The sequence below is a fragment of the Populus alba genome, chromosome 14 (assembly GCF_005239225.2).
Source record: "Populus alba chromosome 14, ASM523922v2, whole genome shotgun sequence".
In the NCBI taxonomy this organism is placed as follows: domain Eukaryota; kingdom Viridiplantae; phylum Streptophyta; class Magnoliopsida; order Malpighiales; family Salicaceae; genus Populus; species Populus alba.
In genome coordinates, this window is record NC_133297.1 from 12,452,410 (window position 1) to 12,523,478 (window position 71,069).

At 33.3% G+C, this 71,069-nt stretch overlaps 7 protein-coding genes across 9 annotated transcripts in view; 3 read left to right on the plus strand and 4 right to left on the minus strand.

Annotated features, from left to right (window-relative positions):
- LOC118051663 (sterol 3-beta-glucosyltransferase UGT80B1) overlaps positions 1-5,367 on the minus strand; it is a 9,167-nt gene extending 3,800 nt beyond the window's left edge. The window contains exons 1-9 of the mRNA XM_035062734.2: positions 4,126-5,367; positions 3,620-3,768; positions 2,879-3,121; positions 2,430-2,541; positions 2,062-2,232; positions 1,900-1,963; positions 1,217-1,274; positions 945-1,122; positions 74-204 (exon numbers count right to left, since the gene is read on the minus strand). Coding sequence (XP_034918625.1) covers positions 74-204; positions 945-1,122; positions 1,217-1,274; positions 1,900-1,963; positions 2,062-2,232; positions 2,430-2,541; positions 2,879-3,121; positions 3,620-3,768; positions 4,126-4,387 — 1,368 coding nt within the window. The 5' untranslated portion in view covers positions 4,388-5,367. The remainder of the gene's footprint in view (positions 1-73; positions 205-944; positions 1,123-1,216; positions 1,275-1,899; positions 1,964-2,061; positions 2,233-2,429; positions 2,542-2,878; positions 3,122-3,619; positions 3,769-4,125) is intronic.
- Positions 5,368-11,217: 5,850 nt separating this feature from the next.
- Positions 11,218-13,150, minus strand: LOC118050843 (UPF0496 protein At1g20180). Its single transcript, XM_035061663.2, has 2 exons — positions 12,767-13,150; positions 11,218-12,375 (listed from the first exon to the last, which is right to left on the minus strand). Exons 1-2 carry the CDS (start codon positions 12,804-12,806, stop codon positions 11,327-11,329), a joined length of 1,089 nt encoding a protein of 362 aa, XP_034917554.1. The 5' UTR covers positions 12,807-13,150; the 3' UTR covers positions 11,218-11,326.
- A 5,191-nt stretch (positions 13,151-18,341) lies between these two features.
- Positions 18,342-23,145, plus strand: LOC118050023 (G-box-binding factor 4). Its single transcript, XM_035060593.2, has 4 exons — positions 18,342-19,474; positions 19,593-19,664; positions 21,049-21,078; positions 22,538-23,145. Exons 1-4 carry the CDS (start codon positions 18,710-18,712, stop codon positions 22,616-22,618), a joined length of 948 nt encoding a protein of 315 aa, XP_034916484.1. The 5' UTR covers positions 18,342-18,709; the 3' UTR covers positions 22,619-23,145.
- Positions 23,146-27,380: 4,235 nt separating this feature from the next.
- Positions 27,381-29,336, plus strand: LOC118049221 (uncharacterized). Its single transcript, XM_035059501.2, has 4 exons — positions 27,381-27,804; positions 27,910-28,025; positions 28,300-28,722; positions 29,022-29,336. Exons 1-4 carry the CDS (start codon positions 27,669-27,671, stop codon positions 29,088-29,090), a joined length of 744 nt encoding a protein of 247 aa, XP_034915392.1. The 5' UTR covers positions 27,381-27,668; the 3' UTR covers positions 29,091-29,336.
- Positions 29,337-31,160: 1,824 nt separating this feature from the next.
- On the plus strand, positions 31,161-32,781 carry LOC118047889 (uncharacterized). The gene is made up of 2 exons (XM_035057713.2): positions 31,161-31,443; positions 31,532-32,781. Exons 1-2 carry the CDS (start codon positions 31,296-31,298, stop codon positions 32,719-32,721), a joined length of 1,338 nt encoding a protein of 445 aa, XP_034913604.1. The 5' UTR covers positions 31,161-31,295; the 3' UTR covers positions 32,722-32,781.
- A 3,691-nt stretch (positions 32,782-36,472) lies between these two features.
- LOC118047074 (protein BYPASS1-LIKE) lies at positions 36,473-38,075 on the minus strand. The gene has a single exon (XM_035056609.2). It carries the CDS (start codon positions 37,953-37,955, stop codon positions 36,783-36,785), a length of 1,173 nt encoding a protein of 390 aa, XP_034912500.1. The 5' UTR covers positions 37,956-38,075; the 3' UTR covers positions 36,473-36,782.
- Positions 38,076-49,320: 11,245 nt separating this feature from the next.
- LOC118045769 (uncharacterized) lies at positions 49,321-56,732 on the minus strand. 3 transcript variants are annotated; one of them, XM_035054810.2, is made up of 13 exons: positions 56,424-56,732; positions 56,241-56,315; positions 55,481-55,546; positions 55,268-55,343; positions 55,091-55,168; positions 54,038-54,135; positions 53,166-53,239; positions 52,651-52,738; positions 52,409-52,566; positions 52,128-52,170; positions 51,519-51,584; positions 50,642-50,719; positions 49,321-49,987 (listed from the first exon to the last, which is right to left on the minus strand). In XM_035054810.2, the coding sequence occupies exons 1-13, from the start codon at positions 56,523-56,525 to the stop codon at positions 49,883-49,885; spliced, it is 1,107 nt and encodes a 368-aa protein (XP_034910701.1). In that variant the 5' UTR covers positions 56,526-56,732; the 3' UTR covers positions 49,321-49,882. The 3 variants fall into 3 exon arrangements, with proteins under 3 accessions (XP_034910701.1, XP_034911419.1, XP_073260290.1); XM_035055528.2 differs by having other exon boundaries at positions 56,250-56,315; positions 56,424-56,731; XM_073404189.1 differs by lacking the exon at positions 56,241-56,315.
- Positions 56,733-71,069: the final 14,337 nt, after the last annotated feature.

Below are 71,069 nucleotides of genomic sequence, written 5' to 3' on the forward strand. Positions count from 1 at the left end.
ACCAACAAACAGAACAAACAAACAAAAAATCCATGAAAATGCAACTGTAACAGCTTAAGGGAAATCACCGTACCATGCTCCCAAATCCAATATATATGGGTTCCTTTCCTTTCTGAATCCATTGCATGAACTCTTCTTTAGGTTCATATTTTGATCCAAGGTTCAAGAAAGAATAACCAACAACATCTACTAAGGGTCCCCAGTCTGCAGATTAGTTAACAAAGTTGATTATACGTATGAAGCACAAACATTTGAACTCAACTATTTAAAAAGATTATAACAAGATTGTACAAAAACACAAAGAAAACACCCTAAATGTCACTAAAGGAACCACCAGGGGGGGGATCAAAGTTGATAAAGAGTTCCAAATAGCATTAGTGGTTGAGAGAAAACAAAAAGATTGGTCTGGCTAGCTCTCCCTCCTAGAGGAAAAAAACGGTAGTATTGATAAGTACAAGAAAACGTAATGAACAAAATAGTGATTATCTGATTAAACTGGCTCTCTGCAGATTTCCAGCTTTTTAGTACTCAACCTAGAATAAATTATGAGCTTGTGGCTCTTTTAACCATGTAAATAACTAAGCTGTTCTTCGGCAATAGAAACATGAAAAGTGTTTAGAGAAGGAATAACCTCAAAAGTATTTTCATCATAGTTCGGTAAGTAAAAAACCAATCCTAGGTGCATGCCAGTAATTCAAAATAGAAACATTTTTCTATGAACCTTGCTGCTGAATAAGTTTTTGACATCCAATAATTTCTTTTTACCATATTCAACAGTTGCCTCTTCCAAAAAAAAGGGAGGGGGTGGATTTTGTTTGAGAAATAGAGGAATATAATAGCACTGTAACAAAGAGTTACCGATTAAAGGTACTATAAGGAAGACAGCAACATAGACATCCGAGCTTGAGAATGATTAACAACAGTATAACTAATGGAAATCTTACCACTTGGCTTTGGCACAAGATGGGGGCTCCACATATAACCTGTTGGCAGATGAGATATTGATCCATTGTACATACTTAAGTAGGCAATCGGTGGAAGCTTCAACTTTCTTTTCCTGAATTCATTAATATATCCTCTTATTCCCCACCATATCAGTAAATCCACAACTATGTATGAAAGCTGGATCCATGCAAACAGTTTGTGGTGAAATTAGTCCAATGATTCACAGGTAAAAAGAAATCATAGTGAGATGTGGCAACAAGAAAGAACATACCCAATAACCAGCACTTTGAGGTACACGTGCTAAAGGATGAGGAAATTCATATGTTGGCCTGCCTATTGAAGATGGAAGTGAGAAGAGAAGACAGAGCCTCGAGTAAAAAACTAACAGATAAACAAACAAACAAAAAATAAAGTATCATTCACTAAATATAACATGGTTTAAAATTCAATAACCTTCTCCTCTAATTTCCATTTCAATTAATACCAGTCTCTAAACCTTCTTTTTCCTGTTTTATTAATCATGACCAAAATACTAGGACTTGTATAAGCTTGAAACTTTCAGTATCCCCTGCCCCCTTGCAGACACCATTGATTTGCAGGATCCATCTAATTCTTCTTAACTCAGAAATCCATGTTCACTTATGAAGAATGCATGAAAAAATTCCAGGTCACATATGTGTGCATCAAAATAACTAGCACAAAACTCAAGCACTCATGTGAACTACCTTGGGTTAAACTAGTGTTAAAAAAGCATGTCCATTAAATTTGAAAACAAGTAAAAAAAACTGCTGTCCTCAAAGCTTTTGTTCTCTAGGAAACATAAGAAAAACCATAATTTTCCATAGCAAGTAACAAAGGATTTATATCAAAACAAATGCTATTAAAATTGATGATTCAAGTGTTGCTAGTAATGTTAGTGTCAGATTTACAAGCAAGTGATCACTTGATACTCACGTCCAAGGCATTGTGAAGAAAATGTGAATCGGTACACCGAGAGCTTCAGCAACATGTGCATGTCCTGCAACATAGGGGCAAGTTAGAGTTTGATGTATGCCATTATGTCTTTATTATACGACAGTGACTCTGATGTGGAAATTTCAAATTCTGTTTGTTCACCATATGCTGGAGGGTTGGCAATAATTGCCTGGGCTTTGAAAGGCACACCAGTTTCCATATCTGGTTCTGTGCATGCTGCAAGAAGAGACTCAATAATGGCCTTCAGTTGTTTCCTCTGTATGGATATTTCTCCAGGCGCGGATGGGATTAAACCTTTGTTTCTGGCCATATCTGAAATTAAGTCCTCACATTAGCATAACACAAACAAATCGAGGAAAACAGCAAAATTGGAATAAAAATTTTGACCATGTAGGACAGTAAAAACAGGCCAAGTATCTAAGGGGAGTTTTAAGGACACCATATCTTAAGTTACAGCAAATAGAAAATTGTATGGTTTTAATAGCTTCAAAAGAATAGGGAGTTCTTACATCCTGCCAACACCCGAGGATCACCGCCCAAAGGATAGAAATCTACACCGGCCGATCTTACAAAGTCGCTGAAGTTAGCATGAGTGGCTAGCCTAACACGATGACCAAATTCCTGCTAGAAAAAAAATTGGATCATTATTTTTGCCGCAAATCAGTTTATAAAACATGTAATGATAGAATAGAGATTAGGGAACACTTGACACTGACATTGGGGTTTTACCGGTGAACCATAGGCAAAATTGCCATTGATTTTTGCAAATAACAAGGACATAATACAAAATACATGACTCTTTCTTAACTAAAAAGGAAAAAAGAAGAAAAAAAACATGAATAATATAATAAATGGAATACATATGCAGGACATACAAGAGGTTGGAACTGGGATATAGAGCATAAATGTCATTGCAAAAACAGCACAGCAAGTAAGCAGTAAATTACTATGAACATGCCTGAAGTCTTTTTGCAATGGCTAGAAAGGGCTGTACATCTCCTCTTGTTCCAACCACAAGCATGGCAACTTTCAATCTTGGGATTGATTTATTGCAACCAGAAATGCTTTCATTGACATAAAAGGATGCCCCTTCAACTGAGTGAAGCTCTAACAACTCCGAAGCAACAGGAGCATTTTCATCTATATCAACTTCAACTGTTCCATCGTTTTGGATCTTGACTAGCTCTATGATTAGTTTCTTCTGAAAAGTATAAAAAGATTCATAAACAATAGAAAGCAATAATACTCAATCATGAAAAAGTTAGTGGTTGAGAGCAAGGTGAATGAAATAAACATCTCACTTGATAACTGATCATCAGATTGCCACAATAAACTAGCAATAAATGTCATATAGCGAATAAAACTTTCATATCAGAAACCTTGTTAATGGGGGAAAGTGAGGCAGGCTATCAGATACTCCAGCAGTCATGGATGTTGGTTTATGAGTATCGTAACACAAATAATATGTCATTTGAGTTAAAATAAAACATGGAAATTCTCGAAAGAGATAAGAAATCAGAGGGGAGCATATTCTAGGTGGAGATGCAGCATGAGGTGGAAATCATATACAATCAGACAAGAGTATATGTATAATGCACAGAAAGCATTTCTGGCCTTTTTGCATAGGTTCCAAACAATACATATGATCATGCATGAAGAAACTTGCAGTTAGACCCATGTATTAGATCATGCTAATTACCTTTTCACGCTCTGACAGTCTGTCCAACCTTAGCTCATGCCTTAAAGCCCTGTTCTCCGTCATGGATCTATGGAATGTAATATTATCATCATCATTAAACAGCGGGTGTCTACGAGTTTCAACAGGTGTGGTGATGCTGCGATTCATGCCTTCAAGATCAGATGCTTTGACATCAGAAAACATTTCAAATAAACTCTATAACAATACAAACAGGAAAACAATCCTAACCATGTAGTATTAAATGTATGATAAATTTTAGAACAGAAAATCGGTATTCAGTTTCCAATATGCAAATTATGAAAGGAGAGCACATAAATACTTCGTGCAACGAGTTTTTCAAAAACAGAACCGGATTAGGATTATTGATTTCTCAAGTATAGAAAAATAAACAAGATGAAGACTCTTAGGAATGAATTCAGCACGTGCAGTGAAGTTTCATTCAGATAATGTTGTGTAAAGCAAAAGAAATGATGACTTGTTAGGCTGCCAAGTAACTAGATACTAACCTTTTCGAGGTGAAGGAGAGAAATTCAATTCTTTTGATTTGAAAATCTCTAGAGTTGATGACTGCTTCCCTGACTTTGTCTTCTGCTTCTCTGCTTCCTGAAGAGGACCCGCTTCAGACTGTTCCTCTGAGGACGCATAATCAACTGTTACCGATTCATCACCACCACTGATCTGATCAATACTCCTTTTCAGCTTATAGTTGCTTTCAAGTCCTTCCTCTTCTGAATTTTTTAATGGATGATCAAATGCATTGCTACCCATTTCATCTAATTAGCAGCCTCAACCACTGAACCTCACTTGATCAGCAACTCCAACAATCTCTTATTTCAGTTTCCAACCAGCCACGCAGTCTCAAAATGCGAAAGAACAGAACCAGCAAGTAAATCTTCACTCGACCCAACTCCACAGCAGTAAAAACCTTAAAGCAATTTTTCGGGTTTCCAACTCTAAAACCCGCTATTATAAAACCAAACTCATCAAGTCGATCTTACAATACCCCCAAATCTTAAACCCTTCACCAGCAGTTCCCACGAAGCAAACCCTCGCTTCTGCTCAAGAATTTGGGCTTAAAACACCCACAAATAATCAAATATAAACCCTTCAACAACAACTCCAAGTCACCCAACCACGCAGACCACTCCGAAACTACAGCTAACCACCCTACCAGGAAGCACAGTCAACAATAACCAGAAGTCCAATAGCCTTCAAGCACATGACACAATTTTTAAATTCTAACTACAAACAGAAACTAAATGTGATCAAGGAAGAAAGACAAGGTGGGTATGCCCCCAAAGTCCAAAGACAGGCTAGTATTTAGGCTTCTAGAGCAAGAAAACAAACAGACTACCACAACAACCAGTCAATTGGAAAAACAAAGAACGTTAAGTAAGGCGGTTGTGGGGGGGTTTAAAACTTTAAAGCGCTATAAAAGGCAAGAATTAAGCTCAATAGAATTCACCTTTAACACAAGATATGGAGATTCAAATATTTAAAAGAAAAAAAACCTGAAAGACACAACCCTACAGAAACATGAATTATACATTTCCAAGACTATAACTTTTCTATCTACGCATAGAAGATGAGGGCTGTTTTTATACTCATTGATAGTTCAACGACCACGTACTTCACCAGTCACGACGATCACTTGATTAAAGGGGGAAAAAACACAGATAAAAATATTGGGCTTTTTTTTTCTGAAAGATGGAGAGCTCGAGATTTTTTAGACTAAGCGGCAAGTTAAGGAGATGGACATCAGGACGGTCGGTTGATTATATGTGAGCAAGTCTACTTTAATTCACTGTGTCCGAGAGTGAGGACAAGGACACCTAGTGAGGAGGTACTCTTTTCGAAGGTGGACCGTTGAAAATGTCGTGACCGGTGGTAATAAAATGGATCGATTTTTTTTAGATGGATCGATTTTGACGAACGAGAAAAAAAGGTTAAATTTGGATTTTAAAACAAAAGGAAAATAGAAAGAGGTGAAATAAAAATATAAACATTAAATTATATATAAAATAACAACATTTTCTGCCCTTTGAGGTTTGGCAGGAAGCCGGAAGGAGGCTATAAAGAAATTAGGCAGATTAATTATGGATGTGCATTGATTTACTGAAACCTAAATTAAAATTGAAGATGGGATTTAATTTTGATATAAAGAGAGTATATGTGCTGAGAATTAAAATAAGAAATAGCAAGTTTTTTTTTATAAGAAAAATAATATTTTTTTTCTCTTTTAAAACAGCCTGAATCATTCACAAATCTTCTCATCAAGAAGCCTAGAACTTATCGGGGGTTTTCTTTTGATTAAAGAGATGAGTGCTCAAATTCATGTTTTGCTTTTTTTAGAGCTTGAAATATTATCAGCTTTGAAAACAGAAAAAAAAAAAAATGAGTTCCTAATATTTAATTACAGTCTTCACCTACATTGATTTATTTGTTTGTTTGTCTGGGAAGAAAAAATTGTCCATTTGAAAGAAAAAAAAATACAATAAAAATACTGGGAAGTGGAAATAAAATAATTTTTATTAGTACAAATAAAACTAAAAACATACTTTTAAAATTATATAAAATGTATTTTCTATTTTAATCTGTTAATGCATGAGAAAAAAATATTTTAAATATTATTTAAAGATTCGAACCCATCAACAAGAAGGAAACTTCTTGAAGCAAGTCGAGGTTACCTGGGGGTGAGAAAAAGGAAAAATGAAAGTAAAAGGAAACTCCTGGATACATCTCACGAAGCATGAAAAGGAGTTTTTTTTTTTGTCGTTTGTATAAATAAATAAGGAAACAGGTCTTTGATTCGTTGGCTAAACTGATGCGACTTCTAATTTTATTATATACATGTAATTGTAAAACTAATCCTTTTTTATACGGTGGAAAAATAAAAATAAAAAAATTAAATTCTTTTACATTAACAACGTATGAGCAAGAAGGACCTCCTAATTCGTTGAGAGAAGCTCCTTGAAATTCTATATGAAACTTATTTAAAGCGTAGTTGTAGTTATTTTTTTAAATGATATTTTATGTTAAAATATATGTTAATAATTTTTTTTATTTTTAAAAAATTATTTTTAATATTAACACATTAAAATGATTTGAAAACAATAAAAATATATTAATTTAAAGTTAATAAAAAAAATAAAAAATATTTAAATTTTTTAAAAAAATATTATTGAAATGCAAAAATAAATAAAAGTAGTAACAGTGGCAGGCTTATGAAAAGTGAAGTTTCTCTCATGAACAAGAAGGTGTTTGAATGGGAGGTAACTTGTGCTTTTTTAAGTAAAAAGCATGTTTTTATAGTACTTTGAGTGTTTAGATGAGAGGTAGCTTATGCTTTTTTTTTTAGTAAAAAGCATGTTTTTATAGCTTTTGAAGGTGTGATTAGGTGTGGTTTGTGCTTAAAATGTATTGTACATTTGAAAAAAAGCCACCACACTTCCAAACCAAACACCATCTAAGATGTGGTTTGTGCTTAAAAGATATTGTATATTTGACAAAAAAACCACTACACCTCTCAGCCAAACACGCTTTTGATCTCAAGGCACTCAGGATTTAGAATTGTAGATGATCCTCGTAAAGCCTTGATTTTCAAGCAAGAGCTGATCCATGTTTAGCAGCCAGAAGTTACGGAAGCAGGTTAGTGTCAAAATTACCAGCGCTCTTACAAAATTATATTTGATTAGATATCGTCTTCCTCACTTCACCATTAACAGAAATCGCATCATTTTTTATATAAAACTTACATTAAATCACTTGGTTATTGCTGCACCGGCTCATGCTTTGCGAGTTTCCATGAATTGATAAATCTCCCTTCGTCTCGTTGACTTGGGAAAATCGATAATCTTCCAGCGTGAATTGCAGGAAAAGAATCTCAGTTTCTCTGGCTGATATTACTCTGTCAAGACATAAGAATTATCAACCATAGACTACAGAGTCGTGCAAAAAAATTTACATACCCTGTTAACTTTGATTCTCCGATGACCGGTCTCTGTTTATACTACTTGTTCCTGTATTTTATTTCCTAAATCTTCATCATCTGTTATAAATTTTATTTGAAATCTTTTCTACAAAATTTAAATTATTAAAGTGAGATAATTATTTAATATAATATTAAAATTTTAATGATTAAATAGTTACAAGTTTGAATTTCATCATTCTTATTTATTAAAATTAAATACAAGATAATATGAGTATGTATAAGTTTTAATCAAAAAGACTTTCACTTGAAGTAATGTATTAGAGAATTATATAAATCATATCTTGAGATCTCATCTAAAAAATTAAGCTATTAGAATGAGATAATTCTTTGATTTAATATCAAGTAATTGAGAATTAATTTTGAATCACTTTTAAATGATTTAGATAATTAGCCGGGTGATCCATTAATTAAAATTCATAAATCATATCAATAATTAATTTCTTGAAAACGTGCAGAAACGCACACAGAAAGATTATACAGAAATTATTATGGATGCGTTTTGTCAAGAGAAAGAAAAAACTATGAATGCATGGGAAAAAGTCTTGCAACTTCAAAAGACAGGAAGGATGATCAACTACTACTGCAGCGTCTTCATGTAATAAGTCGACATAAAATCATTGTTCCACGTATTTTTGCACATGACATGTGAACTATCGAGCTAACTAGCTGTTTTAAGTTACTTAATTCTTACTCTTTTGATTCTAACATTAAATTATTCAACACTTGCGATTCATAATATCCAAAAATTTGATGACATCATCCCTCCCTCGTAATCAGGTCAAATCCCACTGTGACATCGGAGCCAACGACAAAATTTTTAAGCTGTTATGAGGCAGATGGATGTGTGTATGTAGTTTTTGGAGTAATTATATTTTAAATTACTTTTTTATTTGAAAATGTATTTAATAATATATATATTTTTTAATTTATTTTTGACATAGCATATCACAATAATAAAAAATCATAAAAATTAATTAAAAATTTTCAAAAATTTCAAAAATATTTTTTTAAAAGCAGAAATAAGCATTCTCATCGTGCATAGTATTCGCCATCTATATTTCAACCACCCTTATTTTATTTCATTCACGACGTGCACCTTTGACAACATGTTGTGCGGGAATTGTGCATAAATCCAGGCATAACAGCCTCGAGCCAAGCTCATCAAACCTAGATCTAGGTATGGGCTTAGAATTGGGCTAACAACTGTCCCACCCCCTGCACACATACTACGAGGTAGGCCCCATGATCCATGTTGCCCATGTTTCATGGGCCACTCATCTTGTATATTTGTGTTTTGTTATGGTAGCATTAACCAAAAAAAAAGAAAAAAAAAATTGTTATAATTTTTTTTAAATTTTATTTTTTAATATTAAATTTTATAATTTTTTCAATTTTATTTTTATAAGATTATCCTAATTTTATTACTTATGCTATAGGTTTGACAAGTTGACTAGGTTGATTTAAGTTTTTTTTTTTTCTAATTGTTTTTTTTTCAATTTAATGTTTTAACATTGAATTTATTATAATTGTTTTTAGTTAGCTTTCTATAAGGTTCGTCTCATAACTTCCAATTAAAGGTTTAACGGGTTAACCCGAGTTGATTTGAGTAATTTTTTATGTCCATTTTTTAACAATTTTTTTTTTCAATTTTATCTTTCAATACCTGGTTGGTTTGGAATTAATCTTCATAATTTGTTTTAATTTTTTTTTTTATATTGGGTAATTTCAATCCATAATTAAATTCATAAGTTTAGTAAATTAACTTGGATTACAGGTTTAATAGGTTAATTTGAGTTAACTTTAGTTATTTTTTTGTTCTTTTTTTAATTGATCTTTATTTTTCAATTTCATCATTTAACACTAGATTTATTGAAAAATAAACTTCATAATTTGTATTAATTTGCTTTTTGTGAGGTTATTATGGTTTTATAACCTAATATGCTGATTAACAGGTTGACCTAGATTATTTTTTGTTCTTTTTTTTTATTTTTTTTAGTTGTATTATTTAACATTGAATTTATTAAATTTTGAGCTGCATAATTTGTTTTGATTTTTTATGAGATTATCATGGTCTCATGATTTAGCATATGGATTGATAGGTTAACCTAAGTTGAATAAATTAATCAAATATATTGATGTCTAAATATTTTTTAAAAAATTATTTTTAAATATTTATTTTGAGTCAAACCATATTCTTACTAGTGATTCGGGTTGTCTTTTAACTTATTAAGTTGATTAGGCAGGTCAAGCTAATTCTTAAACAATTTAATTTTTTTTACTAGAAAATCATTAGTTATATTTAAATATATTTTTTTTATTAAAAAAAGTTGATCCAACCCATAGCATCACACAAGCAAATAATATAATGATTTCTCTCATGATCCGAGCGCAAATGAGATCCAAGATTAAACACATGATCTTTTAAGTGGATCGATAAACCCACCACCTCCACGATGAGGTTTGAGATGCCCTCTGCATGACAAAATCATCTTACAGTTAACAGTGTAACCACTCGCCGTTAGGAACTATTATTTTACATAATTCCCTCCAAACAGACTTCGTAATCTATTCTGCTTCTGCTCTCTAGTCTATGCACGGTGGTCGTTGGTATATAAACATTCATCAATCACGAGGTGGGGGGTTGAATTCATTTGACACACAAAAACACTTTCTTTTTCCACATCTCCAATATTTATCATCTTCGTTTATCATCCCCGCGACATACAATTTGTATTTTTTAAAATAATATTTTTTTATATTATTATTAACTTAATTATCTTATCGGAAAATCTTAAATATCAGAGAGTCTGATAAACGGTACCACCGTTCTTCCATCCCAAAATTTATTAAAGTTGGCCTAAGATTCCTCGTACCGAGACATCATTTTCGGTTTGCCGCAATTCGCGGATGGGATGCACTCACTTATGATTTTCATTCCCTCTCTAAAGCACGGATTGCGCCAGGCTGGCTAGTACACTTCAAAATCGTAACATGGGTTATAACGGTCCGATTTCATCTACCCGCGCCTTGCTGTCCCAAGAATTATTATAATAATAATAATAAATAAATAAAGGTATGGACTAGAATGGACTTGGCTAAGAATTGGTTTGAACCAAATTGAACCGCGATTAAGAACTAGGTTGTATAAGTTCTAGTTCAACCCGTTATGTGTGATAAAAATCTTAAAAGAATGCTCATTCTAGGCATTGAATTGGAACCGATTGAACCGGTGAACCAATGAACCGTCACATTCAACGATTCAAGCTCCGGTTGGATTCTAATAACACTATCCATGAGTTTCTCTGGGCAAAATTATCAGTCTGAAAAATTTAAACAAGCCCTCCCTTGAAAAAGAAAACCTTTAATTTGAGAGCCTGATATATTAATAGGAATTAAGTAAAAAATTACTATCAAATCAATCTCTCTGTATAAATAAATTTGTCACGGATCATCAATCTTAAAATATTAAACTATTAGATGACTGAAAAAAGCAGCTCACTTTCTCGACGTGTGGCCAAGTAACTTGGTAGCTTAGTATTCGTTCAGTCAATAACAACCTCAATTTACAGAAAAAATGGTCGAATCTCTCTCCAGAAAATCAACTATATAGTATTTACAACCGCAAAGGTCTTCACATATATTAGGAAGAACACATCACACATAATTGATGTAAGAAAATCGTGGTACCCTGTACAAATTAAGTATTGTTGTAGATTCTACTTCAAATGTTCACTGCTAGATGCTGTGATTTCCTCGACCACTAATGCTCTTGCTCGATTAATCGTTAGCAGGCAGAGATACAAATGCTCTTCAAGCTCCTCTACCTGCTTCCTAAACCCAATATCACTCTTCTTCAGGTCCTTTATCACTTGTAAAGAAAACTTATCCTCTATTCTCTCCAAACAGAACTGTATCATTGCCTTGTCGTGCTCAACTTCATCATGAAGCCTGGATACAAGGCTGCTTATTGTGTCAAAATCCCTATTCAATATGTAAGTTCCCTTGGCTGCCACATCAAGTTGCTGCCCAACTTTCCTCAGGAATCCACTTCTCAGAAACTTGAAGCTCGTGAGCTGTTTCTTGAAGTGCTTTAGTGGGAGGCTGAAAATGGTTGGGCCCATAACCAGTGCAGTAAAAGTATGTGCTGCTAGAACAATAGTTGTGATTGCAATTAAGCTACAAGCTGCAGCTATGCAAATTCCCGCAGCCTTATGGATACATGCAATGAGCTTCATCTTCCTAGCCACCTTGTTTCTTTTGGATTTTAGGTGGTTTAAAACCAGCAAGTACCTGTCGTTAATTAACTTGAAGTCATGCTTGTTAGGGGTTGAAAACGGATTGCTTTGGATAATGAATGAGTTCAGCTCCGAGACAATCAATTTCACTTTCTCAGGCGAGTAATCGTCGATACTATTCAGCACTCTTTGAATGAACACGTAACTAGATTGGATTTGGTTTATGTTTTTAAGCAGGTGGCTGCATATATTTGAAGCCTCAGCACTTACGTCAAAGTAATTGAGCATAAGCCCTTTGAGTTCAGGTACTCTTGAAAGAAGAGCTGATTCGAGAATTACAGGTATAGATTCTTGACCTGGTTCCAGGAGAATTTCAGAAAATTTGCGATGGCAGTGAGTTGAAAAGGATGGCCCGTTTACAAGTGATTGAGCCTTGGTGAAAAAATCAGCAAAGGATTGGGTTCGTAAAGCGCTAAGGTACTCTTCGTTGACATTCAAGCTTTTACAGGCATCGCTGAATTCCTTCCCATCTGAAAAACCGTAGCACCCAATTCAGTGTAAATTAAGGAGGCATGTACGTGTTAATTTCCTTGATTTAAAAGGTAATCTCAAATTTTCAGCTTGTAGATCGAGATCAATTCAAACATTTAATTATTTATTTCTTTTTATTTAATTAAAAGGCACTAAATTTCAGCTCGTGGAAAGCTAGAAGACCGAGCACTAATTTTTATTTGATAAGCCAATAACAGAATTACAATTAGAACACCAAAGTTTGACAAAAGAGGCAACTTGATGACGGGGAGAAATCAATGGACAGAAGCAGCTATAAGAGCACTATTGATTTAGCTAGCCAGTTATCTTCGTCTATGAGTTAGTGAATCTTAATATATAATGAAGCATGAAGACATTAATGTAGCTTACCTTTTCTGTTCTTTGAAGCTCTAAATTTGCCCCACGTCATATGCTTATATATCTTAGTCTGATCAGTACGTCGAAGGGGTAGCTTTCGAACACTTTCAAGAAGGAGACCTGAATAAAATCTTTTGCTCACCCAATTTGGGCTTCTCTAGAAAAACTTGTACTCCTTTGAATAATGAAGGGTTTTAATGAGCTATCCAGCAGATTCCTGGGTTGGGCATACCGACTATGTATGCATCTTTGCCTTATAAAGCCTCTAAAAGACATTCTAAAGTGTTGTGTTTCACGTCATCTTTTTTTTACAACAATCTTATCTAAGAGAGAGTGATCTACATCTCCAACTCATTTGCAAGCTTTAAGGCTAAATTTGCTGAAGAGTCCTCTCCTCTTCCAGGAAACTTTATTGCAGGTATAGGCTCCTTTCCCTCTGTTTGCCTGAGCAGCATTAATTTCTTGTCTTTACACTTCTTTACACGTCTGTAATCCTGTCCTGATGTTGTCATGTATGGTTTGTCACTTTGCATAAGATTATATACAAATATCATGGACGAGTACAATGGATGCTCTTGAAATAATCTTCTTATACAATTATGCTGTGAACTTAAATGCGGCTAGCTACTAATATTTAGCACCTATGTAATAATAATTGAACTTTGCTGATAAAACAAAAGAAAAATAAGCCTTGATTATCACCCAATAATTGAACTTCATCTTCAAATTGTGGTAGGCTTGTAGCTGTAAGCATCACAAGTATTTCTTGCCTTTAATTATTTGACGGATACGTTAAGATCTCTTGAACCGCTCGCCTAAGAAACTTGCTATTTACTAGTCGACGCATCTTTTCCAATCATTTATCTTCAAGTTAACCTCAAAAATCAATGAAGCAGTCCTAGAGGCCTGCAATATTTCCCTTAATTTCATATCCAAAATACCATATTATCTTACGTGATATTGATGAAGTAGTTCGAGAGGCGTGCATGATTTCCCTGGATTAATGACTAGTTATGTCACTAGTCAAGGGAATGATGAATGATGATTCAAGCAATAAAATGCCAAACATTTTTTCTGGCTCTTTTTATGTCAGGCAACCTAATTCCCAACCCCACCCACTAAACAAGACAGACACACACACCGAAAGCAAGTTAAATGGTACAACGAACTCCCTCGATTCCAAATAGATTTATCCACTTTCTGCATTCTGAGATGTTACAGAAGTAGTGCGCTGTCCATAAACCAAAGGTCTGATATTGACTCATCCACGCAGAAGCATGTTGATTCATGATGTTAAGATCACTCTTCATTTTCAAATCCATATACACAAGATACTCAACCCAACCCAACCCGTTAGAGAGAGATAAAGATTATGTACGCGTGGAAAGTTCAGTTTCTGATGAGGATGGATCATGTATATATCTCATAGCCGTCCCTTTTCACATGTTTAATGTGAAGCTAATCCATCGCTTTGCTTGTTTTCCCCAGCGAAATGCTCCCATCCTCTCTAACTAGCTAGCTAGTGGTATCGATTACCGCGTCTTAGGTATATTAATTGTGTGTTAGGGTGGCAACTAACATGTAACAGGAAAGTATTTGATTAATATCATACAGATAAGAAATGGACTGCATGAAATATATATTCTCTCGAGCGTAATCAAATTCATGTCTAACCCAAACCACTGTCCCTTTTTAAAGAAAAGACAAAAGTCACTCGAAATATCATTTAATTAACTAAGAGTATCTTGGTATAAATTCATTGAAAGAAAGAAACAAAAATTCTTGCCGTGTGAAGAAATCTACTCTGTATGTTCTAAAAGGAGGCCATTAGCCTTCACGAATATATACGGCATATATATATATAAAAGAAGTTTTCTATAAAAAGATTAAAAAAATATCGTCGTATAATTAATTTGTATAAAGAGGAGAATTGCAAGCACCATCACTAAAACAGAGTGTCATGAGCATATAGCATTAATTTGCTGTCTCTAGCTAGCGTATAATATATGATCACAATCGCATTATTTTTGAAATTGCCACGTCTCAGGACTTTAGAGGTGAAAAGAAACGTGAGCAGGATCAAGCAACGCATGCAGGAAGTAGGTTAGAATGCGTCATTGGTAAATTGTCGGAGACGATACAGCCTTTTAATAGCTTTATATTATTACAGGAAACCTTAAACAAAAAGAAAAAAAACTAGGTGGGTTGTGATGCTAAAAAAAACCAAAGTTGATCAGCTGTTATGCTATGGTTACAGGTCTCATGTTTATCGTTGTAACGTCTAAGAATCTTCTTATACATTCATCCCGAACTCCTGTTACGAATTGGCTGCTCTTTCTGGCTTTATCCGATTTCTGGATCACGTTGATCTTCATGTAAAAGCGTACACATCGCATCAACATATGGGTCTCGAATTGAAAATTTCATGAATTTGAATGATTTATTTATGGTTAAGTATTTTACATTAGTTGATCTTAAGGTTTGTTTAATTTAGAATTAATTATCGGAATCGGCTTCTTAATTTCATGTTTCTAGGAGCATCAACCACGTTTGATCTTAAGGTTTATTTAATTTAGAATTAATTATCGGAATCGGCTTCTTAATTTCATGTTTCTAGCAGCATCAGCCACGTTCGTCAAGCCCAAGTCGTTAGATTCAGTGAAAGATTGGAATTTAATGTAACGAGATCGGATAATTATTTATTTTGTATGGAAGATTTGTTTGTTTTTTGTGTTAAAAAAGTATTTTTTTAAAAAATTTTTTTATTTTTAAATTAATATTATTTTAGTGTTTTTTTTAAATTATTTTGATACATTGATGTCAAAAATAATTTTTTAAAAAAATAAAAATATATTATTTTAATATATTTTCAAATAAAATTTATTTTAAAAAATAATCACACTTATATTTTTAAACACCCTTAAAATATTAAAATATTATAATTAACCAATCCACTATACATGTTCGCAAGCAAAGATAAAAATAAAATGATAGGAACGAGAGTGAAAGTTTTATTCTTATTACGCGGTTGAAATAAATGAAATGAGGATAAGAATGGAGAGTGGAATGAGAATATAAATCAAGCATGGCTTCTTTCCCTTGGCAGAGTATTTATAATATTTTTTTAATAATAATATATTTTTTTAATCATTGTATATCAACTCCTCTTTTTTTTGTTAGCCTCCCGACGCAGGAGAACATGAAAAATAAGAAATGATAGGCATATGGGAATTTACTTTGTTTAGTTCAATTTTAATATGTTTACAATAAAGATTTTATTAAATAATGTTATGTAGAAGTACTCTCCGTCACTCGTGTTTCTCTCCTTTGTCTTGGTTTATTTTGGCTATTTATATCATGATTGTTTTTGTATTTTAAAAATATTTAAAAAAAATTTAATTTTTTTTGTTTTTAAATAATATTTTTTAATTTTTTTAAAATTATTTTAATATACTAATATAAAAAAAAATATAAAAAATATTATTTTAATAAAAAACACTCACAACTACTCTTTGAAGATATTAATATTGCTGTATTTGTGTGGGCAACTTCAGCAATCATTCAATAATCTTTTGGCTGCCAACTAACATCACCTAGCTGCCACCTAACATCACCTAACTACCAATTAATGTGATTGTCAGCTACCCATCATAAATAGTATTATCACAAGTGTCGCGATTTGTTTCAAGTCTCAACATTTTTATCACATTTACTATAATTTGTTGATGGTGATTTCTTTTTTAAAAAATATATTATTATTTTTATTAATATGAATATTCAATAACCTTATAAATATCTCTCAATTAATTTTATAAACTATAAAATTAATAATTATTTTAAAAAATAAATTTAAAATTTAATCAACTAAACTACCCTTCGAAGTTATTGTTATTATTTGTGATCCCTGAAGCCCAAGGGAGGGACTTGGTGCAAAGTTGAACAACTTCTAGGCCTGCAAGTGCAACATTAAGTTGATCCATTTATCCTCGTTGTTCGGAAAGAATAAGGTTCATTAACTTTTCATTTTATCTTGCCATGATTTTTAGATGCGGTCACATTCTTTCCCTCACGAGCGTGTAGCGTCCTCGTCACAGAATAATTATAAACCAAGATAGAGCTCCAGGCAGCTGGTGTCGGATTCTAGTTTCAAAAGATGGCTCCATGAGAAACGGGCAGAGCTATTTTTAAAATATTATTTGAGAGTATGATAATAATTATTTTTTAAAATATATATTTTTTTAAATTAATTTTAATATCAGTATATTAAAATAATATAAAAAATCAAAAAAATATTAATTTAAAGTATACAAAATTTAATTTAATTTTTTTTAAAATATTTTTAAAATAAAAAAAATGATCATGCTCCAAATTACCATGTGAAACAAAATGCTGTCTTTGGAAAGGCTACCTCTTGAACTCGTAGAAGCCACCTCTGAAATCCTACACTATCCTGAGCTTGATCCTAAACTATGATCGTGGTACGACGATGGAGCATTCCATGCTACCTGGGGATATTCATTTTGATATATATATATTATATATATATATATATATATATATATATATATATAATGCCCATTTAAAATATTTTACTAAAATAAAAGAAACTTATTAAATATGTTTTTTTTTAAGTCTTTACAGAGAATAGTAAAAATTGGAATGTGAATAAAATATCGTTGAAAAAAAAAGCATAATGTCAGATTTATTGGATGTCACTGGTTTCTGGCTTGCATCATGTTACAGTTTGGATAAAAAAGTTCATGTGTTTAAAAATAATGTTCAATTCCTTATAAACTACTTGAAATTATTATTAAATCCAACTCAGAAAGTCCGTATTAAATTCTTCCAGCCTTGCTTTTTGTTTAGCTTTGATTTAAAATTAACCATATAAGAATTGCTTTAATATAATTTAATTAACTTGATGAGTTTAAAAATAATTTGAATGATTAGTAAAAAAAATAATTTGTTTTTTCAAAAAATTAAGTCAATATCTTTTTTTTATATATATATAAAAATGATGATATATTAAATTAATCCAGGTTTCGTAACATATTAGTTTGACTTTAAAAACAAAAAAAAAAAACATCGTTTTCCTTTTATTTTAAATATTGAAAAAGGAAGATATTAAATTGACCCGAGTTTTATTGTTTAATTCACAAAACTCGTGACCTAGATTATAGAATCTACTAGGTTTGAAATATTTATTTTTTAAATTACTTTTTATTTAATAATATAATAACAAAAACAAATAAACTAATTTTTAAAATGTTTACTTGAAACTATAATAATATTATAAAAAAACTAAAATAAATTATGATAAAAAATTTAAAATTAATAAAATATTAAATGATAAAATTTAAAAATAAACGTAGTAGGTAAAAAAAAAGAAGGAAAAGTAAAAAAAAAAATGAGATGCTTTATGATGTTTTTGAGTAATCAGTATTGTTTAAGACAATGGGCTCAAGTTGTTAAATCCCAAGCCCGTGACGAAAGCGCAGCGTAGAAGACGTGGACCAGACCAGAAGCCCAAATTGATCCAGCTCAACAATCCATGGTGTCGGATAAGAGACAGTGATTCTATCGTCACCGGGCCAATCACTAAAAATCATCACCAGAGCAAGCGATATCCAGATTCCAGAGTCCTTGACAACCATCACGGCCGTCTTTCACTGCAGGAAAAAAAAAGTAATAAAAAACCAGTCAAAAGAATCCAACAACCCCACCAACGCTAATCGGCAACCCCACCTGTGCCGTCAAAGTATCACGCGCTTGCACACGCCTTCATCCTTTCCTTTGAGTGAGTCTCCCTGTTCCCAACAGAATTACAAACCCAAGACCCCAAAACCTACCAGAAACAAAACCAAACCAAAACAAATCCCCAAATTCAAAATATAAATAAAAAATAAAGCGAAGCTGAAAAATCGGAAGGAGAAAAACATAAAGGTCTCACCTGAAATGGCGTCGTCGAAGGTGATGGCGTCGTCGAAACCTAGAAATTCGGATCCATCTTCAACAACTTCATCTCGATCGCGACGCGCTACTTCTTCTTCTTCTGCTACTAATACCACAGCAAAACCAGCTTATCAATCTACTGATCGATTATTTCAAAAGGAATCAACAATGACAGTTGATGGCATCCTACGTAGCGTGTACGCGTCTCCATCAACCGAATCGACTCTTCTCGACGCACAAATAACCCTAATGGAATCCCCTGACCAACTCCCTCATCCACAAATCGAAACAGATGATACCGATGATCAAGATATGAGTGATGTAATTCCACAAGAGAATAAGACTGCGGATGATATTTGGAGAGAAATTGTTGTGGGGAGAAAGGAAATGAAGGATGAGCCGGACGAGATGATGACTTTGGAGGATTTCTTAACGAAGGCAGGGGCGGTGGATGTGGTTGGAGAGGACGGGGATGAGGTCAAGATGCCGCCGCCTGAGAGGTTGAGTGGAGGATTGTATGCGTTTGATTCTCTGCCACCGAGTTCATTTCAGGTGTTGGATAAGGAGGAAGGGTCGATTGTTGGATTTGGTAATGGAGTGGAGGTGGAGCTTGTTGCTGGTAGTGGTGGTGGTGGTGGTGGTGGTGGAGGAAGAGGGAAGAGAGGAAGGGGTGTGGCAATGGAACCCTTGGATAAGGCGGCACAGCAGAGGCAGAGGAGGATGATTAAGAATCGGGAGTCTGCTGCTCGCTCCAGAGAGAGGAAGCAGGTTAGATTTATTTTTTATTTTTTTTCACGTTGTTTTGATTGATTGATGATATTGGATTCAAGAATTGTGAGTGTTTGTTTGTTTGATTTAAAATGTGAGTGTTTTATTTGGGTTTTAGGCTTATCAAGTGGAATTGGAGTCTTTGGCAGTGAGGTTAGAGGAGGAGAATGAGCAGCTGCTTAAAGAGAAGGTAATTCATTTTATGTTATTTTCAGCGTAATTTTGGAATTATGAATTTGGTACATGGTTTCTTTATATATCTTCGCTTGTGAGTATAACCTTATCAAACCTCTGCCTTGCTATTCGGGACTCTTTGTACAATCTAAATCTATTAGTCTGTGTTTTTAGCTTTGTGGTCGTGGAGATAGTAGTTAGTAGTTACTACACTTTCTCCTTGCTGTTCCATTATTATCTTCATCCTATTCCTGGTCTTACTATGCTGTGTGAGTTACAAATAGCAACACAGAAACTTATGGCGGTGATCTATTTTTTTTTATCTAGCCAAGAAATGAATTGAATTTGGACTGTCCCAATCTCAGTAGCAATGGGAAGAAAAATGGCATCAACAATGCAAAAACCAAATTGTTATTTAAACCCGGTGGCATAGGTCTGGCTGCAGTGATCGACAATTCATTCTTTACCCCCTAAACAAATTAGTGTTATGCTTGTAATGTAGGTATTTTGCTTCTCGTGTCCTGATTATTTGTTGCCATGTCTGATGGATCTACATTTTGAGAGTGTTTGAAATCAATTGATGTTCTCAAAACCTTTCAGAATGGCTTAAGACAAATGAAAAGGATAGAAATAAAAATCCTTAGGCATCATTTTACATGTCAGATCTGTTGCCCTTTAATATGCTGGATGTCTCTGCAGCAACTAAACATATGTGAATTCAGACTTGTAGATTTAGATAGTATAAAACAAGTTCGACAATATGCAGCCTAGTTCCACATTATGATTGCATTGGCTTGCTTCTGTTTTTTTCACGAGCTTGATACAATGGAAGATCTTTGCTCCTTTTTTTTCTTTTATTTTTTTTATGATCTTAATATTCTATTTACATGTCTATCTGTGTTCACTGCTTAGTCTGTAGTTGTTTTGATTATTCCTTACTGTGACCTTTTCATTTTTTCTACTCAGTCTCAAACACATGAACATCTCATAATGCATTTTCCCAGGCTCTATTACAAAAAATGCTACTTTCTTCCTACCTAGCACAGTGCTGTTGAATTATGCATCCCCCCCCCCTATAAAATGGGCACATGATGGCACATTTAGAGTTTATCATCTTTGTTTGCATGCAATTAATGGTTAGCATTAATTTTAACTGTAACAATCATTGTTATGCTTTGAAGTTACATGCAGCAAGTATAAATTGTTTTGCATTTTTAGTTTTTCCTCAGGTTTGTATGTCTAATATGCCAGTATGTATGTAGTAGATTTTTTTTCTTTTTTATTATAAAATATCTCAATGTCTTTGTTTTTTCTCAGACATGTTGATGATTTACTTGTGCCACATGCCAAAATTTATCGATGTGTTTTCTCTGGTCTAACAAAAGCTGTTCTTTGTGCAGGAAGAGAGGACTAAGGAAAGGTTTAAGCAGGTACTGATTCTATTCCTTGACTATTTTTCTTCTGACACACTGAAAACATTAAACCCTGGTATAACACTCTATGATGTTTGCAAGTGAAATGAATTAAGCATATAAAAATGGAAGCGAGCCAATAGAGGAAGAGACACTATGAAATGTAACTACTAAAAGACGCTGTTTTCACCTGGATTTCCTGTCTGTGGTGATAGGTGCTTTAGATGCATGTTCTTTTAAAGGTGTACTTGTCTTTGGTTTTGAAAACTGTCCAGAGCAGAAAAACAAGTACTTGGGTTCAGGTGTGTTTGGTTCTGAGATTATGTTAAAAAGGCAGCTACCAGACACTTTTGAGTTTTGCAAACCATGGTTTTGAGTTGAAAACTATCCCCTTGCGATGGTATGGAACAGAGTGGAACTTGTGTGACTTTGCTTAGGACTTCAGTGGTGTGGGTGTATGTTTGTGCATGTATTCTTGCAGTATGAATACATCCATATAATTGGTATTTTAATGAGCTATACTTGAGCTGAAAGGAAGAACTAGATCTGGTTGACACAGCAATCCTCATTATCATTCTGAGTGATGTCTCATTCCACTGAATAGGTTCTTAGAGGGAATTTATTATATAAATGGATACTGGGTTTGAAAGCAAGCCAATTTTCAGAGGTTTTGTAGCATTATTGGCTTCAAGAACTCCTGAAGCCTAAAAGGCCTGGGACTTCTACAATTGAGGAAAGGGGAAAATGACAGCATCCAAAATTTTAAACGGGGAAAACTGAAAATTGTTGAGAACTGCTTACCAAATTGTTGCGGAGCCAAATTACCCTATGGACTACAAAACTAAAATGTTGGCTGCAATAGAAGATTCTTTGTAAATGTGTGAAATGGAGAAGATAAAGTAATTCATGGACATGAAAGGAAATTTTTGTATTAGAGGTCTCAATACTTTAATTATTCTTACACATCCATTTTGGAATTGCTGTAAACAGCCTTTTTTTAAGTGTTTTTGAAAGACAACGATGAAATGGGTTACAACTGCATTCCACTTATTCATAATTGTTTAAACTAACTGTTTGAGATAGAGGGCAAAATGAAGATATGTGATAGAGGGTTTTCAGGTTTTAGAATACTGTTATATCAATTGTCTGAGAGACACCAATTGTGAAATTTTATTTGAGCATTCAATATAGTCTACACTCTATATAATTGCCAAGTAGACTACTCAATATAGTAGCACAAACATTGCTAGTAGAGGCATTTATTCTTATATAATTCTAGTTTTGAGTACTCAGAGCTTCATTAACTATATATATTATAGCCTTTGGTTCTTGTTTGGAGCCTTACAGTGAGCATTCACTGTAGAACGAAGACCATTTGAAATCAGTTGAGATGCTGAGGATGTTAGGGAGATACTGGACAAGTGCAGTCTAGCAATCATTGAATTGTTGACTTATTTTTTTCCTTTTGCTTCTACAGCTTATGGAGAAAGTAGTTCCTGTGGTTGAGAAGGGAAGGCCACGACGTGCACTTCGGAGAGTCAATTCCTTGCAGTGGTAGATTGTCTGTGCACAATTTGATAATTCATGCGGTTCTTACATAGAGGAAAATGAAAAGCAGCATCCTTTTGAAAATTCATTTTCTAGTGGATTAGATTTTGAACCCGATCATCATTTAGAGCAATCGTGGTTTTTATGTCATTGAGAGACGAAAAAAGAGAGAGAGAAGGAATGATAACCTGAATCATAAAGTAATTTCCTTAGAAATGAATTAGGAGGCTTCGATCCAGGGTAGATAGATGGTAAAAGGTTTTAGCTATTTATGTAGTTCGGGGGTGTTGCTATGCAATGCGGTGCTTTGTTACCCCCAGTTGTGGTATGGGGGGGCAGAAGTGCTGGATTGGTATACTGTATTTATGTGTTGGAAAGTTATATGTTGGTTGGCAGAATATAGAGTGGTGGTGGTATCTATTTGTAGCAGCAGACCTTTTGTGATTATTTTGCTGCAAATTATTTGCAGTCGTGTTTAAAATTCACAGCTTGGAGCGCTGACCATATAATGATGCAGGGCCTTGAGGGCATTCGGAAGTCTTGTTTTCTTTCAAGTTCTGGCATTTCTGATGCATGGCCTCCGATGAATGAAAACGTAAAACTCAATTCATTTTAGAAATACAAGGGCCAGTTATGACTTTCGGCAACTTTGGTCTTTCGATGTTAAATGGACATAGAACATCAAACGATGCTAGCAAGGAAAGGAAATGATGGATAAATATAAGGTGTTAGCCAGTTAGTGTAGTGTTGGAACATTTTATCGATGGTGAATTCACTCTGTTCTTTTTCAGGGGAAATGATGAATTACTTTTTATATCAATTATTTCTGGACGCTAGTCCGTGCCCTTTCCATTGATTCCATATAATTGTGCCGGAAAACATAATTACAAGTAAATTTTGGAAGCACGAAGAATCAAACGCAGATATGATGTCGATTTCATAAGCACAAGCCAGTAAGAGAGGGTGCGTGGGGAAAAATCACCACCTGCATTTGTTTCAATTGGGCTTGGCATTAGAGTAACTGGTCCTCGTCTCGTGCAAGATCAGGAACTAGAAAGTTGCGAAGCGATCTATCCTATTCCTCGTGTACAATTGCCTCCAATATTTTTTTTCGTCTTCGAGGAGACTGAGCTTTCGGGAATTGAAAGTACTTTTGCTACTGTTTTTTTGTCTTTTAGCCCTTGTCATCGCATGTTTCAGTCCTTTCGTTGTTGATAGAACTCGGGCAACATCGAAAATTACAATAATTAACAAGTGTCCGCAAGCGGCATTTGCATTTTAAGGGCTCGATTCACAAGATCTAAGCTCTTAAAACAGATGCGGTTTCTCCCTCCCTCCTCTCCTACTGTTTGCCAAACGGGTAACTCAGCTGGAGCCTGAAACCTCCAGTTAAGAACAAGGTGGAGAGGGTCACTTCAAAAGAAGGGAGAAGTTATGAAACTGTTCTGCGCGTACAATTTACAGGACAACAATTTTCTTTAAAAGAAGGAAGAGCTAAACTGTTTTATCGTCAATTCTTTAACCGGTCTTCTTATCTTTTTTTACCTGCCAGTAACTCCCTATGTGGAAATTACTTAATACATGAAAAAGAAGGAAAAAGAAAACAGGGGGTTGCATACACTTGACTTAATTGTAAAGTACCTTGGACTTGGGATCCAAGCATGCACGGCTCTCGCTACAGACAAGAGACTCAGTTGTCGCTATGCTCACATGTTTGGACATACCCTGGCTGTCTGTACATATCTAGAGAAGAACAAAAGAGATGGGCCCTTACAGAGCCTGCATGCCGAGAAATTAAACTGAGCAGGGAGCTGGTAGCAGGGACCCTGCATTCTTTGATTCAACGTATATGACAGATTTGTAAGGCGTGCCTTGCCAAAACCAACTTTTGCGTTTCTTTTTCCCCTACCCTTATCTTGAATCAATCTCTCATCCTATCTAGCACTATTAATATAACCGAGATATCCTACGACATTGCGAAATTAACAAAAGTAATCCTTTTTACATTGTTTATTACGAAAGGGTGCACTCTTCGTTAAACTAATATAATGACAAATTTACTATTTAAAGAAAAATCAATTAACTGGCAATTTGGGGTAATATTAGTTTTTCTATAAAATTCATTATTTATTATCAGATTCATAAAAAAACAAGCATGTTTTTTCACATTTTAAAAGTATAATGGAATGACTAGATTAGCCTTAAAAGGAAAACTTATTTAATCGGTGTTCATGTTTATATATATATATATATATATATATATATATATATATATATATATATATATTCATCCTAGTTTTTTTAGTATTTATCAAGTTGATTAATGAACAATTTAGTATTTTAATAAATATAAAATATAATTTAAAAATCAATGTTGACTAGTGCATGCATTGCACATGCTGCAGGTGGGAGGAGCTTATGATCTTCTAGCGGCACATGCAATGTCTCCCAACATCCAACTACAACTTATACCATTATGTTACAAGCATCAAGGGGGCTCTTTTTGTGTGGGGCAGTGCACATCGTTGTATATGCAATAAAGTATTGACAACGTCATTTATGAACTTTCCCTAAATATTTAAAATTTCATAATTGTCCTCTTGTTTAGTGATACTTCAATTTTAATTTTGATTTTTTATTTATAATTCTTTACTATTTTTGTCAAATTTCAATTTGTTTTCAATTTTATCAATAAATTTATACTTGTGATATGTTATTTTTTTTTCAAATCTAATCCTTGTTCAAATTTATACAAGTTGTTCTTTTGATTTTGGATTTTTTTTGTAAATTTGATTTTTTTTTTCAATTTTCACCTTCAATTCAAAATTCTAAGTTGTTCTCTCATTTATTTTTATTTTTATTTTAGTCCTCGTTCTCTTAATTGCTTTTTTTTTGTTTTGTATCCTTTTATATAATTTTTTTTTTAATTTCATCTTTCTAAATTTTTTTTTGAATTGAGCTCCATGGTTTTTTAAATAGGATGCTTCAGGTTTAGTGACTTGGATCACAAGTTTGAAAAGTTAACATGAATTAATACTTTTTTTATATTTTTTTTTTAATTTCATCATTCGTGTTGTTTATCTTGAAAATAGGCTATATGATTTTTTATGGTTTCCTTTAATTGGGTTATCCTGATGTCATGATCAGGGTAACATGTTTGGTCGATTAACTCAAGTATTTTTTTGGGGTTGCTTTTTTATATCTTTTTTTGGTTTTGTCCTTCAATATTGGATTCTTTTTAAAATTAAACTTCATTATCTTTCATGTTTTTCCTTCTATTATATTATCTTATTCACATGATCCGAATCACGAGGTTTGACAACCTTACTTTGGTTTGCAAGTGTTTTATTTCATGGTTTTACACTTGTATTTATAGGAATTGACCATTGTTATTTTTTTTTAATTTGCTTTTTATAAGGTTGGCCCAGCTTCACTACTTGGGTGGCTAGTTTTCCATGCTAGCTTGAGTTGTGGCCTTTTATTCTGTCAGTATTTTTTTAATTTCATAATTTAACATCTAGTTATCTGGGAATCTAGTTTTGTAATTTTTCCCTTTTAACAAGCATTCATTTTCTTTTAATTATAGTTATCGCCTTTTCTTTTAAAATTCAGTCTATTTATTATTATTATTATTATTTCTATTATATAATTAAATATATTCATCCAATTAGATAGGTATGTAACTCGAGTCAAGTATTTTTTTCTTTTTCTTCGAAACACCTTGGCCATGGCTGAACATTAACTTTTTAAGTTATAAACAAATCAGCCTAGCCTGCTGCAAAACGTGACCATCTATCCAGTGATTTTACTAAAAATTCAGAGTCTTCGAGGCAATAGCGCACATCTTTTGATTTTTTGTTTTATTGAAGTATTTTTTTTTTATTTACATGGGTGTCTGGGCCAGCTTACGCGCACCACGACTAATCCCACGGCTCACTGCGCGGGGTGACAGACGTGTACATGAGGACTCGAACTCAGGAGCAGTGAAAGGAGATAAGCTCCTTCTACTCGGTGCAGTTTTATTGAAGTATTTTAAGATAGAGGGTTGCTGTACAACGGGTTTGTTTAGCAAGTATCTCTATGGTTTAGCCTAAGTTATGAAACATGATCTGTAATCTTGAATCATAATTTAAAAATTAATTTTTTATATAAATAATTTATGACATAAATAATTAAAGTTAGAAGTATATCTGACAAAAAAATAATTTTTTTATAAAGAAAGTAGCGCAAGTTAAAATCAACAAGTTAGGACTTAGAAGAATTTATGTAAAAGCAAAATCTTGACCATATTCAGTAATATTTGTCTGATTAAAATAAAATATTTATAACTCTATCTAAACTAAAAATAAAAATAAAAGATAGAAATTTGAATCAATACATTAACAGCTAGCAACCCCCCTCTTGATCGGTGTTCTTCACGAATTATAGTTATCGGTAGGCTGTACAAGTTAAGATTATTTTATTTTATTTTATTTTATTTTGAACTGGTATCAAGAAAAGCGAAGGGTTTCATAGAAGAAAGTAAAAAAGATTCCTCACCTCCCAAGAAAGAAAATACAACTACCTCCTTGATGAAGTGATTATAGGGTTCATAGCTATTGCCTGCAGTGCTGTGCAGAGGCTTATCATCAAAGAGCTAATCATTTTAGCATAATAATCTCCATCATTTTCTATCAGCTCCTCTCTCCTAATACTATATTATTCACTCCCTCTGCTTTTCCTTTTACATGGTTTCGAGGCAAGTTTTTCCACCAACAAAATCATTCAACCTTTTACTGTATAAAGCTGTAATAATAATAACAATAATAAAGACACAATCTCCAATATCTGTCCGTCGTCCATTCAGAAAACTCGGGGACATCAAAAGCCAAACGCATCTGACATTTTAGCAGTCTCCCCCCCCTCTCTCTGTGGCAGACACGCTCACATTTTTCTAAAATCTCTCTTTTGTTGTTTGATGAACCAAAGGGCTAAAGAGCTGCAGAGACAAGGCTTAAAACCCTTGTAATTCGAAGTCTACTTAGGATAATTGCCCCTCGGACAAACAAGAGTTGCAGCTAATGAAGATTCCCTCTACGCTTCTCCTTCTGTTATCTCTTCTCTCTCTACTACCGCAACCTTCTTGCTCCACAACAATACTAGTGGATGGCGTTTCAGAGTGGAAAGACCCCAATGTTTATATAGGAGATTCCATCAGTAAGTACTTGAAAACCCACCGTTTCTTGCTTGCAATCTTCTTCTTTTATTACCGTTTTGGGCTAATTGATAACATTTCTTTGTATTTTTATTGGCTTCTCTCAGTTTTCAAACACAAGTATCACTACAGCTTGTACATTTTCCAGAACCAAAGAGCTTTTAGTATCTGCAACTTCACTCAAGCTACACTTCTCACCAAGCCCAACTCCACCTCCTACACGGTATCTCTTCTCCCTCTCTCTCATTTGGAATATCAACAGTGTACAAATCCCATGCTTGTCTCTCCATATTTACATGCTTAAAGGCTGCTACAAAAATGTCAAAATCTTGGCTCACAATTCTTGGGTCCTGATGACAATAATTATCAATTTCTTTGTACAATGCCAAGGATAACTCAAAAAATTAAAATCTTTTTCCATTTTTCTGTTGCTCCTCCGAGCTATGACTATAAAATGTGCTAACAATTTTCCATGTATAAATTGCAAACAACTGAAGTGGCACCCATCACGCCCTGGTTTCTTCTACTTCACATTCAACAATGGCTCCCTAAAATCCTGCAATCAAGACTCACAAAAACTCTCCGTAAAAGTCTCTCCAGCAGCACCACCACCACCGGCACAACTCCCTCCAACGGCATCACCTCCAGTTCCAGCACAAATTCCAGGCGACATTGTGTCATCATCTCCTGCGTACCAGTGGCCATCCCGTCCTCGTGATGAAACAGCCTTTTCCCCCGCTCCTGAACCTGGTGGTAGTGCTGCGAGCTCTCCAATGGCGACAGTGCCGACATTGATGCCAGATAAAGGTGGTGGTAGCGGTATTCCTTTTATTAATAGCAACCCAGCTGTTCCTCTGCCTACTGGTGAAATTGATTCTGCCACTATTAGGCCCTTGCCCACCTCCGGCCATCATAAACTGGTATATACAGCCCATCTCTCTTTTTATGTCTACTTGTCACTATGTTGTGTTGAATTGAACAAAGAAAAGTTAAAAACGAAAGGTTTTCAGCGTTTTTCTTCTCAGATAAAAAAAAAAAAAAAAAACAGCACAGCTTCTGAATCAAGCAATGACCCATGTGTGTATATACTGAACCAGTAAAGTGTCTTTCGATTTATCACAAAAATGTAGAAAAAATATTGCGTACTGTATATTTAGACTGGTCTTGATAGGGGTGTTTGACCGTGGGGTGTTCTTTTTGGTTTTGGATGGAAATGCAGGTGGCAGTGGGGTTACTTGGATCTCACATGCCTCTAGTTTGTGTGGTTTTACTGCTGCCGCTGCTGTAAAACGGAGGAGAGACGAAGCAATTCGCTGCAATTTGTGTAAAAAAATCGGTTTTGAGTAGGCTATAATATGCACCATGTACTGTAGTTGAAGAGCCTAAAGTAGCTTTAGCAGTGATAATGATGATGGTTATGTATGCCATCGATTGTGATGCCCTTCTCGGACCCTCCTCTGGAATCATTGCCACTTTTGGTCTTCTGTTTTTTTGACATGCAATCGATTGCCACTCCCTTTTCCTTTCCTCTTTAGCTCTGCTTTCACTCCCTCGATTTGTTTATTTGAACAGAATTTGAATTTCCAACGCCAGCAGGCTTTCGGGTAAAGTTTTTTACTTTCGAAAAAAAATCATTCTTCATGGTACATGCCATTCTCAGAGTTCCACTCTGTTTGGGAGATGGAAAATGAAGAGGGGGTGAATGAGAATGAAGAACACGAGAGATCGTGGGAATGAAGAGAAGAAAATAATTCGAGCAGTGTAAAAGCAAGATTGGCGAGATATTAAATAATAAAAATAAATATTTACCCTCGTATCTCACGAACACGTTATTCTCAGCAACAATTCGGCCGAAAAACATGAAATTATGGGGGCAAAACGAGAAAGTGAAGTAACAAATAGATCCAAATATATATTTATGAAGCATAATAGCGGTTTTCTTAGATTTCGTTTGTTTACGAGGTCATGAAAAGCATATATTTCGTGCTCTATATATTTTATAATCCTAACGAAAGCACTAATAACTACCACCATAAAAGATAAATAGACACACAGAAATAAAAGAAATATAAGAGAGAAAATTAAAAAAAGAGAGATTTTTTTATCCTTTTTTTTATATGCTGTGAGTATCATAAAATCTTCCCATCTCTAGCAAACATCTCTCTATCTGTTAAAATTCATGCATTTGAATAATTTTAGGTACTTATCTCTCTTTTCTATGATTTTTAAAGATTTTTCTTTATCCATTCTTTTTATTATTATTATTATTATAGTGTTGTTTTGTAATTTATCTTGATTACGATGCTTCCTGTAAATAAATTTTGGTATTTTGATAGTTTTTGTTTTTTATCTAACTACAAAGAAATATCCATTGGTTAATTAAATAATTTTAATTTTTTACGTTGACCTCACATATAATTATTTTTTTAATCTTGAAGCTAAATCAATGGTGAAATGTTTTTTGACCCATGAAAAACTCATACTGAGCTTATCGGAACAAACCTTAAAGGTAAATCTCTTGAACAAAATTAATGTAAAATGATCAAATTAAAAAGAATACTACATGAATAAGGAAAAAAAAAATTACACTATGTGAATTCACTATGAGATTGAAGGAGAAGCAACATCAATTGAAACATTAATTGTCTAGTTTTTTATACCGTTTGAAATCTTATGAATTGAATTCACATGATTAAATCAATTTTTATGTTTGGAATTTTTGAATTTCAAATAAAAATTAAATCATGAAAAATATGCAAAAATAAATCAAGAGGAAGATCCTCTAATTTGCTAGGGTAATTCCAAATAAAAAATAATTTTCTAAAATACCCCAATTTCTTTCCTTCCATAAACCCTAGAAAGTAACTATCTCATCAATTTCTATTTCACATCTTCTTTAACCGGTGCTGTCTTCAACAAAAGTTTTGATTTTTTGGCCCTAGAAATTGCCCGAAGTGGGAAAAAGTATTGGAAAGACTGTCCAAAGCTGCCAACTGGTTAGTAATTCATTCTAGCTCTCTTTGTTATTCTAGCTAGTAAATGATATAAAATTTTAAAATGCTTATATTTTATGCTATTTTAAAATTTATTTGAGAATTGATGATATCTATGCTAAATGAATAGAGATAACAAATATATTGTCAAACATGTCAATGAATTAATTATGAAATAAACTTTTAAACCTACGCAGGAGGACTTGCTTGAAACTTTTTTCCCGACGCCATACAAGTCAGTTTGTCAAAAAGAGCCGTTAGCTTCCCGCCAAGGTGAAAACATACATCAAAAGCAACCGACTTTCAACCCGTTTATACACTGTTTATAACAATTCACGATTAAGAAGCAATGAATATGTGCTTTTCTTATGCACATGCATCAAAGCCACCTTGTCATTTCTTCTTTTGCTTCTTTAAAATGCATCTCATGTTTCATCCTTGACTAACAAATCTATCTCGATTTTTATATATTTATATATATAAGAAAATTGTACCGAGCCATGGAGCTTGAACTGGGGCTCAAAATCACCCGCATTAGAGATGATATCAGCTCCTTCACCGACCTTCGGATCGCTAAAGATCATGCCGGTCCTCTTTTCTTTTCTAGAGAAACCGAGACCATGTTCACCCTTGTTGGATATCTCAAAGGTAATAACAACTAATGCTCATACTTCAAGTTCCTGTTGTTCTTAATATTGTTGTTGTGATCATACTGGATATTGTGAAAAAAGTGCAGGTTTTAGAAAGGAGAATATTGACATCAAGATTAATGAAGATGGTGATCGGATCTCAATTAGTGGGAAGAAGCCAGTTCAGGAGATGGTGTTGATAGGGTGGAATATGCACAAAAAAGAGGTTGAGTTACGGTCATTCCGGAAGGCCTTCCGAATTCCTGATGGAGTCGTTTTGGATAAAATCAAGGCAAGATTCAATGATGAAGAATCGACTTTGACGATTATTCTTCCGAAATTGGTGAAGGGAATTCGTGATGTTGAGCTAGAGGAAGTTAAGGGAGAGGAGGTTGATAAAGGGAGAGGCGAAGCTACACAAGCTGTAGCTGACAAGGCACCTGAAGGAGAGAGTAGGGAGCCAGAGTTGAAGAGGGTGGAACAAAGTGACCAAGCTTTGCAAAATCAAAGGGTTGTTGGGCAAAAGGCTGATGCAGCTGAAATAGTGCCTGAAAGAGTTGTAGATACAACTTTACAGAAGAAACTAGAGCCTAAGGATCAAAGCGAATTAGAAGAAGCCACTCCTGAAAACGCAGAACCTCCTTCTACTACCACCGCCGCTACATATCAGGAAACAGTAATCAAGAAACTTAAGCTAGTTTTGCCTGAGAAAGAGATCGAACACCAAGAGTCAAAAAAGGCCGCTCCAGCTGAAGAAACTAGAAGCGAGGAGCTTCCCGGTTTGAAAGAGCAGGGGAAGAAACAGGAAACTCCAGAGGCCAAGAGCACTCGTGAAGAAACGATGGAAGAACACCCTCACGGACCAGAGTGCAATCAATTGACAGAAGCTGTCATGGATCAAGAGACTAAACCACCAGAAGTGTCAAACCAACCATCAGCGCAAGCTGATCAAGGACATACAGAAGAAGCAAATCATGTAGTCAAGACTGAAATATCACACGAATCAGAAAAGCTGGAAACAGAAACAAATGTTCAAGAACCAACGATACCCGAACCTGATCAAGAAAAAGAGCTGGCTGAAACTCCACATCCAGCATACAATTCAAGAAACAATGAGGCCCAAGGAAGCAAAGAAAGCCATGGAATAGGAAATGATATCAAAGAAGCAGCAACGAATAGAAAGAATCCTGCTTCAAGAAGAACCAAGCTATGTCCTCCTCTTGTTGTTGCGGGGTCGGCCATTCTCGTCTCTATCGTAGTGTTTGTCATTGGTTGGATTAGAGCTAAGAAAAGATGAATTATATGTAAGACACTGGCTTTAATTGCTTTGTTATTGCTGAAAACAATAAAATCTAGTGCATCAAATAAGCTAATTGCTATAGAACGATCGACTTGATGTTCACAAGCGTAAACTGGATTCAAAGATATTGATACTGAAATAGAATGAAGGGGTGCTATTTTGTTAGGACTAGAATACCTAGGGTCCAACCGCTACGAAACATTCTTGGTTGCAAAGAACATAGGTTGTTGCTGTGATTGTGATTCATTCTTACAAGAGGTAAATTCCTTAACTTCGTGTCCAAGATATAGCAATCACATCATGTTCCTGCAACAAATTTAGGGAAAAAAGATTTCTTGGAACATACAGCTAGCGGGCTGAATCTTAAAACTCAATGATCAATTAAACATGTATTCCTAATAAGATAGCTTCGAGAGACCCTTATTTTCAGCTGTCAACCAAGCATGAAATAAAAGTTCAGTTATATGAACTGGAAAAGTAAAGGACGTAATTTGCCACTAGCTTGACAACCTCTTACACATTCACCAGTCTTTTTGTGGTTTCCAGTTTTCATTTCCCGAATCCCTGCTCTTCATCGCATCCTCTAGTGCTTGGAGTCTTTTTGGAGTGTATTCATCGCAGATGATTAACAGAATTTCACTATCATTTGTCACTAGATGGTAATAAATGGCCAAATAATGAACAACCATGTTACATACAGATTTATCAGCTAAAGAAATGAGAATAAAATTCAACTAAATCTCCCTTTTGATTAGGAGACACCCCCTTTTTCCAGTGAATACTGAAAAAGCATACGACTCGACAGAAACAATCCACCAAGGGCCAAGTGCTAGAAATTTCTTGTGTGGTGTCTGTGTATTTGTGGGTATTAGGTCCGTGTAGAGCCCAGACACGTGCATCACAAGGTGCCATGTTCTAACCTGCATAAGAGTTAAAGAGGGGCCACTATTGGTTGAATGACTTGAAAAAGATCGCCCCCCTTTTGTGCTGTTAAAAGGGGCCCATCTTTCTTGAAGCCTTGCAGCTAGAGAGCTGTTGAAAAGCTGAGGAAGGTTGAACGAAAAAGCTCCGATAAGATAGCCCCATGGCGTGGTTTGCATTTACATACAGGGTGTTCGTTATCGCGGTTTAATCAAAGATTTAATTTGAAGAAATAATAATAAAATATTATTTTTATAAATTTATAAATGAAAGATATTTTAAAAATTAATCTTTATCACGCTAAAAAACACATAATCTAGAAATTGTACCGAGAACTGTGATATGTCAATTCAGATTTTCATCATCGAACTTCTTGTGTATTTTAAATGGTATTAAGGTTAAGAAGAGAGGAGATTTTCCTTTTGAAACTCGACAAGTTTACGTCACTATAGTAGTGAAGTAGACTGATCATTCAGAAACCAAAGTTTTTTACAACTGCAAAGTATGGATTTCAGCTCTACCAAGGAAGGACAAAAATAGCTTTTAGAAATTAAACCTCAAGAGTTATGACAGCCACCAACCTGTAAGGAGGACCAGTATCGTGGTGGCCACTCCGCTATTCTCTCTAGTTGGCAGTCCAGTGTGCTGTATTCAGGATGTAAAACTTCACCAACCCTGCCTGTGCTATATGTATGAATTGTAAGGTAGTGATGGGTTGTTAAAGAGATTTCCTTTTAGAAAACATCGATAAAGAAATTCATTGGAGAGGAATGACAAGATTTAAGGCTTCAGCAATCTATTATATTGGGCTAGACCCAGCTGTTTACAGTAGAGAAGAAATGGCAATCAGATGTACACAGTTGAATCATGTAATTATCAATGCCCAGAATTAGGCCACGATTGATAGGTTTTACAACCATTACTGATCCTCTCCAAATTCTGCTAGGTTTCCCCAAGGTTATACATGGGCTAACCAGATCGGTGGATCAATTATTTTGCCGACAAATACCTAACACCTGACAGGCTACGTGTGGCTAGAAATTCAAGTGTTTGGAGCAGCGAGAGCAAGTCTTGAATGTCTCAAAAATTTGAGCCCATGGCCTAGTAAAATAGAGGACACAACTGCTCTAGTTTATCAGGGAGATATGAGGTGGTTGTAAATAGAGCAGAACAAGGTATAAATGGGATCCTAGAGATCCGGTAAAGTTAATTTCTCCTTGAACATGGAGCTGTGACCTTTTGCGTTCTTGCTCTGTAATATTTGCTGGAAAGAAGATCAATTTCGCATGCAAAGGGAAGGACAGGATGGGGAAAAAGGATGCAAATCAGAGAGCGAATATAGAAGACAGTAAGGGATAAGAGGTGGGGCAGGAAAGAAAACGAGGTGTGGTGGGAGCTTTCGTTTCGTAGTACAAAGATTCAGGAACTCTTAACAATGAAGCAAAGCATCAACAAGGTAATGGTTCTATCATAGATACGGGTGTTTTCTTAGGAGAGGTGAATTACAGTCTTGCAGCTATGAAACAAAGCATTGGATTGCATTTGCTGTGCTCACAATGCTTCGCAATTCAGTACTGGTTTCTGCACATAAAAAATCGACTCCATGTCCAATTGTATATCCATTAATAGGCTAAATAAAAATGGTATCTCATCACAGTCCCATTAGGTGCCGTGGCTACCCTCTTATTGATTGTTCATATGGTGAGATCAGGAATGTAATATTTCTCTGTTTCCTAGATCAAGTAGGGTAAACAGTAAAATGTTGATTATGAAACAGAAACAAGCATAAAGATTTCACCCAGAAGCATATCTTGGAAACTTGGCGGATGTGGTCTTCGTTCCTGACACTCCAAAGAATAAAAATACGAAGAATATACTGTCCTCATCAAAAGAACAAATAAAAAAAAGAGCTCTAGAAAGTCTTAAAATGCTTTGTATTCTAGAGAATCAAATTGCTGAAATTCTATTCTAGATGCAAAATGTTCATGGGTCAAAATGCCAGAGCTTTCAAGGACTCGAAAATAAGACTGAATCAAAGTCAACTACAACAGCGGATGCCACCAAGATATTAAACTATTTTTTGCAAATTGCAAGAACACTATAAAAATAGCCTGAGAAGAAGTGCATATGGAAGCAAATCAAAGTCAAGCGAACCTTTTAACTAACATAAAACTTGGATCTTGACCTGTTATACGTAAAGACCCTCCTCTGTGATAACGCAAGCGGAAACTAGAGTTCCTGCAGTAATTTATCGGTGGTCGGAAATTAACTAGGTCAGAAGAAAATTTCAAAAGGGAATTCTCTAGTCTTTATTTGCTAAAAGAACTATGAAAAAGATAAAGATACAGAAAACGGAGGATAAACAAGATCTATCCCCGTCCTCGTCCACGGAGACAATAACTTCAAGTTGAGATGTGAGCAAATGCTGTCATATTTGATGAATTTTCAACCAGGTAATCAATAGATGCAACATTCCCCAGTTGAATCCTTGATAGAAAGTCGGGTGAGGAGCAGGCAAGATATCAAGTGAAGCCAACTGCCCATATTACCACGTCAGGTCACGAGATCACCAATTTTGTGCAAGATAGTGAAAGGAGAAAAAAAATACTACCTGCAGGCTTAACAAATCTTAGATATGAAGGAGAAGATATCATAACACTAATAAACACAAGTGCAATATTTGTTTCTGTCAACCCAGCAACATACATTCTCCAAGGATATGACTATGAGATAAATACAATTATTGTTGACTTGTAAGAGCATCGAAAGCCATCAGACGTAATAACCAAAGATCATAACTCGAGCAATTAATTCTCTCCTTTTCCAATACACAAAAGAGTATATGTTATACCATTAACAAAAAGAAGATCAAAACGAGAACACAAAATCAGCTACAACAGCAAGATGCAATTTTTACTCGAGAAAATTTCGATTATACAATAGCAAGGAAAGCTGGAGATCAGCAGCCATGTACTGCAAGCACTCCCCCAATTTCCATATCCTACATTTCTTTACACAACATATATTTTCCGAAAAATCTCCTTTCCTTACCCATTTATTTTCAAACCATGACTTGGATCAGAATCATTCTCCATATTTTCATCTCCCAAAACACAAATGGCCCATCACTCAAAACATTACACATGATTAGGCCTTCCCAAAGAATCAAGCCCTTCAGTCCGGCTATGAACAATCCTATGGAACACCTCTCTAACTTGCCTTTCCAAGGGATCCAATCCCTCCTTTAAAACCTCACAAACACTTGCCAATTCATTAACTCTTTGCCTCACCTCACCTTCCTTTTCCTCTGTTAACGGAAACTGAACCAAATCCATCAAATCGCCCATAACCCTCGCACACTTATCCATCTGATAAAGCTCTCTCAATAACCCAGGTGCATTCCTCCTATCCCTTTTCCGTGACTCCTCCAAAATCCTCTCGTGCAACAACACCACCGGCTGCGCCCACGGAAACTGCCTAGGAATTGAAAAATGGACCTGCAACCCTCTATCCTGGCATGGAATCGCAGCCACAAGTGCCCACATTACGAGAAGCAAAATCGTATTCATAGTGTAAACAGCCACCGCAATTCCATTAGTGGCCGCAACTTCATTCCCTCGCGGCGCAACCAAATTATTCCCTATTGCCTGGAGCTGCCTAGCAGCAGACCACGACCGCGACACGCTCCACGACAACGATCTAAAATGCCCAAGATTCCTTTGATGCTGGTCTCTTGACGAAGCCTGTTGTCTTCCAAAAGATCGGTTTCTATGAGCCAAAGCCGATGATGCGTTCGAATCCTTCTCATCTAGCATAGAAATCGACAAATCAATCAAAGCTTTTTTAGCTCGGCGAAACTGACCCTCACCAAACATTCTTTGATTATGCAAAGCACACAAAACAATCTCCAAAAGCTTCTTCCACTCTCTGATCTGCTCAATCCCATCACGAATCGCGTTACAAACATCCAATCCCTTGACAGTCCTTTCAAAATAATCCTGAACAAACCGGTCCAAAGGCGGTTTGTGGACCAACGACTTGTGATTGAACAGAATGACTCTAAACTCCTCCTGGCAACATAGGAAAGAATCGAGGAGTTTCTGGATCCAAGCCAACGAAAGCAAGCGATCAGGTCCGGCCGATGATAACTCAATAAATCGCTCGGTGACTTGTCTCTGAAAAGCTTCGAGCTCGAGCTCGAGAGCTGAGGTGCTTTGTTGAGAGTCCATGGAATGGACGGGGTCGCGTCGGAGACTTAAAATAGGATGTCTAAGGGATGCCGACGAACCTTGATAGTCCGTGGCAGGCATTATCGCATTAAAAAAAATATGATTGAGAAGAGAGAGAGGTGGAGAGTGATTTTAGAGCGAGAAGAGGTTGGTCTGAGAGGTAATGGCTGTGGGTGACTGTGAGAGAGAAACCCCAAGAGAAATAGGATTTTATTAGGGCAGAAATGGACCCCGCGTTTCATGGTGGTTGGTTGGAATTGGAAAGGTCTAATTAAAACAATTATGTTTTTCTCTTAATTACAATCAATAACTAAAGATGCTCTAAATTTTAGGAGTTTTTCACGATTTTAGTTTCTTATCAAGTAGTAGCGAGGGTTTGGTGATTATGTGATTGTTAGATGGTGTTTATTTTTGTATTTTAAAAATATTTTAAAAAAAAAATTTTTTTATTTTATTTATTTAAATTAATTTTTTATATTATTTTAAAATATTGATGTTAAAAATAATTTTTAAAAAATAAAAAATATATATTATTTTAATATATTTTTAAATAAAAATCATTTTAAAAAATAATTACTAACATGATGACCTTTAATAATATAGAATTGAAAATATGAGAAAATTATATTTTATCTCAGTAAAAAGTAAAAAGTAAAAAGTGATAAAATCTTATTTTCTAATACAAATTTTTTTTTTATTCTTTCTCTCTTTTTATAGGATAAAATTCCCAAGTATGGGTTAGTACTTTCTTACACGAACCAAACACGCAGTGAACACGCCTTGAGTCAGCTTGGTATGTGTTTTGCAATGGAAGAATATTCTTTTGTACGGGTGGGATTTGGGCCGTTTGATTAGCTTGTGATGTGGTAGGGTTGCTTGTGTAAACGTGGTTGTGATTTAAGAAGGGTGTGATGCCTGCCACGTGGTGGGTGAGGGTGAGGGAGTGGAGAAGACAGGGTCATTTGAGAGAGAGAGGGGATTGTATACGTGGACGGTAAAGCTGGGTCTTCGGTGGCTCGTAATAGAGGAGAGCGAGGGACTCGGTCCCGTCCTGATTTCTAGAAGGGAGTGACTGACGTGTACAGTTTTCTGCACCTATTTGTCGAAATTACCCCTGTCATTATCAGCGAGTTTTGCTTTTTTTAAGATGGATATTCGGAAGGGATTATATATAGTTAATATATGCATCCACCTATCATATGGTATGGCAGAGAGTTAGTATAAATAATGAAAAAGTTCATGATGGAAAAATAAATAAATAAAGTGGGATGATGGAGACTGGTCTAGAATTTAAAAATAAATAAAATATATATATATATACATACGTGGATGTGAAAGATGATTGGAAAAGGGAGTGTACGAGCCTTCGAGGGAAAGAAAGAATAATATTATACAGCTTGGAGGTACATTAAATATTAGTTTTAGGGCTCCCCCAGGAATGAGAGTCCCTTGTTTTGTACTTCCATTCAATGTTTCTTTAATGATATCCTCTTGGGAGGCTTTTAATGCCTCCGTAAATGTGATTTATTATTTTAAGCTTGAGATAAAAAACAAGGGATTACAAAGAGTAGGGACTAAAAATAATAATAAGGAGAGATTATGCAAAAAATATATATATAAAAATAAATTGGAGAATCCACAGGTAAAAAAGGAAATAATACATCAAGAAAAACAATTAAATAATTGAGAATCCATTGTAAAAAAAATTAATATAATTGACTCATAATCTTTTTTTATTTAGTTTTTTTTTTAAAAAAAAAAATTTTGTAGAGATCTCATACAATATAAATAGAGGAGTGACACAATATATGAGATTAAAGGAGAGGTTTAAAAAAAAAAAAACTGAAAAACCCTCTCTTTTGTTCCTAAAAAACAATCCCCAGAAAAACATCCTTTTTGTCATCTTTTTCCCCAATTTCACCAAGCAAAAACCTTCCCCCCATCTCCACCCTCTGTCACCTTGCACCGCCATTGACCCGACACTTCTTGCCTAACAACAACCCAGCGCTTCTAAAACGACCGCCCAAGAAAATCACGACAACTCCTCCATCTTCATCACGCAACACAATTCATCTCCTCCATACATTGCCTCATTTCCCTCACCATAAATCAATCCAAGCTATGCTCCATCTTCCTTCCTAAAACAGCCTTTTATTTTTAAAAAAATTCATCTGTTCCAGTCACATCCATATTCTAGGATAACCATTCTTTTTAAACCATATTCTCATTTCATTGTATGCCAATAATAAAATCCATGATTGCATCTTAACACTTAATGAAATATTAATTGACGTTTCCAAGGGGCGTGGTGTGGCGGCAACGGGTTTAAGATCTGCATAGTAAATCTCGAATTTGAGTCAGGACGTGCATCTCTTATAAAAGTCTGGGACAGCCGGGATTTTACTTGCTTACCTGATCCATTAAATACGATTTTCCGGAAAGTGGGGTTTCCTCGAATAAAAAAAAATATATATATTTTTGACTCGTTATTAAAAAAATCAAAAAAAAATTTGTGTGTATAGATGATCACAGTCATTAGCATTTGTAACTCGGTTCAAAAACACAAAAGATACAAATATACATAAAATGATATACAACAAGATCTTTTCATTTGGCTGCTAAGTTCACGTAGTTCTTGATAAAAATGATAATAATAATATATATATATATATCTCATAATGGCTACAATAAAATATAAACATGACTAGATTAAAGGGAGGAAATTTTTTTTTTTTAATCCATAATAATAATAATAAATAAATAAATAATGTTCCGAAGAACTGTATCATAAATAAGATAGAGAATATAGTTTTTTTATAATAAAAAATGAGCAAAGATAAATAGATGCTCTCACGCTGCATGCACGTCGGGGTAATCTTGGGGTTAAATAATTCTTTAAACCAAAAAACCACTAGCGGACGACAATGCAAGGCATAAAGGATTTTATAACTAAATCACTTACTCATAAGTAAATCAATTTTCTAATGGTATTTTTATAAAGCCTCTTACAGAGTGTTCGGCCAACTCTTATTTTTTAAAAAAATTAAATTTTTTATTAAAAAATACTTTTTATGTATATTTTGGATTCTTTTAATGTGCTAATTTTAAAAATATTTTTTAAAAAATATAAAAAATATTATTTTGATACATTTTAATATAAAAAATATTTTAAAAAACAACTACAAATACATTTTCAAACAGGTCATTATAGTCTCAAACAATATTTTATTTAGAGTAAAGCCGATAACCCAAAAGGTTACGGGTACATATATTATCTTCTTGTTTTATTATATATATATATATATATATAAATAAATGTTGTAAGATTTATGGATCATACTAATTATATTGCTCTTATAATTAAGAGGATCCAAAAAAGAGGGAAAGACGTGGGCTGTGGAAAGGAGGGGGAGAGATTTGTAGACAATAGAAGGAGACATTCTCTTTTTTTTTTTTCTTTTTTTTTTTATGATGAAAAAACTATATTTCCCTCGAAACAACTATCGATGGATCCAGCAATGCTGGTCGAGACCACAACCCCCTCCGACCGAGCATAAACAATTCCTCCATAGATCGGTGTTTCAGAAGATTTTAGCATATTTTTACATGACGTGGCTTTAAAATAAAAAAAATTATTTTGTGGTCCCTGATATGCAAGTTATATTGGATTTTCTTCCTTCTGGGCTCCAACGATTTCTTTAAAGTGTGTTTAGAAGTATGGTTGTTATTATTTTTTAAAGTGTTTTTTCATTTAGAAAAGTATGTCAATAAATATTTTTTATTTTTTAAAAATTATTTTTGAGATCAGCACATCAAAATGATTTAAAAATATTAAAAAAATATTAATTCAAAGTAAAAAAAAATTAAAAAAATTTTCAAATTTTTTCAAAAATACTTTTAAAAAACATTCCCAAACACCGTCTTCATCTCAGTACATTTTATTTTCCTCTCCACATAAAAAAACTCTCGACCCTCTCACTGAACGCAACGTATACAGGAAAAAAACAAAACAAGAGAGGTATATTTTGCCATTTGCCACTGAATTTATAGTTTTTATTTTTTCTTTTTAAAACAAAGTCTGCATACGTTATTGCTTCCATCATTGTTCGCGGTGAGTAGAGAGTGGCATTTAAGAGACTAAAGTGCCGCCAATAATAGTGCCCACGAATATTGCTGCTTTGAAGGTCGAGGATGATGGAGGAAAATAAAAATTAAGCAAGAAAATTTATTTGTAAAATCTATTCATGTTACATGACATATCAATTAGCAATGCACTAGCTTGGTAGCCCACCGGGTAGCGTCCGAACCATTTTATTATTATTATTATTTTGCGTAAATAAAAGATGTTCAGGTGTCTCTAATTTATTCTAAAAAAGCAAAGAAAAATCCAACTCGTGCACTAGACATGATTGAATCAAATAAGTTGGTACTATTTAATTAGATTAAAAAAACACATAAAAATACTAAATTGACTACATTAAACCAAAAGAAGAGATCTAATAATATGCACAAAACATTGTTTGGTAAAAAAAAAAAAAAAACTCAATTCTTAGCCAATCCAATATAAAATAAAGAAAAAAAAAAAAAAAAAAAAATTAACCTAGGTCAACCTGAGTTAGTATGTAAAGCCCATAACTCAGTTCATGTGGTTAAGATAATCCAATAAAAAACAAATAAAAAAATCACAAAGCTTAATTCTCAACAAACTCAATATGGAATGGTGAAATTAAAAATAAATCAATTAATAAAAAGAAACAAAAAAAAACTTACAAACCTATAGGTAAGCCCACAAACCTCTATTGCCTGAATCATGCAAATATGATAATCAAAGAGAAGGAAAAATAAGAAAAATCATGAAGTGTAATTCTAAAACCAACCTAGTGTTTATGAATGAATTCAAAAAAAAAATATTAATTTTTTTTTTTTAAAAAAAAGCTAAATCAATCCTAGATAACTTGCCAACCCTGTGGCTTGGTCTTGAAACTGAGATCACCTTATAGAAAAGAAACTAAAGAAAAGCACAATTCTAAAAACAAAAATTAATGTTGAAAGAATAAAATTAAAAAATAAAATCAATAAAAAAAATCAACCCTAAAAAAAAACTAATATCAACTCAGGTTAACTTTTTAAACCTATGACCTGGGCCTTAAGACTATGATTACCCTAAGAGAAAAAACAACAAATCTCAATTCACAATCAACCAAATGTTGAAGAATGAAATTGAACAAAAAAAAATAATTCTATAAAGGGGTCCTAAAAAACAATAGCAATAAAAAAATAAAGATCAAATTTGAAATTAAAAAAAAAAAACATTGAAAGGATAACTTACAGTTTTGGATTGAATGGTGAAATTAAAAAACAATTACAAAAGGGTAAAAAAAAAAAATTGAGGAACGAATTTGAAAAAAAGAAGATTACAACTTAAAATTTTTAATTGAACGATAAAATTCAATAAAAATGATAAATTCTACAAAAGAACCTGAGAGAAAAATGAGCAATAAAAAAAAAAAAATCAAATTTTGAAATGATAATAAAATAAGAGGAAAACTCTAAATAATAAATAGATTAGTGTGAATTTAAAGGCAAAAAGAAAGATAAAAACGACAAATCATCGATCTTCATGCCACCCATGTTTTTTCTAACAAAAGCACATGGCATGAAGCTTTCAATGCCACCGCGGAACATGGTGCTTCTCCAATGGAGAAACTCACACGTGTCGCCTTAGCGTTGCAAGCTTCTTTTTGCAAGCTCTTTCACTTGTTGGCGCATGTATTATATGAATCGACCAATCTGAGATGCTCGTTAACTCTAATCCCCTGTAATTTGTCTTGGTGTAAAGATTGGTCCCTCAATCGTTATTACTCAATCCTTGACAAATCAAATATCAACTTGTTTTGAAACTTTTCATCGATATTATGAGATCCTTGTATCTAGATAACTAACATAAATCATTAAATAAATTCTCTAAAATACCGAACTTGGAAGCATCATTTAAAAAAAAAAAAACTAGTAACCAAAAAAATAACTTGAGTTTTTCCCTTGCCTATTCAACCCAATTCCTCATTAAAATATATATATAAAAAATGCCTAGTATTTTTTAAAGCCTTAAATTTGGTCTCCAAACATTTAATTGCTCTAAACCAATAAAATTGAATTTCACTTTATGAAACTGATCAACCAAAAAGCAAAATATTTCTTCAACATCCCTATTTGTAAGCAGAAAAAATAGTCTCTCAAGTCCAAACTCGTATTATTGCAATGTTAAAAAGGTCCAAAATAAAAAAATAAAAAATAAATTGAAGGATCAAAATATAAAAATACTGAAAAACAAAGAAAAAAATAAATTATTATTGATGATTACTATTATAATCCTATTTACTGAAAAATGGTACAATAACTTCAAAAGGAGTTTTAGGTTTTTGTTAATTTGCTACGATTTTGCTTATATCTGAACAGATTGATTAATGTTAATAATATCGGCATTTTACTTCTTTGATATCTCGGGATAGGAGTCAACGAATTATCCTTGATTACAAGAATTTACATGACATTTGACATTAACCAAAAACAAAAACAAAAAATTGAATTCACTTTATACCTATTCACATGTCACAGTTCATTGAAAATAATAAATTGACTTTTTTTTTTAATTTAATTTTAATTTTTTAATTTTATTATTAAATATTTAATCTATTCATTATTTAACTTCATAAATTGATTTATATTTCAATATTAGTTTTACCGAGATTAAACTTTATAATTTATTTCAAATTAATTTCTATAAGAGTCATTGTTGTCTCATAACCGAGTCACTAGTTTAACAGTTTAACTAAGTTGAATCTGTTTTTTTTGGTTTCTTTTTTTTTAATTGATTTTTTTTTAGTTTTATCATTTAATATTGAGTTGATAATGAATCGAGATTTATAATTTTTTTTTTTTCATGGTTATCTTAGTTTTATGATCCTGGTTTCAAGTTTGATTGGTGAATCTGAGTTGACTTGAATTATTTTTATAATTTTTTTTAATTTCACTATTTAACATTAGATTGATTATAAATTGAAATTTCATAAAAAAAAAATTATTTACTTTTTATGAGGTTATTACGTTCTCATAACTTAAATTGTGAATTTGACATATTAATTTAGCTGATACAGATCAATTCAATTTATTGTTATTCTAGTATTAAAAAACACATATTGTCTTGAAATCTTTTTGAGTCAAAATATATTTTTATTGGTTATCTAGATTGTCTTTTGACCTTTTAAGTCAACCAGGTTATATCTAGCCAACTATTATATACTTTAAATTTTTTACCTACTAGAAAACGCATTAGTAATGCTTAGAAAAATTATGTTAAAAAATACTTTGATCTGATCCATAATATAACACAGATAAATAATATAGTTTCATCAACAAGTATTACCATTTTGGAAAATAAACTATATTACAAATTATTAAGGATCGATGAAATATATCTTACGAGTTACGACCCTCAATTTTCAAGAATCATACAAGAAAGCTTTCAAGAACAAAACCATGTTTTCTAGCGAAATGGAAGTGTTCGGTTGTCTCTTGCAAGCCCTTGAAAAAACAATTGTTGTGAGAGAGATGTTTTAACAACTTGGACCCAATTAGACACAAGGGCGTATGCTGTTTGTGCACACATGCACGCCAATTAACATATTTATCTCCACTTAAACAGCATGGATTAAGATAACGAAGCCTTTAATTATTACAAAAGATAACATCCACGGGCTTGCTTAGATTATAAATGGCAAGAGAATCTCTCTTTAACAGCAAAACCACCCTGCCTCACGTGTGGATCTCTGCTTTCTAGCATGTTATTTTTTAAATATTTTTTAATAAAATTTATTTTTTTAATTTATTTTTTTTAGATTTTTTAATGTGATGATGTTAACAATAAATTTTAAATAATAAAAAAATATATTATTCAAGTATATTTTTAAATAAAAAATATTTTAAAAAATAATCATTACCACAATACTAAATAAATATTAATATTCTTGTAGCATCGATGACCATGACCAAGTGAGGACAAAATTGTGATTTCCTATGAAAGAGAAGGAGTGTTAAGAACGGAACATAGAGGATCACATTGTTATTTTGCTTCTTAATTCCCTGATTTTTTTAGGAATTCTTCTCGAAGAAGAGAGCACATATTAATTAATTTGTAAGTTTTTCTATATTAGATTTGACTTATCAATTTGATAGGTTTAATTGTGTTAAAAAATCCAAAAACAAAATCCTCGATAACGGAGAAACATGGATTTGTCTTTTTAGAAAGAAAAAAAAAGTTGACTAATTTGTTTTTTAACAAGCCTTTTGAAATAAATTATTTTTATCATATGAACAGATTCGATCTTATCGTACCTCGCAACTCAACTTATTATCGTAAATCCACTATAAGTGCATATATAACTTTTTAATTTGCTCAAGTGTAGCAGCATATATTTTGAATCGTATTTCTTTTGGAGGTTTCTAATTATTTTTGTAGGTGCACTGTCGTTTTCAATAGAGTTTTTAATACACCCTTTACCATGTAACTTTTTTTAAAAAGTGATTGAAAGCGTGTTAGTAATTGTATTTTAAAATATTTTTTTTATTTAAAAGATTATATAAAAATAATATATATTTTTTATTTTAAAATAATATAAAAATACCAAAAAATAATTAATTTAAAATAAAAAAATATTAATTTTTTTTAAATCATTTTTAAAACACAAAAATAGACTAATCTTTAACAAGCACAAAATTTGATCCGGGAGATGAAAGTTGCATCCATACATGCACCCACAATATATAATTTCCACTTGCATCTAGAAAAACGATGTTTTTAATAAAATTATTTTTTAATTAAAAATATATTAAAATATTTTTTATTTTTATTTAATATAAACATATTAAAATCATATATATATATATATATATATATATATATATATATATAAAACAATCTATAACAAGCAACAAAAACAAAAAGAACAAACACTCCCCTACTACTCATCGTAATTTTAATAGAATAGGCTAATAAATACATTTTGTTTTTTGAACCTACAGCTAAGACGTGTCGATAGACCCACCCACCTATCTCGTATTGTCCAAATAGCTAACCCTCCCCCTCTCGTGAATCGTACTCTTTTCAAGTCAATTATTTCAGGGGATAGATAGGCTTTTCCTCGCCGCTCAGCATTTGCTGGACAGCCGCGTCTCAATAATTGCAGGACCGGAACACCGATCAACTTGACGGACCATTAAAGAGAGAATCTAAGAGAAAACCTGCCTTTCCTTCTCCAAGAAATCCAGCCTGATTGCCATTGCCACGCCATACTTGCCCCACCTGAACTTGAAGAGAGACCAAAGCTTTCTTTATGCTCTGTTCACACACATGAATAATTCTCGGTGGATAAGACAAAGACCAAATAAACTGTCCCCTGTAAAAATAAACACTGCTTATATACATGAGATCGTGTCCATTTGCGTGCTGCCAGCAAAAAAAAGAAAAGAAAAAACTATCAGCATCGACGCATAAAGAATTTCACAAGCGTGAACGGGGCTCAAGTTCTGACCCGGATATATTTTATTGCTGGGCCTCTCAAGCTGTGGTCCCTGAAGGCTTAAAATATAAGCACCCATGCATGTCTATGCCTTCTGGTAGAGGTAATCAAGATCATGGCACGGTGAGATGCACAGTTTGACTCTTTCTGGACGTCTATTTTTACAAGTTATTCAACGAGACAAGGGATATGCACCTGGCCTGAGAAACAAGAACCAGCATCCAACCACTGGCGATTTTTATTATTTCTTTGACAAATTGCTGGCATCGATTTCTTAGAGCACGTGTTGATAATAGGAGAAGGTGTTCGCCTAGTTTTTGTGAATTTCTTGATTCCTGGTCAATGAGACTCGAGGGCCAAGATCAATGCTATATTATTTTAAGTCAGGAAAAAACTCGAACGCTGTTATTCTCATGGCCTGAAACAATGACCTGTCCATGGCCTGCCATGAAATAAGAGGTGCACATATGAGTTAGGGTATTTAATTATTGGAGAAAGATATAGCCATTCATGGCAGTTGTTGAGCTGTTGGTTGAACTGACGATCGATCTCAAACGATGGGGCCCTCTTTTCAGGTCTTCCTAACCCCACTAGAAAGCCCCGAACAGGACAGCAGTCTAGATCCATCCGATCTTTGATTAGGTATATTGACCTCGTCCTTTGAAAAACTCAAGAGATTGTAGCCACAGAGAGGATAAAAGAGGACCACAATGCACTCTCAACTGCTTCAATTCCAGGAATGTTCAATGTCATAGATAGTTCTTTTTCTTTGTGTGGATTGAAAGAAAAGCAAAAGAAAATCTTAGAATTCAAATACAAGATATTTACAATGTATTTAACGGATTGCTTAGTAGATATAAAACCCAACTGAGTTTGAAATGGTCAAAACCTTGACTTGCAATCTCGAGTTAACTCGAAATCCGGGTAAGACCCAATCTTTTTTTTTATACATATATTTTTAATAAATTTAAAAAATATAAAATTAATTTGTAAATACTTGGCTTTATATATTATTTTCTAGCTTTTTTCTGTGTGAAATGTTTATTAACTTTTCCATATGCCATAACTATAACTATAATATTTATTTATATGAATTATTTTTTAATTATATATATATATATATATGAAATATTTCTTAGATCTAGAATTAGCTTCTTAGCCGGGTCAACTCTAAAGTGGAATTAATAACCATGGATTGCTACACTCACATGAAAGCATGGGACAGAAAGATGATGTTGGAGTTACCATTCCAACTATATCACCTGAATTTAGTTATCGTGCTCATTTATTTGTCTTAAAACAAATGGACGACGGAGAAAAGCTCAAGTATAAATAACCCTAAGCTACAATACAACTTCTGGGAAAGATGGAGAAAGACAAGAAAGCCATGAATTTCTTAAGGTGGCAAAAAGCCTGCCAATTGAACAAGGATAGACTGGCACATCAAGAAAGATAACATCAAATATCAGATAATATTTATTTAAATATTTTTTGTTTAAAAATATATTAAAATAATATTTTTTTATTTTTTAAATTTATTTTTAATATTAATACATCAAAAAACTTGAAAACACAAAAAATAATTGAAAGCAAAGAAAAAAGTAGTAAAATTTCAAACTTTTTCAAAAATATTTTTGAAACACAAACTTTTAAGAAAAAAGTTGAATATTTACATATTATTTAAATTTGATCCCAATAACTGCAATTATTTTAAATTAATAAAATCTCATTTAATTGATCCCAACAGAGCAGTTTTTTTTTTCCTAACATCATGAGAAATCATAAACTGGGAATCCAAAATAGATAGTCAAGTCAAATTCCAAAAAAAATGCAACTTCAAAGAGCAAATTGGAAAAATTGAATTCAAAATATCGAAACAAAAAAAAATAAAATTACCATTGTAATCAGCAGTAACATGAGTATGGGTCAACAGTTCTTTTCCCGACACCCTTTAGTTTTTTCTTAACGAATCATAATCTTAATTCTTAATAATAAGCTGATGATCATTGCATACCCATGTGGCTTAAGAGTCGTACCAGTTCGCTTATCAAGAAACAAGATGTGTCAATTCAGGGCTGACCTCAGTTTTGCAGCCGAGGTAAGGCTGCAGCACTTGCATTCTGTCAGAATCAAACTGCAAAACTGTAAATTAGGCAGTACATAAGTTACAGGTAATATTTGATGTACCAGTTCCTACTCTAGCATACACAGTCCCCGACATGGAAAGGCAAACCTAAAACCCAGGAATGGAGCAGGAACTGTGTATGCTAGAGTAGGAACTGGTGGTTGACTGGAGTATCAAATGGCTGCCTGGACTAGCTGCTTGGAGAAATGGTAACAAGTGTTGCTGCTAAAAAAACCCTGATGCCTAGGCAGCAGTATCCAACCCCATAGATGAGAACACGTAAGCACAACCTCAAAGCACAAACATTTTCAAGGATTTATCACCACGTTTATTTCACTCTCTTTAACTCCAACGTCAGCCACGAAGATGCTACCAGAATCACACCAACCGCCAACTACATCCCTATTGCAACACTGCAGCAATGATCGGAAGTAAACGTGTGAGATGGATGGCTCGTCCTATATTAGAACAGCATCAATATGGTGTTGTTAACTAACTAGAAGCGCAGCTTAAATCAATGCAAGCCCCACTCACAACAACAGAGATGGAATTACTTGACCCAGGCAGAAGACTATACTGTTTATGAGTTCTATATAAATTATCATACTGCATTTCAGCTAAGTTCACACCAATTTAATAAAATTAGAAGCGTGCGAATGTGAACCTTAGAAGAGTAAGACTTCCCAGATATTTCTTTTAGTGCACTGCTTTGGTGGACCTACAAATGGGTTATGAGTTTTTGTTACAAGTTAACGAGTTATCACTCTCCCATTTTCTTTCCGCCCTTCATCTAAAATTATCCGGGTCATTTTCATGTGTTACAGAACCAAATTCTAAAATTTGCTACTGTTGTTTGAGACTTCCAACAGCATAAACAATGGGATATTGTTTTTATCACTCAAACCAATTGATTCCAGCTATGGCGGAGAGAGAGAGCATACAAGTTTGAACCAAATTAATCCAAAATGAGTAGTTACCACAAGCACAGAATTCTTCGCAATACAAGTAATGCATGCTGAGCGCACCCTGAAACCATGTGCAATCTTGAAAAAAATAGAGCATTATACCTTACTGAATCCAAGCCAGTTTGAATCTCCTCTAAATGAAAAGACCTTTTTGCATTCTTTCCCCTGCCCACAAAGGACCTGCGGATATGTTCATCATCAAAAGGGATGAGAGGGCAAAAGAAGAAGAAAAATTCTTACAAAGGAAAACAATTTAGAAATATGCTCCAATTTTATGCAGAATCTAGAGCACCACAGAAACTAAAAAACTCACAATCCCTCTAATAGATGAAGGACTACTTTGGTTAACAATTAAAAGGCACCCTTCATGCCTAGATAACTGGCACCAAATTGTACGCAAAATTATTCCTGTGTCCACAACAAACACTTTCAGCGGGCATGTGACAGCCACATGGATACCGTCTCATATTTTGGTCTATAATTCAAAGCTTTCCATCTACCATTTTACATCCCTGAAAATTTTCTGACAAAGCCTTTAAAGCTCTCTGCTTAAAAGAAGTTTATTTCATAGAAAAGCAAGGTTGAACATTTACCCTTTTCACATACTAGCAATTTACAGACGACCATACAAGGTGTTTCTCTAGAAGATGTTCAGTAAGAATGGAGTGCTTCAGAGTTTTCAGCATTTTGTGTGTTCACGAGAATTTCCCATGCTCTGTCCATTTAGCAGTGTACAAGCACCTTTCTTCCCCCATGATAACAAAGCAAAAACAATTTAGTTTCAGTTCTATTATATTTTGTCATCTTTATGAAGTGAAAATGCCCCCAGTAGAATAAGTGAGGGTGATCAAACTACAACTTTGTAAAGGCAACTGAAATGTAAACTTAATGGACGTCTAGTCAATCTGTTACTAAAAAATGCCAAGCAAGAAAAGCAGTAAAACAAGAGAGAAGCTGTCGTGGCTTCCTAAGCAATAACCTCATAATCAACCCCTTGGATATAGATGTAATCAGGGTCAAGCGATGAGAATGCAAGTCCGGTTATCTGCAATTGTAGCAAAAGCAAAATGATTTAATATGCAGCATTAAAACCCAGAATACAGAGAACTTCAGAAGGAAAAAAAAATCAGTACAGGTTAGCATATGTAACCAGAAAGCCCCATTCTTAATCTTGAAAGCCATTAGAATTTCTTGTGTTCAAGATACACAATAAACCTCATAAGTGAGTAATCTAGTGACAAATTTGAACAAGAGAGATCTCTTTAAATGCAGGAAAGTGAGAGAAGAGGATCTGTGAGGAGCAGACTTGCAGTAGACACTCATTTCAAGAGTTTATATTTTGCTATCCCCTCTTTACTATTTCATCTTTTGTCTAATCTCCAGTGAAACAATCAAATCATGAACAGATACTTTTTAATAAAAATACTAAACATGCATAATATCAATAAACAAATACGATAACAATGGATTTTGTTCTTCCTTCCATTGCTAATACAATAAATAAAATTATCCTTGAATGTTGAAACATGGAGAAGAGCCTGAAAAAAACAAGAATTTAAGGGGAGGAATTGATCAAATAAAAACAGACCTCATATTTTGAGCAATGCACCCATCTGGAAATTGGCGACCATCTACATTCAAGATGTAAACATTAATTTGGAGGACAGTATAAATAACATGCTGATTAGAAGAACAAACATGCAATCATTGATACTCAGCCAACATCTACCTAAATAACATGCTGATTAGAAGAACAAATCATAAGTCACAAAAGAGACCTCCCTCATTAGAAATGAAAATCCCAAGCTATTATAAATGAAATCTCTATCCCCATTAATTGTCCCAAACAATCCAATAGCGACGACCAACCTGCGAGGATCATATATGGTCACAGTACGATCAGCCCCACCTACTGCAACATTACCAGTTGAGGAACTGCACACAGCATAGAAATTATCACCAAGAGAACCAGAAATTCGTTGGAGACAACCACCATTTTCTTTCATTCTCAAGTCCCATAGTGTGAGCTGCAGTAAATTCCAATACATGAAGCAGAGCAGCACATGTAAACAAACAGGGGAAAGGGCAAATATGAAAACACACAATAGTACCTGGCAGCCCTCAGCAACAGCTAATATAGAATCTCCACTTCCATTGCCTGAATTCTCCAAAAAGTTCAATGAGGATGGGTACCAGAGTCTGCAACATAGTCAAATAAATGGTATAAATGCATTAAAGATAGCCCAACATTCAGGACAAAGAAGTTACTTGAAGAAGTAGAAAAATAACTCGGGTATTCTAAGGGATTGACACATCATAAAGGGTAAGATGATCTTTGCTGGACATTGATGTATTTCAGATTGAAGGCTTTTTGTTGGTCTGTTCAAGAAATCACAAGATATTTAGATGGCTTCTACCTTCTGAGAGAAAACAAATTCCTTAACTATCAAATGAAATCCAGCCAACACAGTCTGCCATTCCTAAATCATAGATCCCTTCACCCTCTTCTTTAAACTATGAAAATTACAAATACATTTTTTTCTAACCATAAATATAACATGGTCCACAAGGCTTTCTAAGTAAGATAATCAAAAGGAACAATTTTACTAGCAGAAACTATACTTACGTACGTAAAGTGCGCACATGGATGTCTTGGTCATAAACATCAATGCTTTTGCAAAAGCTACGTGCTACGGCTGCCTGGAACCAGAGATGATGAAGGCACAAAAAGTTTAGGCAGCAAATAAAGACAGCCATTCATGTTAAAGGGAGCTGGATGTAAAGAAAGCAACAGGGATAAAGCTGACATATTTCATCTAGTAAAATTCTATTCTAATGACGTTCAGAAACAATGTTGTTACATCCCAGTTATTGCTTATCAGTACATTTGCAAATAATCAACATCACTAAAGAACTTCCAGTCAAGCTCACATACCAACAGTAGTTTTGTCTAAAATTCCGAGCTCCTAATTCCTCTCAACAAAAACTATAACATCTGACATAAAAACAAAAGATACATATATAATTACATAATTACTATTGCACAGCATCAAGTTCTGAAAGTTTGTTTATAATGTTATATTCTGAAATATAAAGAGATATAACTTATAATGATAAGACATACATTGGCATAGAGAACCTTTTGTACCAGACACCTCACTCCTTATTTAGAGAATTGATGCTAACAGAATAGATAAAAGTTCATATTGACCAAAAAAGTAATCATAAATTTGTTGATGGGAATAAAGCGTAAAACAACAAGAAAATTTGGTGAGTTTTAAAATGGGAATCTGGCATAGTTCAATGATTTCACTATCAGGATTGGATATGCTCATCCACTTGAGACGGAGAAAACACAGTACTTGATAATCTATACACTTAGCCATCTGCTGCCATGGTTTCAATCTCTTGCCAGCTCAATAGATATTGAATGACATTCACTGTGGCCAGAGTGTATATCAACAAGTTTAAAATTAGTGCAACAAAGAAATTAGTCACCATGGACCATTGACTTCGACTGAAGCAAAGGCCTGCCCAACTGCTTTCTCCAACACCAGAATCTCGAGGTAATACTGAATAAGTAAGCTGTTTAATATCTGAAAATAACAGAAAAATACATTGATAAGGCATTTCTATCAACCCCAAATCAGTAACCGTGATAAAAACAGAAACCAACAGTGAAAACTAGTAAGGTATGTGTGATTTTAATTATCAAGCTGTACTTTATACAGGCAAATGACATGCATGGCCCTCAAACCAGAAAACCATTGATTGGTTAGAAGAGCCATTGGTACAGCAATTTTTTCAAGGCCTAAAAAATTGAAGTGTGACTGCTGGGCTTATAGGTTAGCAATGGAATAAACCCAAAATGACAAGCTTTGAAGAAACCCTAGGCATATTTTATGGCTGATTCCTTAGGTTGGGAACCAGCAGAAACTAACACAGAAACAGAGCAATAAGTAAAAAAACAATCAGATTAGTTCCAGTTAAACACACAACTTGTCGTTCATGCACTGTTGGCAATTTTTTTAAAAAAAAATCAAATAAATAAATTTGCAGCAACCAACACTGAGATTTGAAGTCAAAATGTAATCTCATGATCGGAGAGCATACAGACAGTGGCTAGTTTAACTTCAAAAATAAGAGTGGTGGTCAACATATTTGCAGTCTAAAAGCATAGTCTGAATTTATCCATCAGTTTATGACTTTCTATGATAGCATTATGTGCCACTATGAAAAGCTCTTCCAAGCCTGAATAGACTATCACTGGTGATCACCATCAACAGTTTATCAACTTAGCAGCAAAAGAGCTAAACTACATTTTCCTTTTCTGAATCATGGTATAGTCAACCTCTATGTGCTAAATTCCAACTTCAAAATAGATTGAAGCAAAGGAATAGCAATGAGCATAAAATGCCTGATTAATCCATCCCATAAGTTCATGAAGGAGTAGGAAGACATACAAAGTTTCAAAGTAGAATACAAACGTGATACCAATCTTCATCATAAATTATGCTGAAATTATGAGAGCTAAAATAAGGAGAACTATACCGTTACCACTGGTATCTAGTCTGGACACAATAAGGTGTCCATAACCATCCACACTTCCCAACACCAAGTGACCAGGGCCTGCAAATAATTTGAGAAGTCATCAACTCCATCAATAGGGTAAGCTAGCTAAGGTACAGACCGTATGTCATCAGTTAATGTCAATGCAAAGTCACATACTTTCAGTTTCGGAGAGCACTATACTCTGAATTTCCGACCGATGAGGGCAGCGATTAACTAATGAAGAGTCCATGACCTTCAGAAAGTCAGATGATGAGCAATTAAATTGATGCATCAGTAGTGAAATTATACAATGAACTAAGCTGATACGCAAAATTGAGACCTGCTTCTGCAAATTTGCAACAGCCACCTACTTAGAATGTAATGAAATACCTGTGTCTGTGCAGGAATGAGGAGGCTTTCTTTCCCTTCACCGACCGAGGAATTGTCCATAGGAATCTATCAAAAAGAAGAGACAGTGAACCGCTCCTTATTTTCTTAAACAGATCTAACATGAGCATCCAAAACAAACACTAATGACATGGATGATGGGACCTTGCTAGTTTTAGTACTCGTTCATCCAAAGTCATTGTTGTACTGGTCTAATCAAAATCACTCATAGCATAAAAAGGCCCTTTCCAACACATTTTAAGTTCTATACTTTCTTGTTTTGGAAGATCCTCTTCACAATTTGGCTCTTTTACCCCTTTTCACAAATTGATTCTTTTGATGACTTATATCAAACTTTCATAACAGCAGATCCTCACAATTGTTCCCATCTTTCATTTTTTAAAGAAAGCACTTTTTCTAAAATGAAAATGCAAACAGACCCTATACAAAGGCAAAGTTCGGTTCTAATCAGATTCCACATAACTTCACTTGTCACTACTCTAGTGAGTTTCAAAAACCATCTCACTGGAGTAATCATAGCATAGCAAAGGCGCTGTTTCCATACTTGGGAATATTAAAAAACCAGAGTCGGAAAGAAACTATTTATAACCCACAAAAAACTGAATCGCCTAATTGGTAAATCCTAAACCAAATAGGATATAACAAAGAAGAACACAATCAAGTACTGGCTCCTATTGAATTCAATAAACATTAAAGAAGAAGGTTATTAAAGAAAAATCAAGGAAAAATGCAAGTTATTAACTATCTCTACCAGGAGTTTGTACACGTGACAACCAGAGGCAATGTAGACCAAACAAGAGGAGCCATCCTCATTAACCTGAACGTACGACAAAAAAAAAAAGGGCAGACACATTTAAGATTATTACAATACTACATGTATATAGATAATTGAAGAGAGACGAGGCGAGACGAGAAGAGAAAATACATGGAGAGCAAGGCGGGTGGACTGTAGATTTCCAGGCGAAGGATTCTCAATTAGAGTAGAAGGTACAACTGCCTTTCTCAGACTCCTGACCTCCAACACCATACTGCTTTCTTTAGGGCGTCGCCGCCGGCAAGCAAGTGTCTAGTTTCCCTACCTTTAAACAAGAAGCGCACTTGGCCTTGAGAGCGTGCCAAGGACTAATACTTTGTCTATATCGAAGTTCCACTTCAAGCACTTTACAGCATTTTCATATTCATCGTCAGAGGAAATTACCTGCGGTGAGCTTAGACAAATAAAGGGTTTTGTGCGCCGGACCAGTCCCTTTTAATAAAAAAAAAAAAATGTTTTGGATGAATTATATTTTGGTCTCTGTTGATTTAACAATGATCCATTATGGTTTCTGTAGTTTACAATTTTTCGAACTGTTTAGAAAAATTTTCAATCTGCCCCTTCGCCTTTCAATCTTTTTGCCTTTTGTTAAAAATAAATTAAAATTATTAACAAAAAAACTAAAGAAAATGGGTTTTTACTATATTCCTCCTTGTATAACACCATTAATTGAAATAGTTTTTTTTTAAAATTTATAATGTTATTTTTTTCAATTTTATTATTCAACATTAAATTTATTAGGAATTGGATTCTATAATTTTTTTTGATTTATTTTTTATGAGATTATCCTAAACTCATGACTGGACAATGGGTTTAACATGTTAACTCAGTTGAAACGAGTTATTTTTAATTTGATTTTTTTTATTTCATACTTCATTATTAAATTGATTGGAGATTACGTTTCATAATTTGTTTTTTGTATGCTTTCTACAAGGCATAACCTTAGTTGACTCGAATTGTTTTTTTATGTTCTTTTTAATCATTTTTTTCAATTTTATCTTTCAATACTTGATTTATTAATAATTAAGCTTCATAATTTATTTCAATTTATTTTTTATTGGGGTATACTGGTCTCATGACCCAGATCGCGAGTTTGGTTGGTCACCTCTGGTTGACTAGGTTATTTTTTTTGTTTTTTTAATTTTTGATATTAAATTTATTAAAATTAAAATTTAATAATTTAATTTAATTTTTTATAAATTCTCGTGATTTAATGATTGGTATAAGGATTGATAGGTTAGCTTGAAACATCACCACCTAGGCATCGCATGACCACTTGCATTAGAGCCTGACTTGAAAGGTGAAAAGGGCCCAATAGGAGGAGGCCCCAGTGCTGCCCCTGCAGGTTTTATCTTATAAAAAGTGGCAATAGTGTCGTGGCCACTATGCACCTCCAATTGCAATCTCTTCTCCTGTCCTTTACCACAAAACCTAATTCTAGTTAGCTTTCAATTTGTTCTGTGCAACAGCAAACTCTCTCATCAGTGCTGCTGCTGCTGCTGCTGCTGAAAAGAAGAAAATGAACTTTTGATAAATATTTTATGGAGGTTGGAAAATTAAACAAATTATTTGGAGAATAGAGATGATAAACAAGCAGTCACTCGTATGAATTGGCGTGCACCGGAGCGTGGAACTTCATGTTCAAAATCTCAGCAAAATCCTTCGAGGACAGTGACAAAAACAGGTTAATTATTAGGTATTGATGTTTAGTACTGGCATTTTCATACCTGCTTCAGAAAATAGTGAGAGCAGAAACTCCTGCAAGGCATAAATCCAAGGAAATTATGTCAACAAGAAATGAACAAGAAGACAAATTTAATAATTAGCAGCCCTTGGATCAATTTTCTCTTGAGAATCTCCTATGGCAGGGTGCCATTTTATTATTGATATTACACAGCAAAATTCCCAAGATCATAAGAATCAACAAGCTCGGGTTCCAACAGATTAGACTGATCGATGAGGAAAAACATGTAAGAAACCAGGAACAAAAATAGCTGCTCGTAGGGTAGCGTGGAGAAGTGGAATATCTATGCACAGATTGTTTGTCGGGAAATAAATTTTTCAGAATTGATTTTTGATATTTGATATTGTTATAAAAAAAATTAAATTTTTTTTAATAAATTATAAAATAATTTATTTATTTTTTCAAGTTCACATGAATCAAATTTAACAAATAAAAAATTTAAAAATAATGAAATTATATAAAAAAATTATTTTAAATTAAACAAATAGTCATAAAAAATACTAAATCTAACAGATAAAAAATTAAAAAATATTAAAAAATTAATTTTATAAATTATTTCAAGTAAAACAAATAGTAATTAAAAAAAATGAGGCCAAATATAATTATAAAAATTTCAATTGAAAAAATAACAAGATAACAACAAACAACAATAAAAAAAATTAAATTTAATATAAAAATTCAATTATAAATAATGAAATTAAAACAAAGATATATAATAATAAAAAGATAAAGCATCATATTTAATATAACTAACAAGATAATTTTTTAAAAGTATTGTCAATTAAAAAAAAAACTTCCATTAACATTAAGTTAACTTTTCATTTAATTGAAGAAATATTTTTTATTAATCATCATTAAAAAAATACAGAAAAAAATCATAAAATAATACTTAAAAAATCACTTTACATTAAACAACGATGCTAGTGAGATACAATTCTGAACAATTAAAAAGATTCCATTGCACCCTTTTCCTCGTGTCCTATATATGACGAGTCCTCTCAGGCGCTCACGATATACGATATATAAAATCAACAGCAGGCGTATTGCGTGGCATGGGCCTGCACATATATTAATGATTTAATGTGTTCATTTATTCTCAGAAGGCGCAGCAGAGATAGAGAGAGAGAGGGGGAGGGAGAGACAGAGATCTTTCAGTTCAGATCGATCCTTATCTCTGATGTCTGACCCATTAATGGTCACGGGTGGCCTAAGCCTAGGTCATCATCAATGGCGCCAGAAGGAGAGTTTGATCAGTATATATAGGCCTCCTTAATTAAGACCCAAAATCATGAATACAGCTGAAGTGCAGCTAATTATTGGCACTTCAGTTTAAATATGATGGAAAGTAGTGCTCACTTCTCAAAATCTGTCAATTTGGTTGAGCTCGCCTGAAATTGTCTTGCATGGCTGGCCGGCTGGCTTGCTTTTGAACATCAATCAGGTGAGATCTCAAGTGTTTGCCTGCCTGATGAGTAAATGGTCTGGTGTGTTTCTGCAAAGGGGGCTTGCCTTCTTTCTTCTTTCAAGAATCAACACAGGGCAGTACTGTGTCTTTAAACTAATTTCTTTAGACTTCCAGTAGCTCTGAATTGTGGTAGAATTAATGATCTTTTGTAGATTGTATATGACGAATGCAAAATCTTCTCACCCATGTAACCGTACAAATTTCTGTCATCTCATGTTTGACAATCCCAGTGAAAAACAAACCACCCCTTTCTCTTGTTAATTTCTTCTTCCTTTCTTGTTAATCTCTGTATATCTATCTGTTAATAAATAGCTAACAGCGATCACAGGTCTTTTTCCTGTCGCTTTTTCCACTTTCCTTTCTTTCACTCTGATTCTCGTTCAACTTATGAGGATAAAGAAAAATCATTGCAGGAGATTAAATATATGATTTATTTTGCTGAAACAAGACCTTATGGTGTTGAAGGATACAGAGTTAATTTTCAGAATCAGCTATAAGATGGATGCATGTGTGATTATTTTGCCCCCAGGCTGGCCTTGCGCTAGGGGCAGAGCTGAAATTGCCTTAATAAACAAAGAAACATATTGAATTATGCACAAAAGAAGTGGACGAAGCAGGCGAGGACCGCTTTCGTCTACCGTTGAAGAGTTTTCTTTGTTGGCTTTCTATATTGGATAAAATAGGATTTCGGTGACAAGGAAATGATGGCAACTAAGAGAGAAGCGAGCAAGAATGAAGACGATCCCCAATACAAGAACAGAATCATCAGCCGATCTCTCGAAGTACTACCGTAGTAGATGGAGACCACCCACGGCAGATCAGGGCATGTGTGTTTAGGAATGAAAGGAACTTGCACTTCAATTTTGAGCCAATGGTCAATCGCCCAAGTCCTACGGTGTTTAGTCTGGGAATTTGAGCTACTCCGGACTGGATAGGCCGCTGGTCGGGTTGATTTCTTTGCGGTGTAAAAAAATGACTTGATATCATTAAAGAGAGTTGAAAAAAATAACGATGGTAAGTTCACAATAATGAAAATATAAAAGATTGAAATTTAAAAAAATAATAAAAAAAATCTTAAAAAATAAAACACCATTAAAATTGGGCGAGAAAGGCAAAACTTGCATATGTGTACAGATAATTCAATAAACAATTTAATTATAAAAAAAATAAAATTTTGAAGGACAATTGAAAAGGATAAAAAAAAAAAAAAAAAAAAACCTAAAAAACCTCTAGACTATCATGACAAGCCTCTTACCTAAATTATAAAATAGGGATAAGTTGGTTCAAAATAAAATGGAAGAAAATAACTTAATTTATTTTTCAAAATGAACAATTTTAAAGGATATATTTAGGAAAGAAAATGATGTAAATTTATATTAACTTTTCAAATTTATAACCCTAACTAGTAACTAAACTGAAAGCACCACGTATAAAAAGCTACCATTTTAAAACTCAGCTTGACTTAATAGGTTGACCCATGATCCAAGTGGCCTGTGGCCTGGACTGAGCAGGATTTCAAAAGAAACTGGGGGGGGGGAATTAATCCAGATAAGGCGGTCAACCCTAGAAAAATCTAATTAAAACGGGGTCAAAACATGTTGCCTATTTTGTTTATTTTTCAAAATAGTATCATTTTTACTTTTTTTAAAAAAAACAAAAAAATTTTGGTTGAGTTGGCTTAATTCATGTCAACCCACTTTACCCATGACTCGATAATTTTTTTTTTTCGGGTGAGGCCTAAAACAATGATAAAAACCAAGTAAATCAAATCCTAAAAAAATCAAATGTCTAACGATATATATATATATATATATATATGAAAAGAATACCTACAATTTTGAATTGAAGGGAAAAATTAAAAGAAAGAGAGAGAGGGGGAGGGAGAGAGATATCAGAGAGAGAGAGAGAGAGAAATTAAAAAAAAAAAAGTAGAAAAAATCAAGATTATGAATCCAATGATAAAATTGAAAACAAATTAAAAATCAAAATATTTAGGATCAGACCTCGAATATCATCAATTTGAATGATTTAAAAAAAAAAAAAAAAAATTCACAAAAGAACTAAAAAAAAAATCAAAAGAATGAGGACCAAACATGAAAAAAAATAAAAACAAGATCATAGATCAAATGATGAGATTAAAATTATAATTTGATAAAAGAGTCAAAAATCTAAATTAGAAATAAGAAAACATTCAGGGTCAAATCTAAAATATCATAAAATAAGAAAATAAATTTGATGTGGAAATCAAATGACAAATGATGAAGTTTAAAGAAAAGATAAATAAATTTTGATACAATAAAAAATAAGGACCACATAAAACAAAATTAACAAATAACACATCTTTTAATTTTTTTAAAGGGCAACACATTTTTTAAGGTTGAAGAAGGAGAAAAGAAAGGGAAAGAAAAAACATTGTTGAAACTCCACCATGCTGAAGAGGTTGCACACTATACACCACCATAGATGGAGTGGAGAGAAATATCAAAATCCATCATGAAACATGGTATTTGGCTTCAAAAAGACATCACCTAAAAAGAGTGAGCGCCTCTCACACCTTTTTTTTTTTTTTTTTAGTTTTTTTCAAATATCAAAATATCATTGACCCCCATAATATTAACAAAATAATATAATAAAAAGTTTGGAATTTTTTTTTGTCTTAGCTATAAATTATTTGACTCAAATTACACTTTAATAATTACACTGTACCAGGAAAATGAAAAAATCAAATACACCCATATACTCATAGTTAAAAAAAATTAAATCTTTATATTTTAGATATTATATTATGGAAACAATATGTCAAAAAACTCCTTTATTTTTTCCAACTTGTAATAGCAAATATATCTTGTGTAAATACTATATTACCATCGTAAAATTATATTACCTTAAATGCTTGCTATAAGACTTAAATATTTAAGGGTAAAATAATAATAATTTAACGAGGACAGATGTCAACTGTCAAAGGTCTGTCAAGGCTCGCTGTCATGTCTTTTTTTACCCCCATTTCTGACAAGGAAAACATGTAGTGGTTGAATTAACTGGCATGATAAAAATTAGGAACAGATAAATAAAAACCAGTAATCACAGTAAAACCCATATAGAACTCTTCATTTCCAAAACTTTTTATACGTTTTTAATTAAAAGATTCAAATCAAGGGATGTCAGGTATAAAATAAATATTTTGACCCCAAAAATTATGTATTGTACCCCTTTATTATCTAATTTTCAAATTTATTTCATAATTTATCATGTTTGTTTTTTAATTTTAAAATATTTTTTAAAAAAATTTATAAATTTTTTATAATAGCTCAGGTGTGGATTATTTTTTAAGACTATCTTCTATTATCACAAAAATAAAATTGTAAACTGTTTACATTATCTCAAAACAATAAATTGTTAAACTCCTCCTTGTTTTTTTAAGACTATTTTTTTTAATTTTTTTTTGTTTTAAATTAATATATTTTTAGTATTTTTAAATTATTTTGATGCGCTAATATTAAAAATAATTTTTAAAAAATAAAAAAAATATTTTTTTAATATATTTATAAATAAAAAAATATTTAAAAAATAATTATAACTAGACTTTCAAATATGATAGGAGATAAAAAAATTCTGTGAGATAGTCTAGCATGGAATTTATTTATTCTTTGACGTTTAATTTATCTCATTTGAAAATATTACAATGGTCTTCGATTTTAAATCATGAAGTGTATGGAAGTGGTGGTGTCTTGCATTATTAATGGTTCTTGATTATGAACTCAGGTTTAAAATAAGGTTAATCGGGTTTTACTGTTTGTAATTGAAATTAAACTTTTTTTTTTTTGTCAAAATTTGATATTTGTTTGTTTTAAATTATTATTTCAGTGTGTTTTAGATTGTGGTAATATGAAAAATAAATTTTAAAAAATAAAAAATAATTTTTATTATATTTCTATATAAATAATGTGAACCAGAGGTTACATGAATAACAACAATATATTTCAATTGATGTCTGTTAAAAGCCAGGGTTGCAGAAAAACAGGAATTTTCACTTTCTTTGAAATTGAGGTTGAATTTATTTTTTATTTTAAAATTTATTTTTTAATGGTTTTAGATTATTAATATTAAAAAATGAAGTTTGAAAAATAAAAATATTATTTTAATGTAATTTGTTTTTTTAAAAAAACGGAAACAATCACCTGATCTCTTCCACTTGGCAGAAGATTTCTGGAGAATCATCAGTCAGAGGGTTACATTTGTGGCTCCAATTGTGACAGCGAAAAAGAACTGAATAAGGAAAGGCTGAAGGTAAATGCTAGCTGGCAGCCAGGCAGGCAGGCCGACTCTAGGAGTAGAAATCTGACGGGCCAGTCAAGAGAGCATGCATTGATGAAATTAGCTCATTACCGTTGGATTCGGCGACCCCCGATCTCATGGGAAATGGATTAGGAGTTTTTTTTTTTTTTTTTTTTTTGTGGGAAATAGCAGTCTCTGAAATCCCTGGAAAATGTAGAAAGTTCATTAAGATGGCCTCATTTACAAAATTTTTAAAATTTAAAATCTTATTATTGAAATCAAATTTCGAAGTAGCATATTACATAACAAGTTTAACAATGTAACTTCTTGAGAAATTTTATCTTATTTTCAGTAAATAGATAACGTAGTTACTTGTAAATTCTAGTCTAAACTCCTAATAGCTCATGTGCCGATTATTTTTTAAAACTTTTTTTTTTAATTCAAGAAAACTTTATCTCCCAAAAAGCGTATTTTATAGGTCCAGATGAGTGAGTAAAACCCTGATTGTTCCAGGCTCTTACAAGAGGTGTACGCCCTAACTCGAACTCGATACCTGCTGTGCAGATTTCAAGCCCTTTGCCATTACGCTACGTCACCTATCTTCTATTATCACAAAAAAAAAAAAAATTGTAAATTTTTTACATTATCTCAACACAATAATGTGTTAAACTTCTAATAACTCAAAAATATCTGATTTTTTTATAAATATAAATACTTTTATCAACTTATATATATCTTGATAAATTTTATAAATTTTAAAATTAATAATTATATAAATTTTAGTAACTATACTTAAATTTAAAATAATTTTATCATTGGACGACCTGAGCAAATCCGTCCTAACCTCGACTAATTCAAAAAAGTTTGAATTTTGAATTCTGAAAGTTACGGTAGTGTCACACTATTTTTTTTTTTTTCCTTTCTTAAAATACAGGCACAAGATTGAAGTAGCAGGCAGGAGCCGTCTAGCCATAGAAGCAAGACTGGGGCCCGCTGGCTTCTTTTATTATCCTTTAACGATACGGAACCATGCTCAGGGGATCGAGTGCAAGGGTGCCTGCCAGCAGCTCCTATGAATGTTATAGCTGCTTGTAGGAAAGCTGAGCATTATCATAGGGGGCTGTGTCGTAAACTAGAAATTTGGTTCCCAGAAAATTTAACCTGAAACAGGAACAATAAGCATTTCAACACAACTACTGACACACAAGTACAAAAACTCATTAAATTTCATGCATTCAATGTTCTTTTTTTTTTTGCCCCAGTCATTGCTGAACTTGTTTATACAGAGATATTTTTTTTTTGAGATTTAAGAGTATTTTTTTTTAAAAGAATTACATATTTTTTATATTTTTATTTTAAATTAATTTTTTTAAAATTTTTTCTTATACCTAGTATGATAATATTAAAATAATTTTTTAAAAATATAAAAAATATTATTTTAATATATTTTTAAATTATATATACATATATAATAATAAAAAAAACATCTATAATTACATTTCAAGTCCATCTGCAAAGCTAACAAGTATCACCCCCTTGCATGGAGGAACCGATGTCCAACCAGGCTAAAGAAGGGAGTGTTTGGTTTGGAGATGGTTTTGGGTTTTTTTTTATAAAATCTATATAAAAGTATATATTTCTAATTTTTAAAGGTATAATTTGTACTTTAAAAAAATTATATCTAAAAAAAAAACCATCATATCTCCAAACTAATTTCTAGTCTGGCTTAAAGCTTGTTTGGTAATGTGATTACAGTTGCTTTTTCAAATAGTTTTTTTCGTACCAAAATACATGTCAATGATTTTTTTGATTTTTTAAAAATTATTTTTGATATCAGCACATCAAAATGATTTGAAAACACTAAAAACATATTAATTGAAAAAATAATTAAAAAAATTTAGATTTTTTCAAAAACATTTTTTAAAATAAAAAAATAAACATGTCCTTCAGGTCTAAAATAAAATTGACGTGGCTAGGCTGACATTTAAGCTATATTGGCATGTACCCATACACGTGTTAGCATGTGTCAACCCCATGGGGTTGGCCTAGCGGATGAGAGCTGGGGCTTGGCAGTTTGCTCCTGTCTAAATTCCCAGGTTCGAGTCTTGCCTGGTGCAAACAATTCCATGGGGCCATCGGACTTGGGCGAAGCCCATGATTTAACCGTGGTGCACTTGTGGGAAACTTCTTGTCGAGAACCTGTGCATCCCTTGGATTAGTCGGGTTTCGACCCGGATACTCGGTGCTAATTCAAAAAAAAAAAAAGTGTTAGCATGTGTAGCCCACAGACACTACTGTAGCTAGAGCAGAGAAACGGAATATATTACATATAGAAGAAATTTTATCATGTGCAAACCCTTCTCCGAGGGCGTTTTGCATATAGAAGAAATTTTCCGTTTTCAACCAGTGAAGCCGCAAAGCATCGAGTTAATAAACAGTTTATTATGGTTATGTAATAAGTTTATTTTAAAAAAATTATTAGTTTTAGTTTTATAAATTTTAAAATTATCGAAGATTTATATACTTATTAATTTTAAAATATATATAATTAATTAAATTACACACAAATTAATCTAAATATTTATATTAATTAAAAAAATAAACAGCATTATAATAAAGCATCATGTAGTTAACTTGGTCACAAAAGAGCCACGACAATCAATGCAAAAGTCGAGAGAAAAACTCACTTACCAGGGCTACAACAAAGGAAAAGATGGTAAGTTAATTTTGATCTGTCCCTTTTCATGAAGCACTAGATGATTCCAGCTGTGGGCCCTGTCTATAAAAAAAATAACGTAAATTTTATACGTGTCACAATCAATTAGAGGAAGCGAGTTTTATCTTGCCTAAATCTTCTTTAAAAAAATCAATCTACACTATCTTTTTCATGATACCATTTTAATTGGGAAAATGCACCAATATAACAATGTTAATAATCCATAAAATCTTAATTTTTTTATATAATTAAAAATAAAATCAATTCATTAATAAAAATAATGATAGAAACTCAATAACAACAATTTTTTTTTATGAAAACCCCAGAAAAAACTACTAGATTATAATCTACTTAAACTCTTTCCACTATTTCTTCCACTAATTCAAATAATAGGATCACAAATTCTTCCTCAACTAGTATACATCAAATTACTAAATCCATCATCACAAGGATGGATTCCATCAATAACAAAAAAAAAAAAATCAAATCTTATTAATTAGATCTTTTTAAAATACTTAAAAGTGAAAGTTTTTCAGGTGAATAATATTATCTAAGTTTGAAAGATTGTTGTTTGAATAACATGTCAAAATTTTATCCTGATCGTGGTAATAAATTACCATTCGATTAAGGAATACAAATTAAAACCATATTCTTTCTTAACTCTTTTATATTTTTCTACCCCCCTCCTTTTGTACATGTTGGCTCGCAATGAAAATAAGCCAAAGTTAACTTTTCATACCTAGTCAGTTGTATCACCTAAAATGTTTCATTTACTCAACTGTCATTATCTGACTTACCAGCAATGTTACATTTCCTTTCATTTTTAATTTATTTAGGGAAAATTACCCTTGGCACTACTTTGCATGGTCAACACAAATCTTTAAATTCAATAAAAAGAACAAAGTACCTATATATATAATGACAGCTGAATAAATGAAAAGGATAGTAGAGGTGAACCGTCGAGGAGGGCCAAAATGATAATATATATATCAGAGATCCCCATTCTCTCTCTTACCCATCCCTCTCACCAAACCCTAACCAGCGTCTACCACTCCACAACCAATCAAATCCTAGTCGTTGCCACTATCAAAGCCCTTATCTCTCTCCTTCACCAAACATAGCAGCCCTTCACCTCCTTCTCCACCAAACAGCCTAGCTCCGCCATAAAATTATCCCCTTCCATGACCATAAGGGCTTCGACTACCAGTTGGTGCATTTTGCTTGTTTTCCTATTTTTATTTTCTCTCGTATTTGGCATTTTAAAAACTTCATCAAGAAAAATCTAAATAGAGAAAAAAGTACAAGTGCCTTTAAAATGAATTGAAATTGCTTGCAATCTCTCAGTTTAGAAAATATTTGTGAGATTAGTTTGGTGGCCAGGGTTTTTATTTTTATTTTTTAAGATGCGAGGGGAAATCCCCCGTTTCTGTATGAAAGCGAAGGCTCAAATCTCATCTGGGTTGATCAAGTCTATGGGCTACCTGGTTACAATCCGCTAGACAGTGGGCTAATGGCTACGTTCCGGTGTCTGAATAGCTAGCTAAAATCCTACTATCGTCGGCAGATAAGGCCCGCAGAGAGAGGTCATTAGATATTTCTATTTTAGTCGTTGTTAATTAAAAACTCGGATTTGCTTTTTTCTCAGATTAGATCAGTGAAGATGGAGCTCGAACTCAAAATCTCAACTTTTTTATTCTGTAAGAAAACTACTGAGCTGCAGATTTATGGATAATCCGTGTGTGCTGTGCAGATAAGAGACCTGGGAGCATGTCAACAGCTTCCCACAGTGGATAGTTTGGTATGTAGCCGTGCTGTCATGTGATGATAGATTTATGAACTAATAAAAAAACCTGGTTCATGGCAGACTAGCCGTCACACTTTTGGGCTCATTGATTTGTGATCAATGCTTTCTGCGAGCACCTGTGCTGTTGAAAGTGCTCATAATTAATGAATTAATATAGTGTTCTTATTAGCCAAAGTGGTGTTCATACGACAGGGATGAACGAAAGGAGATCCCAGTCGTGGATGTCTGGATTTCTGGCTAATCACAGCTCGGAAACAGGAATGCATATACCGCAGCAAAAGGAGTCCATATATAGTGCTTGCTGTTTTCTTATAAAAAGTTGGATGAGCTAGTGACCACTATCTAATCCCAGTTGCAATCAATCCATCAACGACCAGAAAAGAAATTAAGATTAATCTACCAATTAATTAATTAATTAATTACAGGCAAGCTTTCAATTCAGTGCTCTACCTCGCTCGATCTCTCATCATCCGCATTATATACATGTTTGCTAATGCAGGCACAAAAATCTTCCCTTAATCATCTCGTATTAGATATTTAACGGCATAAATCTTATGATCTACTCCGTCAAAAGCTCATAATTGGTCATAATTACATGAGTTGGCAAAATACTCTATCCAATTGGGTTTCAAGCACCCACTTGGGAAATTAAATCCTTTATGTCTGATCAATGAAAATAAAAATATATGTTAATTAATGCTGAGTCAATTATTTTCATAATAGGAAACTAGGCTAAGTGATTTATTTAGCCACTTGTAACATCTTGGTAATTAACTAAACCGTGTACGCGTTCCACATATTGCACATCTTATACATTGAGAAAACCATGGGAGTTGTTTCGTAAATTAATGATCTCTCCATTTTTAATGAGATTAAATAATAATAATAATAATAATAATAATAATAATAATAATAACAAGCGGGAGAAGAAGAAAACGACAAGGACTACCTAATTTGAAAAATGATGATTGATTGGTTGAGATGAGAGAACGATAGGTTGTTGCTTTCTAGGTCAAAATAGATAACATTATATACTTTAAAAAAAAATTGAATAATTTTAAAATTATAAGTTTTTTACAGAAATATTTTAAAAAATAAAAAATAATATATATTATCATTAGAAATATATTTTTTATGTTTTTTTTTAAATAACATAAATTTATTGTAAAATAACATCATGCTAATTAACTAAACTGTGGAACAAGACTTATATTATAATTGCTATAATGTAATGATATTTTTTTTCATAACAGTGCAACCTAGAAAATCATAAATTGAAAGGCAAAGTGATCTTTTATGAGTTTTAAAATATAATGATATGATATGCTCATGATTATGAGATTAACAAGTTAACTTGAATTAAGTCGGATTTTTTTTCCTATTATTTTTTTTGTTAAAAAATATATATATTTTTCTAGTTTATCCTTTAATATTGAGTTATTTAATAATTGAGTTTCATTGATTTATTCAATTTGAATTTGATGGATTATCGTAGTATGATAACAAGGTCACCGATGTGGCATAATAACTAGAATGGACTTGGGTTGGTTTTTTCATCTTTTTTTTTTATGGTCTTTTTGTTTCAGTTTTTTTTTTATTATTATCATTGTATTTTTTTATATTATTAAAATTATAAGAATTTATTAAATTTCATCAAGTTAATACCCAAGTCTTGTTTTTATTTGTTTTTACTTTGATAAAACTTGCGTCAACTTGACATATTTTTTAATGGTGAAAAAAATTTGGGGAGGCCGTGGCGAAGCATGGGACACTATCCAGTAGTAACTATATATAATAGCATGCGTGAGATGGGCATGTATTTATTATATAGGCAGGGTCCATTTATTCTCTGTGAACGAGAACTAGCTGGACAGAGAGAGAGAGAGAGAGAGAGAGAGAGAGGAGAAAGAGACAAAGATCCTTCAGATCGATCCTCATCTCTGGCTAGCTATTTGATGTCCGACTCAATAATAGTCACTGGTGGCCCAAACCTAGGTCGTCCATGGGAGCACAGACAGAGGTGGAAGAGAATGTATATGCCACCGTAAGAATCCAGTTGCAAAAGCTGAAGTGCAGAGCTAGCTATTGAGTACCAATAATATTCGCGCTTCAGTTTGAAAGTATATGTATATATGATGGCAAGTTAGGCGTGCTCACTTCCCAGAATCTGTCAATCAGTTGAAGTATCGGGCTCCATCCATGGCTCTTAATTTGAAGTCAGTGGATGTTTATAGAATCAAGGATGTCTTTTTTGTTGTGTTCTGGATTCTCTGTCTGCGTTGTTGGCTCAGGGCTACCTGGCTCTCAGATCAATCAGGTGAGCTGATTTCACAGTACTAGATATTCCCGAGTCCTGATGAACCAAGTGTTTCTGTGCTTGAAAGGGATATATATATATATATATATATATATATATATATATATATATATTGTGTCTTTTGATTAGCTGCGATGAGAATCTTTGTGTGATATGTAATTTCTTTTTTCCCTTTTGTTTTCATCCATGTAAGACATGCAATGACATATATTATAAAGCCCTATAGTCATTGTTGTTCTTATACAAGTTCTGTCATCTCATGTTTGACAAACTGAGGTTAAATTAAACATCGTCTTTTTCTTTGTTTGAGTTTCTCCCGGCCTCCGTTTCTCTTTTCTTTTCTTTTTCTTTTTTCATTAGTTTCTTGATAATTTTTTCCTTCCTCCCTCTCTTCCCTTTTGAGTTTTGGTGTAATTAATCATAATTCACATGCAAA

What these genes read in the sequence shown, in the direction of transcription:
- LOC118045769 (XM_035054810.2), bottom strand. Translation starts at nt 56,525, where the DNA reads ATGGTGTTGGAGGTCAGGAGTCTGAGAAAGGCAGTTGTACCTTCTACT. An exon ending in GTCGAAGTCAATGGTCCATG is followed by an intron (nt 53,240 to 54,037) that starts GTGACTAATTTC and finishes CTCTGGTTCCAG; the next exon opens with GCAGCCGTAGCACGTAGCTT. An exon ending in TCCAAGGGGTTGATTATGAG is followed by an intron (nt 50,720 to 51,518) that starts GTTATTGCTTAG and finishes ACATATCCGCAG; the next exon opens with GTCCTTTGTGGGCAGGGGAA.
- LOC118047889 (XM_035057713.2), top strand. Translation starts at nt 31,296, where the DNA reads ATGGAGCTTGAACTGGGGCTCAAAATCACCCGCATTAGAGATGATATC. An exon ending in CCTTGTTGGATATCTCAAAG is followed by an intron (nt 31,444 to 31,531) that starts GTAATAACAACT and finishes AAAAAAGTGCAG; the next exon opens with GTTTTAGAAAGGAGAATATT.
- LOC118049221 (XM_035059501.2), top strand. Translation starts at nt 27,669, where the DNA reads ATGAAGATTCCCTCTACGCTTCTCCTTCTGTTATCTCTTCTCTCTCTA. An exon ending in CCAACTCCACCTCCTACACG is followed by an intron (nt 28,026 to 28,299) that starts GTATCTCTTCTC and finishes AAACAACTGAAG; the next exon opens with TGGCACCCATCACGCCCTGG. An exon ending in CCTCCGGCCATCATAAACTG is followed by an intron (nt 28,723 to 29,021) that starts GTATATACAGCC and finishes ATGGAAATGCAG; the next exon opens with GTGGCAGTGGGGTTACTTGG.
- LOC118047074 (XM_035056609.2), bottom strand. Translation starts at nt 37,955, where the DNA reads ATGCCTGCCACGGACTATCAAGGTTCGTCGGCATCCCTTAGACATCCT.
- LOC118050843 (XM_035061663.2), bottom strand. Translation starts at nt 12,806, where the DNA reads ATGACGTGGGGCAAATTTAGAGCTTCAAAGAACAGAAAAG. An exon ending in AGCTTCAAAGAACAGAAAAG is followed by an intron (nt 12,376 to 12,766) that starts GTAAGCTACATT and finishes ACGGTTTTTCAG; the next exon opens with ATGGGAAGGAATTCAGCGAT.
- LOC118050023 (XM_035060593.2), top strand. Translation starts at nt 18,710, where the DNA reads ATGGCGTCGTCGAAGGTGATGGCGTCGTCGAAACCTAGAAATTCGGAT. An exon ending in GCTCCAGAGAGAGGAAGCAG is followed by an intron (nt 19,475 to 19,592) that starts GTTAGATTTATT and finishes TTTGGGTTTTAG; the next exon opens with GCTTATCAAGTGGAATTGGA. An exon ending in AGCAGCTGCTTAAAGAGAAG is followed by an intron (nt 19,665 to 21,048) that starts GTAATTCATTTT and finishes TTCTTTGTGCAG; the next exon opens with GAAGAGAGGACTAAGGAAAG.